This window comes from Nelumbo lutea, chromosome 2 (genome assembly GCF_056320005.1).
Source record: "Nelumbo lutea isolate HS-2025 chromosome 2, American lotus-T2T, whole genome shotgun sequence".
NCBI classification, from domain to species: domain Eukaryota; kingdom Viridiplantae; phylum Streptophyta; class Magnoliopsida; order Proteales; family Nelumbonaceae; genus Nelumbo; species Nelumbo lutea.
Genome location: NC_142685.1, coordinates 36773298 through 36826516, shown reverse-complemented (window position 1 = coordinate 36826516; position 53219 = coordinate 36773298). Strand labels below are relative to the sequence as shown.

At 34.3% G+C, this 53219-nt stretch overlaps 2 protein-coding genes across 4 annotated transcripts; both read left to right on the top strand.

The window, feature by feature from the left end:
* Nucleotides 1–5878: 5878 nt before the first annotated feature.
* On the top strand, nt 5879–18645 carry LOC148869900 (UDP-galactose/UDP-glucose transporter 7-like). Of its 2 annotated transcripts, none has more exons than XM_088970254.1 (8): nt 5879–6145; nt 6270–6450; nt 7308–7413; nt 7511–7756; nt 8180–8290; nt 8473–8631; nt 17930–18073; nt 18178–18645. In XM_088970254.1, the coding sequence occupies exons 2-8, from the start codon at nt 6404–6406 to the stop codon at nt 18346–18348; spliced, it is 984 nt and encodes a 327-aa protein (XP_088826380.1). In that variant the 5' UTR covers nt 5879–6145; nt 6270–6403; the 3' UTR covers nt 18349–18645. The 2 variants fall into 2 exon arrangements, with proteins under 2 accessions (XP_088826380.1, XP_088826381.1); XM_088970255.1 differs by having other exon boundaries at nt 5929–6126.
* A 26663-nt stretch (nt 18646–45308) lies between these two features.
* On the top strand, nt 45309–49913 carry LOC148869899 (putative xyloglucan glycosyltransferase 5). Of its 2 annotated transcripts, XM_088972070.1 has the most exons (6): nt 45309–45494; nt 45890–47407; nt 47629–47937; nt 48031–48321; nt 48415–48528; nt 48644–49913. In XM_088972070.1, exons 2-6 carry the CDS (start codon nt 46685–46687, stop codon nt 49289–49291), a joined length of 2085 nt encoding a protein of 694 aa, XP_088828196.1. In that variant the 5' UTR covers nt 45309–45494; nt 45890–46684; the 3' UTR covers nt 49292–49913. The 2 variants fall into 2 exon arrangements, with proteins under 2 accessions (XP_088828196.1, XP_088828195.1); XM_088972069.1 differs by lacking the exon at nt 45309–45494 and having other exon boundaries at nt 45582–47407.
* The last annotated feature ends 3306 nt before the right edge of the window (nt 49914–53219 follow it).

Sequence of the window (53219 nt, the reverse complement as noted above, 5' to 3'; positions counted from 1 at the left end):
CTTAGTGGCCTTCTTTTTCTTTCCCCTAGTATCAGTACTAGGGTGGAAGTTTCATTAATTTCAATAGCATCCATATCAGTGCTAACACTACCATGCTGCAATTGAATATCGTCAACATTGAACATATTGGGGAATTGGTTTTGGGTGGAGCCATCCATTTTTTTTTAATTTAAAAAATAAAAATTAATTTAATTGCACTTACCCGAATTGTCGGTTCGGAATGCCAACTTGATTTCAATGGTTAAAGCCTTTCAACTCGAAGAGTCGAAGCCTTCCAAATTGCTAAGTTGAGATACTTGAGTTGATGAGAAGCCCTTTTGTTGAAACTTTAATAAAGTTGAGAATTGGAGAATTAGAGAACGTATGAGAGATTGGGACTTGAGAGAGTATGAGAACTAGAGAAGAGATTAAGAGAGTTGTTGAATTGGTGTGATGAGAATGGTGGAGGATAGGGCTATTTATAGGAATTGAAAATAATTTAATTGCCCAAAATACCCTAAAAACTAGTTGTTTATAGTTGTTGAGAGGTGTATTTTGGTTATTGTAAAGTTATTTATCAATTTACCTAAAATGCCCCCAAAGTAGTTGTTATATAGCTGTTGAGGAGCATTTGTGTCGTTCTTTCTCCTCCAAAATCAAAATACATAAATAGCCCCCCTATATAGCTGTTTATAGTTGTTGGGAGGGGGTATTTTTAGTCATTGGGGACCCCTAATAGCTAGTTAGTCGAGCGGGCCAAGCGTGGCCCGCTACGGGCCCGTGGGCCGTGCCGTGTTGGCCCGTGATAGGTCATGCTGGCACGTGGACCGCGAGCGGCACGATACAGTTGTGTCGTGTCGTGCTGGGTCTGGCACAACCCGCATGCCGTCGTGTCATGTGGCCGTGTCGAGCTAACCCAAAATCGGGCCGGGCCATGGGCGGTACAGTTCGATTTACACCTCTAAGTTTCTCTTCTAAATTATCTCTTCTTCCTATTTATCCTCTCCCCCACTTTTAATCTATATTTATCTAAAGAAAGCTTGAATTAAAATATTTAAAAATTATTTAAATATTCTAATGAAATTATATAATAACTTTAATAATACTCATATTATTAATAATTTTATATTTTTACAAAATTCATCATGAAATTATGTACTAACAATATAAATTATGATTTTTGGGATTATTCAATTTAAATGTAATTCAAATAATAAAAAAATTAACATTAAAAATAAAACATTATTTAAATATTTCATTAATTAAACATCTTAAATGACGAATATTGAAAATAGCTAAATAATTATATAACAAAGTATCTAATATTATATAATAACTTTAAAATAAAAAAATTAAATAAAGAAAATTTTGAAATATTTGATATACTATTTATATATTTAAATAACTTAATATTTCAAATTAATAATAATTTAATATTTTACAAAATTAATAACATGATTATGTAACTAATTTCACTTATATCAATTAATTATTCTAGAAAATAACTTTCAAAAAAATCATTTCAATTAATAATGGTTTTAAAATCTTATTACATATTTATTATATATTTCTTTTTTGATAAGTAATAAAGTGATAGAATGATTAACATGAGTCAACAAAAATTACATAATAGAGATCCCATGGAGAGGTGCAAGATGCTGCCTCAGAAAACAAAGCAAAATTACAATTGAGCCCAGAATAATTGATCCCTATGCACCTCCTGCTTGGCAAGAAGATCTACCATCCCATTAGCTGATCTCCTTTCCCATTGAACTCTAACTGTTAAATTAGATGTTATCCACTTAAATTTTCTCATCACCCCCTATATTTATTATATATTTATATATACACCAAACAATGCATCTTTGTGATAAATACGTTCTCAATAATTATGTATAAATATATTTTTGTTTTGTTACTTAGTAGAAAATTTTTAATAATTATTGGAGATTAAACTATTGTTATTTATCTTTTTAAATTTAATTTATTGTACTTATTATATGTTTTTCATAATTTATTAGTTAATATTTATTAGAGATTAAACTATTATTTGAGAGTACACTAATTATTGACTAATTTAATATATTTTCAATAATTGTGTTTTTTCGCTATATTAGTTATTTATTGTACTTTCATTATCAATATATTTTCAATAATTGTGTTTTTTCGCTATAAAATTTCAATAATTATTGGATGTTAAGCTATTGTTATTTATTAGAGATTAGACTATTAATTTAGCTGAAATTAGGAATGTTCACAGGTTGGTTCGGTTTGGTTGTAGCCATTTTGGCCAACCAAATCGACCTAGTCAAGTTAGGGAGTTGGTCACCTGAAACCGACTAACCATTAGTGAAAACTGGCCAATTTAGGTTGTATTGGTTTGGATTGATTTTTGGTTTGTCAATTAGTTCAAAAGATTTAAGCTAAAAAAATTAAATTTAAATTAAAAAAAATACAATGATATTTTTAAAAATAAATTTATGATATAAAATATTTTAGATTAAGAAATATGGTAATTTTCCCACTTTTGTGTATTGAAAATTATATTAAAAATATAAAATATTAATATATACCTATGGTTGAATCGTTCCATTTTGGTTGATTTACAAATGGCTAAAGAAAAACTTATCCAAGTTGGTCGGATTAGGAAATTGTTGAAACAAAATTGATCGGAAATACTAGAAAATCGACCAACTCGGGTCAAGTTGGTTGGGTTAATTAGTTTGATGAACAACCCTATTTGAAATTAAATATTATTTTTGTATTGTAAAAAATATTAGAAATAGTATATAAAATATATGTAATTGTTAATTATTTAAAAATTTAAAAATATAAAACAACTGTATACTCTTATGTATTTTCTATTGTTTAGCTTTCATTTAACAAATCCCATATATCATACAGGTCCCCGCTAGTTTTTTAGATTTGAAAGGGCCGATTTGGGTTTATCATCCCCTATGCTTCACGTATTCTAAAAACCTAAGATCCTGAAACTAAAAATTGATGATTTCATGTATATAAACATCTTAATATCTGAATTTTGCCCATAGACCACAATATTTGGAATGAATATTTACCAAAATATCACTTAGGGGCAAGAAGAGACGTGCTGACATGGCATATCCAATTTTATTATATATATATATATATATGTATATATATATATATATATATATATATATATATATATATATATATTTATAGATTGAGACTCTTAAAAGTAGAAAAAAACAAATTTATTGTTTTCATGTATCATGTACAAATTTACTATTTACACTTCCTGAACTTGAGTATATACATTTAATGTGATTATTTGGATCCATGTGCAAATTATTTTAAGGGCAAAATACAAAAACCTCCCCTGAAGTTTCTGACAATCATAAAAACCTATCTTATAGTTTCATTTTAGCAAAAACCTCCCCTCTATTTTTGACAAAATCAACAAATACCTCCCTTCCGTCAATAACCAAGACGGAAAATGTTAAAAGGTTACAATTTTTTTAAAATACCTAATGTACCCTTTCTCAAACACTATTTATCTTCTTCCTCACACGTGAACAATGGTGCACTCCCCCCCTCCAACCTTCTCTCTTCTTTAATTTTCCTCTTACTCTCTCTCTCTCTCTCTCCAACAACGGTAGAATGGCGGTGCACTGTTCATCTCTACGTCTCCTCTTACTCTCCCTTTCTTCTTCTTTAGTTTGTCTGATTTAAATCAAGAAAAATAAAACATAACATAAGCCACAAAGACGTTCCTTAAAAAATCATTGGTAAAAGGGGATTTTTGTAAATGTATCTGTTTTAGAGTTTCATCTTTTGATTCTTTGCGCTACTTATTTCTGCAAAAAATCATTGTTCATCCCTGCAAGATTGGAATGACCAGAGCAGCACCAAGATTGGAACGCCCAACCTCAACATTTTCTTTGCTTTCGTCGGAATGTTGAGGTTGGGCTTCAATCTCGACCCACTATTGCCTTTTTTGCCCAACTCATGCTTCATTGGTCAGTCATAGATGCTAATATCGAGGAAGGACTCGGTTACGTAGATGGGTCTAGGATCAAATGCTGGGGACGTTCGCTAGGAAGAGAAGGACGGTGGAAGCAACCAAATGGTTTGGGTTATCGACCATGCTTAGATTTCAACGGTGAGTATCGAAGGTCGAGCAAAGTGGTGGTCTAGGATCAAATGCTGGGGATGTTCACCAAGAAGAGGAGGACGGTGAGGAAACGAAGTTTTGGAAGCATCCAACTAGTTTGGGTTATCGACCATGCTTAGATTTCAGTGGTGAGTATCGGAGGTCGAGCGAAGTGATTGTGAAGGACCAAAGAAAGTATTTGTTGGTTGTGGTTTTTGGTGGCTCAGATAGTTGATGCTGTTGTGATTGCTTGGATTCTTGGTGTTGCTCTAGTCGTTCCAACCTTGCAAGTCAACGTGATCTGGGGAGATGAAAGGTAAAGATAGTTTCATCAACAGAGACATAAACATTAATAAACAAGAGGAGACACAAAGATGAACAATGCACTGCCATTCTATCGTTGTTGGGGAGAGAGAGAGAGAGAGAATTAGAGGGAAATTAAAGAAGAGGGATGGTTGGAAGGGGGAGTGCACTGCCATTTCTGTCGTTGTGCGTGTGAGGAAGAAGATGAATAGTGTTTAAGAAAGGGTAAAATAGGTATTTTGAAAAAAATGGTCATCTCTTTAATGTTTCCATCTTGGTCATTGACGGAAGGGATGTATTTGTTGATTTTGTCAAAAATAGAGGGAAGGTATTTGCTAAAATGAAATTATATGGGAGGTTTTTATGATTGTTAGAAACTTCAAGGGAGATTTTTGTATTTTACCCTTATTTTTAATAAAATAATTTTCTTTTGAATCAACTTTTTATATGTATATATAGAGTTGACATCTCCTCTCCACAATGCCCCACAACACATCCCCTCCATGTATTAGGAACATCTCCCGGTGATAGTACTAGTCCCGATGAAGTCATCATCGGGAGATGTTCCCAATATACGACGGGGATGTGCTACCTATATATATATTTGAATAAAGTTTTTTTTTTCTAATTTTTCGTGCTTTAAAATTGTGCTTTATTTACTTCAAGCTTTTTAATCCCAACTATTTATTTGTAATTTAATATTTGTTAAAGTATTCATGCAAATGGAAGTATTTTTTTATGTACATGTTGCAAAAGGGTTATGCTTGTTCATACTTTTAGTAATATTTTTAATAAAATACTTTTTTTTCTAATTTGAGCTATTTTTGTATGTATATTTAAATCTAACTTGTTTCTAATTTTCTATGCTTTAAATCATATTTACTTAAATTTATATTTATTTGCTTAAAACTTTTTTAAACATTGCTATTTATTTGTAAACTTATATGCATTAAAGTATTTATTTAGATTTCTAAGTAAGTTTTGTCATACGTTTGCTGTTGGATTAGAATAAAATTATGCCTTTTTTTTTCTAATTTTCTATGCCTTAAATATATGCTGTTGGGTTAGAATAATAATGTGCATCATATGCACATGCGATGAAAGGGATAATGTCAGAAACAAGAAATCGCTAAGGAAAAACGCCACGCTGCCAAATGTGTTATCCAGAAAAACTTTGTTTTTTTTTCTTGCTGACGTGGCAAGAAATAGAATCAAATGCGTTTTCCTGGAAAATGATCATGAAACGTTTTTTTTTACCGTTAGGTGATTTTCTAGGAAGCAAATCCCTTGCAAGTTGCGAAACGCAATGCAGCCAAACATCCACCGGGAGTTTCATAGGTTGAAAAAAAATTACTCTTTTTTTTTTTTCTAATATACTTTGGTACTCTAGGAGCTTCATAGCTTGAGCTTGTTATAGAAATGCATTAAAAAAAGCCTTATCCTACCAAACAGTCCCTAAAATGCTGCGGGGAAAACTATATTACATTGTCGGGAAGTCACCAGTCACCTTCGCATTTCACATGCAAGTCACCTTCATGTGATAAAAACTGCCGCGGAAGACATGTGTTTCGACTTCCATGGAAAAGAAGACGATAAATAATAAATAAATAAAAAGAAGGGAGCAGTCACTCCTGCTCTTCCACTTCCCAAGGAAGCCCCTGTATATCTCTTCTGTAGATTTGATCTCTGCAATTAATCGGTATAACGATGTAAGAATATCTCTCTCAGGTAACCTTTTGATCGTTCCAGCGCTCCTTTGTTTTCGATTCGTTTGACCTGGCCTGAGCTTGTTTGCACGGCAGATTTAGGGTTTCTGTATTCAGCACTGATTTGGGTCCTTTTTGTTTTATAGGTTTCTGTCAGAATTTTGTTTGGTTTCGCGTTAATGGAGTAATCTCGTACTCTATATGATGTAGTTGGAACGGTTGGATTTTATCTATCTGCTTGAGTGATTTGGTCTGGGGAATTACTAGCCCTAAAATCGCCATGGAAAGTGGAAGTGGATTTATTGCAGAGACGAGTTCATTTAAGAGGTTACTTTTTTATTTCTTATAATTTGTGCCATCTATGCCTTTTTAACTGAATCTGCATTAGTTGATGCATTTATGGAAAACTGCGTTGATATTTTAATGGGAAAGTAGATTCTGCATCTTCATTCTTCACGTGAAGATGCTTGAGCGTTTTTTATTTTTATTTTTTGGGTTCTGGTTCCTATTTTTTCGTCTCTTCTAACTTCTCTGTTTTTCTGGTTGCAGTTTAGCTTTCCCATTATTATACCGGAGAGAATTTTGCATGCCTATGCTACGTATTTGTCATTTTATATTTAACTGAGTTTTGCTTTTAAATTTATGGATTCTGAAATCTTTGCAATTATATGTAGACCAGTTCTTTGGTTTTACGATGCATGTTGAGATCCTAAGCCATCTGACCAGTCTTTGAGATAATATGGATGAATCATCCAAGATGCATATTTATTCTTTCAGCGCACGCCGTTGTTGAGCTTGTTTTTTCTTTTGATTCACAGAATTTATTTGGTGGTTTAGTTGTTGGTTGTGGTTTTGCCCTTTACTCAGGTCGACTAGAAGATCTTGATCTTGCATATACAGAGAAGAGAAAAAAAAAACTTTGAACTACATGTGGCAAAAGATGTTTTTTAGGAGAGGATAGAATCCATTGAGAAAATGTATTATTAGTTTAATTTCAGCCTTGATCAATGAGTTGGTTGGTACTGCAACATGTATATTTTGTTGGATTCAATTTAATCTCCCTTCCTTTTTTTTTCTGTTGGCTTTGATTAGAATCTTTATTTTTTTATTTTTAACTCCAGTTTCCACAGAAGTCAATTATACTGGTCTAACTCTATATCTATGTTTACATATGCTGATTGTAGTTTGATTGCTGCGTTCTCATATGGAATTTCTTCAATGGTCATGGTTTTTATCAATAAGGCAATCCTGATGCAATATGGGTACTCTATGACTCTTCTCACCCTGCAGGTATTGATGAAGGAAACTTTGTGTTTTTTCTTTGTAACAATTTACCTGTCTTTTTGTTGCTTATTGATTCATCTATCATATATCTTCTTTGAATTAGCAATTGGCAACAACCTTGCTTATACACTTTGGTCGAGTGTTGGGCCATACAAAAGCTAGAGGATTTGACATCGTGACAGCAAAGAAACTATTCCCAGTTTCGTTTTTCTATAATGCAAATGTTGCATTTGCTTTAGCCAGTTTGAAAGGGGTGAACATTCCAATGTACATTGCCTTAAAAAGACTTACACCGCTTGCTGTTTTGGTAGCTGGATTTTTCTCGGGAAAAGGGAAGCCTTCAACACAGGTATGTGATTGATTATTGATCATTCAAGAACCATTCCATGGATTGATAGCCTGTGCACACTCACTTTATTATGTCATGTTTGATTATAAGGTTAATAGGGAGTTAGGATCAACTCCTCTTTGAAACAAAAAGGCATCTCTAATTTTTTGCTTCTAAAACTAATAAGCAACCTTCTATGGTGTAAGAATAGTTGACAGAGTCAGTTTTCTGCTTTGGAAATATTACATGGAATAAGAGAAATCTTTTCTTTTAGTTAATTTTGGCCTGAATTAATCAACTGGGATTTTATGCCATTTTGTCAGAATCTAATATTTGGCTGAACCTTTGAAAGTTTTGTACAAAAGCATCAACTGAAGCATCTCTTTAAACTCACTTTAAATTGGAATTATCTCTCAAACTGTTGCTTGTATCTGTTGTTTTCAGGTATCGCTTTCAGTTATATTCATTGCTGCTGGAGTCATTATAGCAGCACTGGGAGATTTCTCCTTTGACCTATTTGGATATAGCATGGCCCTGACCTCTGTTTTTTTCCAGGTTGAGTTCATACTTAAATGGTACATTCTTTCAAGAAAAAAAATTTAGACGACACATATCTTTAATAAAAACAAGCTTCAAAACTTTGTTATGAAGTATATTAGTATTTCTTTTCAGAGCTTGAATGTTTATTGACTCTTTATTATTGTTATACTTATACAAATGCTTGGTTGCATCTGTAGACTATGTACCTGGTACTGGTGGAGAAGTCTGGTGCAGAGGATGGACTTTCATCAGTTGAGCTGATGTTCTATAATGGTTTTTTGTCATTTCCATTTCTTTTCTTTCTCATCATTGCTACGGGAGAATTCCCAAATTCTTTGTCATTATTATTTGCAAAGGTCAGAGAGTCAGAACCTTTATGCTTTTATTGCTTGACTATGTTTCATTGACAATTTGTGATATTGTGTGGAATCTACTTTTCTATATCTAGTTTGGAGGTCTGTATCTGCACTTGCTGTTTATTGATTAATGCCATTTTAACATGCATATTCAATCTGCTTTTCTATATCTGGTTTTGAATGATGTTTTTCTTTTGATGAATGATTCATGATAGGTTTCTTCTTTGGGTTGTTCTGTAATGTTCTTTTTGGATTCTTCAATGTTGTGAAGCTTTCCTAGAGGCAATTGTCCTAGTGCCAGACAATTTTAATGCCAGTATTACATTGTAATTTAAGATAGTAGATCCTTCCTACCATCAAGTTCTTTCATTTGTTTAGCATCACACAATCTGGAAAACAGATGCCATAGCGGGATGAATCTTTATGTTTTGGGGTTGTCATTATGACTATAAGTTGTACTCTTCATAACTTTATCACTTTATGTCTGAATGGAACTATTTAGTATTTCAAATATTTGACTGAAAAAATCCATTTCTAGCATATATCTTGCATACTTATCTGGGATATTTGACTGTGAATATTCATGTTCAAGACAATCTGAATTTAGAACTTCACGGAAGGAAATTTGATTTAACCCCATCACCTAATTCCCAGTGTCTACATAGATCAAACATGAGATGGCCAGATAGGCAAGTTAAATCTTGTCTGGGGTTTGATGTGCAGTGCTTTTGTGTCAGGAGAGGCAGACATTTTGGAGATAAGGGAAGGGGCATTTAAGGAAAGAAAAGTAGAGGAGAACAGAGTATCAGAAGAGGTAGAACAAGAGAAAACTGGGTGTGCTCAGGGCAAGAAGAGCAGAGAGGCAGAAGGTGAAGAAGCAAGGGTGAACCTGAACTATTTAGTATTTCAAATATTTGACTGAAAAAATCCATTTCTAGCATATATCTTGCATACTTATCTGGGATATTTGACTGTGAATATTCATGTTCAAGACAATCTGAATTTAGAACTTCACGGAAGGAAATTTGATTTAACCCCATCACCTAATTCCCAGTGTCTACATAGATCAAACATGAGATGGCCAGATAGGCAAGTTAAATCTTGTCTGGGGTTTGATGTGCAGTGCTTTTGTGTCAGGAGAGGCAGACATTTTGGAGATAAGGGAAGGGGCATTTAAGGAAAGAAAAGTAGAGGAGAACAGAGTATCAGAAGAGGTAGAACAAGAGAAAACTGGGTGTGCTCAGGGCAAGAAGAGCAGAGAGGCAGAAGGTGAAGAAGCAAGGGTGAACCTGAACTATTTAGTATTTCAAATATTTGACTGAAAAAATCCATTTCTAGCATATATCTTGCATACTTATCTGGGATATTTGACTGTGAATATTCATGTTCAAGACAATCTGAATTTAGAACTTCACGGAAGGAAATTTGATTTAACCCCATCACCTAATTCCCAGTGTCTACATAGATCAAACATGAGATGGCCAGATAGGCAAGTTAAATCTTGTCTGGGGTTTGATGTGCAGTGCTTTTGTGTCAGGAGAGGCAGACATTTTGGAGATAAGGGAAGGGGCATTTAAGGAAAGAAAAGTAGAGGAGAACAGAGTATCAGAAGAGGTAGAACAAGAGAAAACTGGGTGTGCTCAGGGCAAGAAGAGCAGAGAGGCAGAAGGTGAAGAAGCAAGGGTGAACCTGGTGTTCAAGACAGTAGGCAAGGTTGATAGTGATAGTCAAACAGATTGACAGATTCATCATCTAGCAGGAGAGTTTGAGTTAATTGAAGGTTATATTGGGGGTGAGGATTTTATGTTAGTCAACAAATTGTTTGGCAGCACAAATCCTTGAATTCATGGTTCAGAATATTGATACGAAGCACCATATCATTCTGGAGGGTCACTGAAATGCCTATTTTTAGGTTTTTGGAAATTTTAATGTGTTTAATTGTTACAGATAAGTATTATAAACCCATTTAAAAATATTAAACTAAAAAATTAAAAAAACAAAGTGTATCAGTCACCTGCAATTTTAATGCCTTTGAAGAAAGTGTATCAGCACTTGGAGACCTCTCATAGAGAGAGTAGAAATGAGATTGGAAAACTGGAAGGTGAGATATCTCTCTTTGGGGGGTAGAATTACTCAATTACCTTACTAAGAAGTGTGCTTCAATGTCTGCCTACTCATTACCTCTCACTGTTGAAAATACCAACTTCTGTGGCTGATAAGATAGAAAAAATTCAGAGGGACTTCCTTTGGGAAGGTGCAAAGGTTCCACGGAAGTTTCATCTAGTAAGGTGGGAGAAAGTTTATAGGCCGAAAGCTTTAGAGGGGTTGGTGTTCAGAAGAACAAAACTATTCAACAAAGCTCTGATGGGTAAATGGTTAAGGAGGTTTGGGCTAGAAAAGGAAAGAGACTCATTATGGAGAAGAGTGGTGGCAGGGAAGTATGGGGTGGTGAGATTTGGGTGGGAACCAAGGGAGGTAGCCAATTCCTATGGGGGTGGGTGTATGGAAGGGTATAAGGAGCTATAACCAGGATTTTAGAGGTCTGGTTTGTTTTCAATGTAGGGGTTGAATCCAGAGTAAGGTTCTGGGAGGATGAGTGGAGTGGGGCTGGGAAGTTATGTAATGTGTGCCCATGACTGTACAAGTGATAGATTTTTGGGTTACTGTGGCTCAATGCTATGAAGTCAGTGGTGATAAGGTGGTTTGGAGTCCCAAGTTTAGAAGACCTTTGCGTGACAAGAGCTGGAGGAATGTGTTTTATTGCTGAATAAATTGGAGCAGACCAGTATTTTTGCTGCTTGTGAAGATGGTCAGTGGTGGAAGGAGTGCAGGAAAGGAAAATTCACAGTGAAATCATTTAACATGACCCTTATTAAGGACTATGCAATTAATGATCAAATGTGTGGAGTATGGGGAAATCCAATTCCACCAAGAATTGAAGCTTTTGCGTGGTTGGCTTCAATGGATAGCATCCTCACATCAGATATTCTAAAAAGTAGGGGGTTTTGCTTGGCTAGCTACTGCTACATGTGCAAGTCAGATGGGGAAACTACACACCATTTGTTTTTTTTTCCTGCCACTTAGCAAATTTCATTTGGAATTTCTAATGTTTCCTCTTTGGGACCATCTTTCAACCATCTTCTTCAACAGAGATCTTTTTGCAGTATGCGGACTCTGTGGAGGGAAAAAAACAGGAGACTATTTGAAGGAAAGGAAAGAAGCATTGAAGAGATTGTGGCTTCAGTTGGCAAACTGATCACAAGCTGGGTCATGTCTCTTCCAGAATTTGAGCAAACTAGATCTTCAGACTTTGCTGATAATTTTTGGGACACTTTAGAGATTCAAAATTGTAATGTGAATCAGTTCAGTCTGAACTGAAGTTCTTGATGTATGTTTGCTTTGATTTAGGGTGTTATCTTGACACCTGAACAGCTTGTAATCGTTTTTGTTTTTTAATAAAATTTTATATTTTATTCTTCAAAAAAAAAAAAGAAAAAAAGAAACGCCTGATATGCATGTTTAGGAATATTGGGTGTATCGATACTTTATTTATAGACATCTCTTAAGAGAAGCAAGATGGGTATAATTTTTTCTCTGATACCATGCCATATTGACATTTAGGCATAAAAGAAAGACATGTAGGGATAATTTTTACTTGGACTCAAAGGTCTTCTAATAATCTATATAAGAGTTTAACTAAACAAGGGATGCGAACTCTATAAAAGAATTGTCTTCCAAACTGAGCCTTAGAGCCTTAGAGCTGAACTGCTTGTATTATTTTGTATACATACAAAACAAGTACTCTGGAAAGGTTGGTTGTTGAAGGGGATTCACAAGTGGTGGTTAGCTAGCTAAAGGATGAGAAGAAGGCGGCTTGGATCTACAGAGAAGTGGTTAAGGAAATCAAATGGTTACTAAGGGGAATGACATTAATTTTTCAATGGGTCCCAAGGGAGGCAAATGGGCTAGCAGATTCTTTAGCCAGGCAAGGGGTTAGGGAACAACTGTACTGGTCTCAATTGTAATATCTGTACTCTATGGGGTAACTTTAACCCTTACTATCCACATTGTACATTCTTATTTATGTTAATGAAATGATTCCTGGTTAATTATGAAAAAGAAAAAAAAATGTAGGAAAAGACTTGATTTGAAGGGGGATGCCTGGAAAAGCTTGTAAGTACATTCTATTCTTTTCCCTTAATGAATAAAGTTCTAATTAGTTGCCCCAACAAATTGTTTGAAGGAAGAACATGAAGTATGATGCAGTTGATCTTGAGGGCTTCAAGGGATATGTATGCTTGATCATGAGTTTATGCAACTGGGTAATGTTGCAAAGGAAGATGGTATGTTAATCTTGAGGGCTTCAGAGGAGATAGTATGCTTGATTGCGAGGAGTCATTTTTGCAGCTTGATGATGTTGCAAAGGAAGATGGTATGTTAATCTTGAGGGCTTCAGAGGAGATAGTATGCTTGATTGCGAGGAGTCATTTTTGCAGCTTGATGATGTTGCAAAGGAAGATGGTGTTGGAGAGGATTTTTTTTTTGAAGAAGGAAATAATGCATCCCTTCTTCCTGCATGGTTATACGATATTTGAAGTATATATAGATCAGTCTGCGTATGATGTTTCTTCTAAAGGCAATACACTTTTCTCTTTGAATGCTTCAGTTCAGAAGTATGTGGGCGTAGATGATGCTTTATTGTGTTCCACATCTTTGAAGTGATTTGTAGAGTAGGCAGAAGGGAGTAGTTCTGTTTGTCTCAATTTATGTTTCTATTGAAACCAGACATTTATGACATGGATTGTTCTGTGAAGATCATCCCAGGATATTAATTAGTTTTTAGCTTATTGATGTTCATTTTGGAGGAAATTGTGATCTTTATTCTAGAGAATTGGTTTTTGATTTAGAAGAGATTGGAGCAGAAATTGGGAGAGTGGGGGTAGATTCCAGTAGAATCAAAGACAGTAATCAGGGCCTATATTTGGGTCACTTGGGGTAGGGGTCCTACTAATTTTAGGATGGTGGGCTTTGTGGGGTGAATGAGGGGCCGTGGGTGATTAAAGGTAGATGGAACAGCAAGTGGATGCTTGCTGTTCATCAAGGAATGAGCAAGAAATCAGAAAGAGAGATGCTGTTAGGGTAAACAAATCACTTTAGTAGAAGAGAAAAATTTCTGGCAACAACCAGAGGAAAAGGTGGAGGCTAAAGTGTGAGCTGGAAGAAGTTTTGAGGAAGGAGGAAATTTCATGGAAACAAAAATCTAGATGTTAGTGGCTTTTGGAAGGGGATCGCAACACAAAATTCTTTCATTCTTTAGCTAGTGATAGAAGGAGAAAAAACCTAATCACTGGATTAAAAGTGGATGGTCTTGAGGTAACCAAGGAGGAGATTGTAAAGATTTTTTTTGTGGATAATTTTAAGGGAATATTTATGGGTCTAGGGGAAAGGAGATTTGTTTCCTAGATATTAAATAGGATAGAGTGCCTGAAGCCTTGTCAGCAACTTTGGAGAGTGCCTTTACTCTTGAAGAAACTAGAGAGGTTGTTTTTCTAATGGAAAGATCGAAAGCCCTAGGAACGGATGGTTTTTCCTTGGCCTTTTATCAGGAATTTTGGGACTTTATTAAAGGAGAATTGTTGGAAGTCTTCAATGAGTTCTTTCATGAAGGGGAAATCTCTCAAGGAATAAATTCAACTTTCTTTGGTCTAATCCCCAAGGAGGCAAAATTACCAAAGGATTTTTGACCAATAAGAGGAGAAGTTGAGGTTTTAGACAAATTGTGTAGTCAATAGTGGTAGTTTTGATTATTTATTGTTTAGATAGGAAGTGGGGACCACAACACTCTTGTTGGGTCCTTTTTGAGCAGTTATTTTAATTGTTTTATGCTGTTTTATGTGTTAGCCACCCTATAAGGGCATATTGGTCTTTGTACTCTATATTATTTTAGACTATAAATAATAGTGAAAAAGGCAGCCAGCATTATTTGTCTCTTTTCTCACTGAAATCTCTTCTCTTCTTTTTCTCCTTTTTTCTCTTCTTCAAGAAAATTTCTTTTCTTTTACAAGTCTTTATTCCAGCACCTTTCTACTTGGTATCAGAGCTCGGCTAGGGTTTCTTGAAGTTTTTTTCCATGAAGTCCTAAATCAACCAATTGCATGAGGAGATAAAGGGCTGATCGATCTACTTTAGATTGCCCAGTTCTTGAATTTTTTGGTGTGATCTAGTCATCAAGAGGGTGATCTATGTTTTGGCATCAAAATCAGGAAGGACTGGAGTGCGAGGAAGAGTCCTAGTCAAGTCGGACTCTTCAATTTTGATCTGATCTTGGGCGCTAAGGTATTGTTGGACTTCTCTAGGTATTCTATAGGGGGCAATTAGGTTTCTGGAATTTTCTGGGCCTTTTGGAGTGGTCGATTCACTTTTCTCTCCGGTGAGAGACAATGGGAGGAGACAAAATTTTCTCTGGATAGGGTTTTCTTCTTTTGGAAAGGTCTGTTGCCTTTGTGTGTGAGATCGATTTGAGCTTGGAGGCTCTCTACCTAATTATTTTCTACTTTTGAATTGTTTGAAGTATAATGGAGAGTTGGAGTATCGAGTAGAAGTCCACTAGTAACATGGGTTCGAGTGTTGGAGGTAGTAGTGATATTTTTGGGTCTAGAATTATTACTACAATGAAGTTTGATGATACAAATTATCTAGAATGGGCACAATCAACCAAGATGGCCATTGGTGCTCATGGGAAACTGGGGTACATCATTGGGGAGGAGAAGAAACTTGATATAGATCCCTTCCGGTGGGTACAAGAGAATTACATGGTGATGATTTGGCTGTGTAACACTATGTTACCTCACATTAGTAAAAAAATTTTGTGGGCTAATACTGCAAAGGAGATTTGGGATGGAGTGACTGAAACCTATTCCCAGAAACAAGATACACCTATTGTGTTCTGGTAGTGTTCATTGGGGAAATGTCGATTCTAGTAAAATTTCGTGTCGCTACCCATGGAAATGGAAATATGTCATGGAAATATTAGGGAAACTAGGGACATTTTAAACCATGTTTTCTATAAGCGTTCATGCACATATCTTGAGTCGTAACTCTGATAATAGGGACATATTTTCCCTTTTTGTAGGGCAGTATTTGCTTGTCAACCTATTAAGACTAACTGCCCTAAGTTAGTCATTAGTTGAGAATAATTTGTCTACGTGTTGATTATCACGTCTCTAAGTTAGTGGAATTAAATCAATACCTTGGCATAATCCTTTCAAAAACCAATACCTATGACATATATGATTGTATAAAAGAACTTTTGTTCATGATAAAAGAAAAAAAAAAAAAGCCATTACCCATTGTTGGTCCCAGCTATCTGCGGTCTTAGACAGCCCAAGATTTTGCCCTTATACCAAGTAATGCCTTTTCATGATAAAAGAAGGTATATATATTATTTATTGGATTTCTAAGGCGGACATAATCTAATAAAATGTTCATTGATTGGATTCTTCATGTAGGTGGATAGAGCATTTTGGCAGTTTTAGGTGGAAGTGGGGATGGGAAACAGGCTTTAAGAATGATTGTGTAATTGATTGCTTAGGGGAATTTGTTTTTTTCTCTCTCTTTTTTTTTTTTTTATTTTGTTACATTACACTATGAACAAATAGCACTGACATTATTACTGAAAGGGTGTTTACTGTGCTTTTATGGATTAGTTCTTATTTTTCTGTTTGTTTGAACCATCCTAAATTTGGTTGGTGCATTTCCACCTTCTCTTGCCAGTGCTGGTTAAAGTAGCTTTATGCTTTGTTGCAAAATTGTTTTGTCCTTTGAGCATTCATTGTGTAACTTGTATTGGGCATGTCTTCCCTTTTCACACGTTTTAGAATATGCTGCACTTTAGAATTTTCCCCGAGGCTTTTGGCATATTAAATGATAAAATTTGGTTTATAGATTAGTTCAGTTATATTTAGAAAATAATTGGAAAAATAATGAGCAGGACAATTTTTTTGGACCAAATTGCCCTTGATTGAAAACCCACCCATAAAGACCATTTGTATTCCTCTCTCTCATTCACTCACTCTCTTGGTCTTTCCCTCTTCTCTCAGGTCTCCGTAACAAAGTCTTTTTCTCACTGTCTTCAAAGATTTAAGAAAAATCACTTCAAGTGAGATGAAATAAATTAAAGCCCTTTTTAAACCCCGACTTACATTCCAAATGCCAGAATTATGAATGGAAAAAACACAACAAACACCAAGCTCTGCCCTATGATGGTGAACAGCAAAAAAGGTTTTAGCAACCTTCATCATTTTCTTTATTGTTTAATTAGTTATATGAAAACTTCATCCCCCCAGATGATTGCCTCTGGTCCTGCTGCCAACTAACGAACACAACATATATACTCACTTTGACACCAAGGGTTAAAAATCTAGGTATGAATTAAGCCACAAGGCTGTGCAATTGTCTCTCTTCCTGCTGTTCAGTCTGTTTATGCATTTCAGGTCATATTGAAATACAATGGAAACATCCGGATTCAATAGTACTTTCCTGTTATTCAACTAGAGATGTTACTAAGACTAGTATTCTTAGTATATTCTCTCATTATTTGTTCTTTCCTCCTAATGAAAGTTGAAATATAGATGCTCAATGTTTCTTTTTTTTTTTTTTTTTTTTTCTGGTGGGTTGTTAAATATGCTATGGTCTACTCATTTTTGGGATGTTTCTACCTTAGATGACTTCTATCTCCTCTTTGTTGTGGTTGTTCCCTCTAAAGAAATTCATTTTCTTGATGATCTCATCTCTGTCAGATTCGATCTCTTCTGGGGACCATTTTTTGATGGATGAAATGAAATAACCCTAGATTTAAAAGTAAGGTTGGAGGATGGCCATTAAAGGTGCAACTCCAAGATATTTGAAAAAAAAAAAAATCCTATCATATACTCAAGGGAGACATTTTTCTTTTTTTACTCTACTTTTGAACTCTATTGCTGGAAATAGCATGAGAAGAGGGAATTCCATTTTTTTTTGCGCAGGGGTAATCTTAGTCTAGAAAAGTTGGGTTTTTTCTTCCTGCTAACTGTTTTTAACACTATTTTCCAAATGCAAGGGAAGTTGTCAATTGAAGAAATTTCCTCATTTATTTTTCAAAAAGCTCTTTTCCATATCCTCACTGATTTTCTATTATTTTTAGAAAATGCGATCATTTTAGTTTGGGATAATGAATTCCTATTGCAGGGTTTGTCATGCTTGCTTCATCCTTGTATGTTAAAATCATTTCTAACATACATTAAATCTTTTTCCTGGACAGGCTAATTCTTTTTCATTTTTGGCTATGCTTATTCTTTCATTGGTTATGGGCATTGTTCTCAACTTCACCATGTTCTTGTGCACCATAGTCAACTCGGCTCTGACGACAACCATTGTCGGAGTGCTTAAGGGTGTGGGCTCCACGGTGAGTACAGCTTCATTTATGGCATAGAAACCCACCATTGTTCTTCTTGCTATTGTTCGACTAAATCATAAATGTACATAACAAATTTTTTCTCTGCTCTCCAGACCCTTGGTTTTGTCCTGCTTGGTGGCGTGCAAGTACATGCCCTGAATGTGACTGGCTTGGTCATCAATACAGCTGGTGGTGTGTGGTATTCATATGCCAAATACCAGCAAAAGAAGAACAAGACAAGGAAGGTAGAACCCGATATAGAAGCTCATCATAATCATAAATAGAAATAGGAATGGGGGTTTTCTTAATCAATTACAATGAATTGTAAAGGAGAAACAAATAGGACATTCATCGGAAAAGCGTAGAATACGTGATTCTTAATTTCAAATTTTACTGTGTAATGAGACTTGGTTCTTTCTTAAACATGATCTATATTTCAAGAGTTAAAACTATCTGAAGCGGAAACCATATTCATTGAAGAATGTAATGCGTAGAATACGTGATTCTTAATTTCAAATTTTACTGTGTAATGAGACTTGGTTCTTTCTTAAACATAATCTATATTTCAAGAGTTAAAACTATATGAAGCGGAAACCATATTCATTGAAGAATGTAATTTTACATCTTGGTGGAATTTTATGCTTTTTTCTGTACATGATTTAGAGTTTGATCGCAAGGTACAGTAAAGAACAATTGTTTACTCTTGTTTTATTCCATTATCCAATTTGTCTCCAGGTTGATGAAATAATCTTTTGGGGGCATGTCTTGGCAATTACTTCTGGTTATTTGTGAAATAAGATCTGGCATTCATATCAACTAGTAGTAATAGACTCGCAGACCTACGAGAAAGTATCTAAAACCTGCCTCGACTTTACAGAGAATGTCTACAACTTTCCTCGTAACTTTTAGTTAGACCCTCCTGTAACTGTAAGGGTGTTCCATCGGCATCCAAAGCATGGTTCAAAGTAACATGCAAAATACACAATTTTTTATAGGGTACAAAGGGGCGACACTCGTAAAAATTGTTCTAGGTGACAAGCTTTGAACGCGGATTCCCTGCTGCAAGTGGGAATCTAGCCTTACATTTTCCCATGAATTTAATTTTAACCTACATGTACGGGAGATATTCCTGATGTGGGGTAGAGTTTTTATTGCAGGAAATCCGGGTTCGCTGTGAACATGGCCATTTCTTGGAAGGGTATTAAGATGGCCATGTCCTAAATTCTGGTGCCCGTTTGGTAGGGTTTTCTGTGCTGGCTTTTGGTTTGTCAAGGTGGATCCCTGCAAACAGCCTATAATTGTAGTTTCTCTTTAGTTTTATGTACTCTTGATATGAAACATAAATAAGTATAGAAAACAAGAAATGTTATTATTTAATGAAGGGAATTACCAGAACAAAGAAAAATACAAAAAACATGCAGAAATTACATAAAGAAAATAAGGTTTCTTCATTAAACAAAAATAAATGTAAGAAATACAAACTATCACTTCTTAGGAGTCTTATTATATAAAATGTAGAAAATTACAATGTAAATTGGGCATGCTTCTCTCTATTTATATAAATTAGCAGTAACTTTCATATCAACATGGTTGATTCTAACCCATAAACTGATTTATATGGGACAAAATAGATTTAGATTTTGGAAAGATTGGTGGGAGAATTCCACATTGATGACCATATTTTCAAGTCTTTATGCTTTCACTTTTAATAAGAATAAGCCCATTTCTCTGCGTTTCAAATATTGAATCAAGGCTTGAGTGGGATTTGGGTTTCCAGATAAACATAAGGGAATGTGAGGTTTCTTTAGTAGTAGAGGTTGCTTATTGACAATCTCAATCTCAATGTAGTCTTGATTTTTCCCCTCTGGATAATAGAATTTGGATGGCTTATTGAGATCAGGTATGTGTTCCATCTCCTTTTTCTATCTCTGTTTCTATTTTTATCCTTACTATTTCTACCTTCTCTCTTTCGTTTCTTATGAGTCTTATTTTCTCAAAATTTTCTGAAATCCCTCCTACTTTTTATCACCCAAAACAGTCTTTCCTTTGGAATATTCTCCATTATCCCCAATTTTTGGTTAGTCATGTCCATTTATGTACGAGCGAATTTGGCTTGGGTCAGTGCAACTCCATGCTCACACCGTTCGAACAGCCTCTCCCAACATTGCATTGGAAATATCTCCTCCTGAAATAACGTACATAAATATGGAGATATTCCCAATACAAAGCTGTAAGGGCTGTTCTAATGGGCCTTGCACTGACTGAAGTTGATCTCTGTACGAGCTTTCTTCTCCCATTTCAAACATGTAATTTATTTATTTTTTAAATTATAAAACTGTAAAAGACTACAGTTCCTCTTAACTCTTCCAAATCTCTCTCAAGTCCCTTTCTAATGAAGTGCTTATCAATTCTCTTTCCAATAGCCTACATTTAGAAACCCCCTCCCTTGGTAACATTCTTTTTCTATGACCTCTTACCAAAATTTCCATTGAATCCTGTTGACTGCATGGTGTTAGATAAGGAATTATTGCTTGGTGAAAATTTGGACTGATAACCGTGAGAACATAGGTTTGAATGTGGGACAGGTTGTTTTGATTCGATTTGTCAAATGAACTGAATCATGGGCCTATTTTTTGAAACTGAACTGGTATTATTGGTTTTTGGAAAACCGGTAATTGAAACTGAACTGAAGGCGATAAATTTGCTTCACCGTCAGTTCAGTTCATTGGTTTTTCGGGTTTTTTTTTTTTTTTTTTTTTTTTTTTTATTAATGGTGAAATCTTGAGAAGTGAAGTGTTTTAAGACTCGGGTCAGACAGAAAAGCGAAATGCTTACAGGGAGGGCCACGGGACGGTTTGATCACAACTCACATAAAAACCATATATAACAGATTTGTCGGTGGTGGTTAGATAGTCAAAATATTGTTTTTCGATGTAAATGACTAGAGGTTCAAATAGCTTGTTTTTTTTTCCTCAGAATATTAACGACTTCACGTATTTAATTATTATATATATTGAAAGAGGCAAAAGTAAGCATAGAAAATAAGATGTGTTGATGGTTTAATGTTAATACATGTAATCAAAAGAACTTAGTTTTGAGTCTCTTTATCACCATTTTAAAATTTGTAACCATGTAGTCCTAGATCATGAAAATCGGCTGGGTCGTTGAAACCTGCTCAGTTTTCAATGGTTTTGCCGGGTTTTGATCGGTCCTATCAGTTTTTCAGAAAAATGAAAACAGGGGTTCTTAAAAACTGGAATACCTTCCGATTCTTGGGCTGAACAGTTTGACCGTCTAATCCAATCCGAGTCTTAAAACACTGGTCAAGTGTGTGAGAATGCAATTGCAAGTCTGAGAGTGGCCATTCTGTGAAAAAAACATATCAAAGGTTAGGACTATATCCAACCCACTCCTTCCCAAATAGATGGGATCAACATTGGGTAATGTCCTTATAATCAAAATCTGGATTCAATCACATAGGCAAATTTAGTTAAACCCAAGCTGATGGGATACTCGAAATAAGAACAATAAGAAACAATAAGGTATTCATCTATAATTTTAGCTGGCTTTCTTCCTCTAAAATCTCATGTGTTTTATGCAACAAATTTATCCAGCTCCAAGATTTCTGATCAACTAAGGATGTATTTGGTACCATTGTTGTTTCTACCTGAAAGGCTTTGGGTTGATAGATACAAATTGGTGAAAGATGTGTTGTCACATCACATCTGAGAATTATTTCAACTATAAAATGATTAGTAACATTGCTGTTTCTACTTGAAACATCAATTTGACTTCTCTACAAACAGCCACCTACACGTGCATTTGTTAAAGTATCCCTATTTGAATCATAAACAACTTCAAATAACAGTTCTATGTAATTTGTAATGATCAGCTCAAAACATTTCAGATAGAAACAATAATAATATCAAACAGAGACTAAAACCTAAGGGGGTGTTCGACAACATGGTTGGTATTGTTTTTGAAAACAAAAACAATACAATTTTATTGATGTCGCAATTGTTTTTGTTTTCTAAAACAAAGCCAACCATGTTATCCAACACCCCCTAAACCACACTTCAACTCATTCCCCACATGACGTGGCATTAAATACTTGCTTGTAGAGATCTTCTCGGAAATGGATTTACTAGTTCAGCTAAAGATGGGGGGTACTTAGCTAAATCCAACCCACGAAGAGGCCCCTCGTTACCAAATACTAACAAAGAAAAAGCCCCTCAATCATATGGTGGAGTTGTAAAGATTAGTGGTGGACCCAACCCAAGCCCACACAAATTAACCCAAAATTTTACGTTAACTGGGCTTGAATTTGGGCCTGGATCCAAAAACCTAGGCATTTTATTTTTAGGATTGAGTCCTGACATGAAGGTAACACGAGCCACGAGCTTAGTCTGACCCTAGCCCAGCTAAAACTCAGCCTTTTTTTTGTTTAACCGGTGACACAGTGATGAAAATGATTCAGCCTCGCTGGATTTATGCAAAATGTAAATCTTGAGTCACTGGGAGCTGCCTCTTTTTTTCATACAAAAGTGCAAATCTGAATTGGATGCAAATTTTTCACCTGGTTCAGTTTTACATTCATTTATTTGTAATTACGATTTGTGCTTTCATAATATGTAAAATCCTCCAACCTTGATCTTTCTCATAAAAAGTGAGGACCACATAGTTTTACATCCATTGCTCTGTTTGCAATGCAATTTCATTTACTCTAGTACAAGTGCATGAAAATGCAAAACAAGGGGAAGTCTAAAATAAACAAAACAAAGGAAAATCTATTTTAGGTTTTACTTTTGTTTACTCCAGTCTTATTTCATTTCATGTAAAGAAACAAAACAAGGGAAAATCTAAAATAAAAATGAATCAGAATCTACACTGAAATCATTTGCACTCCCATATTTTTGCATCAGTGTAAATGAAATTGTACTGCATGCAAATAGAGCCAACAAATAACTTTTCTTCTTCCTCCATTCTCTTTAATATGTGGTGGGAATCACATCATTTTGCCTTTTATTTTATTTCTTACAAACAACCAAGATAAAATCAAATCTGAAACCAAGATAAACCACAATTTACATTCAGTATATTTGCACTCCCGTGCATTTACACCAATGCAAATAAATGAAACCTAAAAGGACAAATCGGTATTGTCAGGTTTGAACCAGACTGAATGGTCGAACTGGAGACTAACTGATTCAATAACCTTTTCAGGACCCGGTTTATTAGCGGTTCACACTTTTAGAATGAAGCCAAATTTGGAAATGCTTATTTGAATAAGCACTTATTTGCATTTGGGAAATAAACTTGAAATAAATACTAGACCAAAATTTAGGCTTATTTTTAATTGCTTATTCAATAAGCGTTTATTTCCTTTCTGTCTTGGCCTGCCACGTCTTTTAAAAATGTCTATATTATCTCTATTTGAATTAATGTGTTTTCAGCAAATGTTCATGAAACACTTACTAGAATAATTATTTATTTTTAATCACTTACTCAAAGCACCCTCAAACTTGGCGTGAATCAATAACCAATTGGTTTGGGGGGGGGGGGATTAAGCGTTTTTCTTTCTTTATTTTTATGGGTTTATTATTTGCATTAAAAAGCTGGGTCTCTGTGATGAACAATCCAGATTGATAAAGAACGTCCTCAGGTTGTATGGTACAGACCCAACAGACTGTGTACAAGCACAAATAATAAGATGGTTCTGAGACTAAAACCAATCTATTTCCCTTGGTGGGGCCGTCACATGGTTTGTTCTGCTTCAAGCATGTGTGTACTTATTCCAGAGCACATGTTTACAGTTCATCCATCCAAGCAATCACAATCTGTTAGTGAATGGTTTTGTCAGATAGGCTGCCATGGGTTCCGTTTGTAGGATTCACAGTTGTATGTAGATGGCCATCAACACCAGGACTTATTTTGTTTGTAGGATTCACAGTTGTAGATGCCAAATTATAAATGCATTGGAGTGCAAATATGATTTAATGTAATTTCTGGTTTATATAAAAAAAAAAATGAGGCTTTTATTGATTTCTCCACTTGATAGGTTTGTATAGTGGGAAATCGTTGTTGTTTGAGAAATCTATGAAAATACAAAGAGAGTACTGTATCATAAGTGGAAGTTTTATTAAATAAAATCCAAAAATCAATAACAATTTATGAGGTGATACAAATCATAAATTCTCCCCCCCCCCCAAAAAAAAAGTTCATCTTAATCCTCGTTTATACCAAAATAAGGTTTGACTTTGTCTTAACTGCTAATGAGAGTAAAATAAACATAAAATGATGTGGTTCCTACTAGGCAAAAAAAGGCTATTCATTAATTTGGGAGTGAAATGAGGAGTAAAATGATTATCATGTGGGATGCAAAATTTTCACTGCAAAAATATAAATTTTGTGTCAGGTTAGACTGCAAATCATAGATACAAGCAAAGCAAAGAGTTGCAAATTTAAACCGGGTGCAAAATTTATATCCATTATATGCATGCGTGATAAATTAATAGGTAAATAGTAGGCTTGATTAACATCCATGAAAATTAAGATCTCTGCACATTTTTGTGGGTATGTCCAGGACAATTGAAGATGTAGTCATGTTAAATCCAAAACCTAATAAAATTGGTGCCATGAGAAAAAATAAAAAATAAAAATGGTGCCATAGTTTGGAATATTGTGTAGATAATTAGGAACTAAGTGCCCATTTCGCAGAGCTTTCACTCAGTGGCTTCTGGCTTTGCAAGGTGGGCCCCATCCAGACAGCTTTTAAGTTATGATTGGTGAAACCCCAAAGCAAAATGATTGTTCAAAATCTAAAAAAGAATATTGCTTTCTATTGAAGTTTCTTTTAGTGGTTTTTCCAAAATATGTATGTATGTATATAATGTTATAGAATATCAGTCAAATATGTATTCACATCTAATGTGTTTTTATATAAAAAGTTTGAAGTAAAAAAGCTAAGCATATTTTATATATAAAAATATTAAATATATTAATATATAAAAATACGACTATACTTTTTTTTGAATTTGGATTATTCAAATATTATATATAATAAAAACACAATTAGAAGAAAAAGACAATTAGAAATATATACAGATATCTAATATGAGTAGGGCCGGGCTTTGGGACCAGGTAAATGTTTGTCCATTTTGAGGCTTCCATGAGTCACATTTCAACTTTTTGGTGTCATCTGAAAGTGGGGTTTTCAAGCAAGTATGGGATTTCATGTTCCCCCATCCTTCATTCCAAATCCCGGCATATGGGACATGGGACGTGGACTTGGACCATAACTGCTTGGCTTGTAGCTGGTTCAACCCACGTGGATCACAATCTGCTACATATTTTGTGGAACCATGGCATATGCAACCTAAACTCACCAACATTATTGGCTTGGGGGTGTTGAATTGATTATTTATTCAAATTGAATTGATCAAAAAGATATCACTCCAAATGCATTGGATTGATTCAGATTTAACTGGATCCAATTTTGATTTGTTTATAATCAAATTCGAATGTTGAATATCAATACAAATTAAGTTAAAATTTATGAGAAGAATTATATATTACTAATAAAATGGACAATCAGATGGATAAAGAAAGGGTTTGGACCCATTTAATATGGATTTAAATTAGTGATCATCATCTAAGTCTCATCCTAGATATATGCTATGGGATTGGCCACATGAATTCTGTTTCGTCATTCCTTTCTATTTAATGCAGCACAAAAAGACAAATCAAGATCCATGATCGAGAGAGTGTGGCAAAAGTTTAAATGTAGGTTACCAATTTGAAGCAATACTCTTCAATTCCTTTGTGGAGACCTAGTATAGATGGTGTAAGATAAGCTTACATTGGTGTAACTTAGTAATGGAACTAGAAAATCATAACCCTTAACAATTCACACCCTCTGAAAGAGATGAGCAGGCATTCTTTCAACCAACTAGATTGTAACCAATTGACAAACAAATAAGATTGAACTAGCTTTAGGATCTGTAATTAAAGACTGGATGGACCAAAAAAGATGAGAATGAGATTACACTTTTATTCTAGATGTGAATATTGTCCATTTCTTCATCTTCACTTTATGAGTAGGAAAATGGGAACAAAATGTCTGTATCTGCTCTTCATGTAGGTAAATAAATCAGATATCCTCCATTCATGAGCTACCTTTCAAATCCAATGTGTTTGTAATTTGTTATGTCCTGATCTTAGCTCACATGGGGTGTCTCGCATGTAAGCTTTTTGCACAATACATGCTTGGAGGTCAATAGGCCAATAAAGCCCTAAAATTTAGTTTCATGAAATTATCATCATTTTGACTTGTGGGTGGGATGATTAGGCATCTATGAGATTTGGAATAGACAATCAATGTCACTCCTCAACTCAATTATTGTAAACACAAGATCTCTATATTTGTTTTACTTCTTTGTCATGGTTCAAAATGGTTTAATCTTCCAGGCTCAGTTTGTTTGTAATGCAAATTTCATTTGCACTTCTGTAAATGTATGGGAATGCAAATAGGTTTAGTACAAATTCTGCTTTGTTTTTAGCTCTAATTTGACTTATTAGTTTACAAGAAATAAGTAGGAAGTAAAATGAAGTGGTTCCCACCTTATACTAAGATAATGGATATAAGATGAGAGTTATATTTGTTTGGGAGTGTGGTAGGAAGTGAGATGATGTAGTCTCCTCTTTATACCAGAGAAAATTGAGGTATAAAAAAGATGGTGCAAATTTTGCATCAACTTTTGACATGCAAAGTTTGTACTAACTTGGGTGATTGAACCATCAATCAATTCAATTTTTGGTTGTTTTTTAATTTTAATTAATTTTATCAAAACGAATCATTCATTCAGACCGAATGATAGAATCATCTACCCAAAAACTGACGGTTAAAATACTTCCAGTTTCAAGTCATTTTTTAAACATTGATCGGTGTTATGGATTCTTCCTAACAGCTCCGCACGCGCCGGGGTGTAATGAAGGCCAAGGCCATTAAGATGGTTATCATATGGCCAAGTGTTACTCTAACATGGGGGCTCGGATGAGGTCGTAACACCCCAAGGGTTACCCGCCATTAAGGCCCTATGCAAAATACCAAGGATGCCCCTAAGGCTTGTGAAGTGACGATGTTACCTCTTAGAGCATCACGTGTTCACCAAAGGTTTGGATTGACGATTATTACCGTATCGCCGCTTTATAAACATTGTAGAGGTTTCCCTAGATTTTCCCTTCCATTTCCTAATCTTTTTCTTTGAAACCAAACACACCGTTCAGGTTTGTTATTTTGATATCAAAGATCCCTCTCTAACATTTTCTTCTTGTTTTGTAATGCATGTATTTCCACGCTATCATGCGTTGAAATGGTCTCTCTCTCCAACATTTTCTTTTGGTTTGTTTGTTTCTATACTATCATGCATTGAAATTTATAACTTCAATAACTATATAGAGGTTCAATTTTCTTATTGTGTTTCTAAGAAGAACACGTAAGGGATGATACTGAATTGAGACCCTTAAACAATTAATTAAGAAGAAAGATCCAATTGTCAGCCTTGCAATCTCTACAACATTGGTCAAAGAGTTGATCTTATCCAACGGTGAATTTCATGTGTCTCTTTCCTAGAATATACATGTTGCAAAAGCCCATGATAGATTATATTTAAAAACAATATAATATACTGACCTTTTTATTCAAAAGAAGAACACCCTTTCTCATTAATTAAATCTTAGAGACAAAGTAATTATCTTATGATCACAAGCTTCAGAGCTATAAGAATTGGTTGTCCCCCAACTGCAGCAAACATGGACCCTTTTTGTTTTTGTTTTTTCTATTTTTTTATTTTTGTTGAATTGAAATCCACGTGGCAATAAATGAGGGCTTGATGGGAACGTTCTATCTACATCACAGATCCAGTCCACTTGCCATGGCAGTCTCATGCATAACGTGACCCTTGTGGTGTCGGTGGTGGGATAAAACCATTTAAAAAATCTCTCAAAAATATTTAAAACTATAATCACCATTTCTCTAAAATAAAAGGGCAGCCGTGTTTTATACACAAATCAGCAAGAAATTATAATAATTAAGGCTGTAAAATTTGGATTTGATTGGGATTTATATTTATATACCATTATTTATTATCTATTATTTACAATACTTTCCTTGATTTTGATGCAGATTATAAAGATCAAATCACAATATCATATTTTGGTGCCCTTACCTTATACTAGTCTTTAAAATGAAAAATGTAAAAATTAAAATTTTTATTTTTTAAATTCATATAAAATATTAAAATTTTTATTTATGAATTTTATAGGGGGGGAGAGAGAGAGAGATGTGCATCTATTTATAGCCCAGATAACGATTCTAAGCAAATGGATTAATTGGTCAACTCTTTATTGAATATAGGTTCATGGATTTATTTTTGTCCAGTACGTGGCACCCAATGTAGTGATAAGCAGTGGGCCCCACACGATGCAAAATATCCACTATGTGCAAGGTAGTCTGTTTGAGATAGAACTAACCAACTCAATATGTTAAGCACTTTTCAAGAAATTATATTATCAATCTTCAATCTCAGATCAGAGGGTTAATTTAAAAATTAATGCACAGATTAGGTGGTTAAAAGTTCATCTATATCATGTTGATTTTTTTTTAGCATGATATAGATGGACTTAATGTGGCAACTTATGGAGCCCAATACAATATGGGTGTTTGATTTTCTGCTTCTATCTCCATGACATGTTAAAAGGACATATGTCCTTTAAAATACCCTCAATCTACTTTTGAAAAAAATGAAAAACAACTTTTGATATAGTTGTAAGAATATTTATTAAGTGCTCACTGAAAGTACTTATAATATTATTGTGCTTACTAGATTGGGACCCATGTTAGATGAGATACCATATCATGTTAATAAAATAGATTTTCTTTATCATTAGTCATGCATTTGAGAGAAAGACGTAACTTGGCTTGGATTTGATTAAGCATTTGTTAATTTCTTCACATCTGGCAACACAATCTATAACCCTAATAGACAATTAGATTGTCCAAGTGGACATACAATCAAGGGGATATTTGATACCATGGTTGTTTCTACTTGAAACACTCCCACTTTAGCACCACCTAGAAATTATGATCACCAATTCTCTGTTTGAGTGGAACAGTTCTGAGTTGAAACAGTCATAAAACATTTCTATTTAAAATATTTCTTGCTTTGGTTGATGTCTCTTGTTTTGGGAGATAAAGTCTCAATACTCTGATCGATGCAAAGCTGATAATGCTGAAATGAATGAAAGGCACATCTCTCCCCAAACAAGGTTCAATTATAAATAATGATGTTTGTGTTTCAAGTAAAACAACATTTAAACACAAAACAATGCAGGTTGAAACATCAATGGTACCAAACAAAACCTAAGAGTCAGGGGCAGAGCCAGGGTGGCGGAGGGGAGCCATGGCCCCCCTATGCCTTCAAAATTCCCACAAAACCCATTTAAATTCCACTTATATGTTAACCCCCTTACCCATGTTTCTTAGCTTTTGGCCTCCTCAAGAAAAAATTATAACTCCGCCCCTGTTAAGAGTATCTATTATCTCAAAACATATTGGGATTGAAACTGCCCACATGCAAATAATTATTGACTTGTGCCTAAGAGATAATAGTAGTGGTAGTAATAATAATTAAAAAAAAAAAAGATCTAAATTTTTATTTTTTTGTTATTATTTTTCTAGTATTTTAGTACATGCGAGAAATAAATGAGAAGCACATATTTCTCCTCGAACAAGATTTAAATACAAAGAATGGTGTTTATATTTTAATTTTTAAGCATAAATGGCATTTCAACTCAAAATAGTGCAAGTTGAAATACTAACGATACCAAACACTACGTAAGATTATTATTGTCCCAAAAACGATTGGGAATGAGACTGCCCACGTGCAAATAATTATTGACTTGTGCTAAGAGATAGGAGTAGTGATGGTAATATTAAAAAAAAAAACTAAATTTTCTTTTTTATTTTTCTAGTATTTTAATACATGGGAGAAATAAATGAAATGGGTTGACCTTTACTTTCTTCCCCTCATTTTACGGTTAAGCAACATGATTAACATTCATTCGGCAGCAACAGTAGCTATCATACAAGCCAAATTTCAGGTAATCTAAATCTATTGATCCGGGCACACCCCAATATTGATAAACTAAGTCGTATTGATAAGGTGAATGGACGAAGTAGGATGTAATCGGTTGGATTCAGATCGGATCGGATTTAATCACATGAGTTTCGAACCGATTATTGGATTTCTTGATCTCAATATGGTATTTCAGATTGGATTTTGATTTCTATTATTATTAAAATGAAAAAAGAAACCAAAAAAAAAAAAAGTAGATAAGGGCACTTTTTATCAAATTGGGTATCATATAAATATAAAATATTATAAATATATGCAATCTTTTTTTCCTCGGTTTTATATATGCATTCATATATATAATTGTCAAATTGGGTATGAAATGTTCGAAGTTCGTTGATTATCCATAAAGATAGAAGACTAGGACACTTTTATCCTTCCAGAAACAAAATTAACAAGAGGTTTTCCTCTTTGATAGCCCTAGTTTGTCATCGACTCTTTGTGGAGGACAGTTGATCGACTTTGAAGGTTGAAGAATGTCATTCATGAATGCCTACGAGTGAATATGTTATTAGATAGTGGTATTCTATCGGCAGATAAATCAGGTTAGGGACTGGTTGGCACAAGAAACCTTCTGTGGTTGCTATGTAAATATTAAGTATCTGCTTTGGTTTAGTAGTTTTATTTGTTTCTAAGGTGGATTCGAGCTAAGTCGAACTAAAATATTTAATTATTTGAGTTTGGTTCACTAAAAAATGTTAAGCTCGAATTTGATTCGAGTTAGAGATTTGAGCTCAAATTTGATTTGGCTCAAAAGTTTAGATGTTGGGGTTCGACTCAGCTTGTTAATATATATATATATATATGTGTGTGTGTGCGTGTGTGTGTGTGTATGTATGTCTGTATTAGGCTCACAAGCCTTAAGAGCTGAATTTCATTGAACTTGAATTTGGCTCAATTAGCAAATGAGCCTATATAATTAGTTTGAGCTTCACTTGAAGCTTGGTTTAAACTGAACTTTTCATGAACCGAGTTCAAATAGCTTGTAAAAAGCTTGATTTGTTTCCACGCCTATTTGCTCCTACAATACTTGAGGGTATATTAATAAGGGTGCAGCTTGGGTAGACTCAAACTGATCCAATCCAAAATTTTGTACGGATTAGGTTTAGATTTTCGATCTTTGGGTTGGAATTGGACCCAAGAATTTAGAATTTTTTATTCTCCAGAGCCTAACCTTTAGATAGTCCAATCTTGGTCTGATTATATACATTCATATACATATTTACATATTTACATATATAACCCGGCCTAATCTCAAATCCAATTCAAATGCATCAAATTACACTGTGGACTGGCTCGAATTAAAAAGATCGAACTTGAATTCGGGCTCAATCCAAACTTAGGTTTTAAGCCCAAATATTAAATTGAGCCTGGATTGACTATAAACCTGATCCAACACGCCCGACTTGGTGTCAACCTCTCCCAATCCGTTCCTGTTTTATCAAAAGCAATAGGGGTGCGCCCGAATCAATACTAAGCCAAGTATAGCGGAATGTAGCGGAATCTTTGGATATGCCCAAACGGGATGCCAAGGAATTATAATTTTCTAGTGCAAACAGATCTCATCAATTGCACTCCGGGGGATAAACGGTTGATGTTTGCAGCACGTGGCAATGGTCCACGGTGTTTTCTGTCTCACTGTCTTCATCTGCTTCGGCGGTTTTTCTTCATTTGAAAACCGCTTGCTCCGCTACAAAACCGCCTGGTTGTGTACGATGCATTTGGATCTAATTTGCCACGTCAGCATGCGCATGGCGATGGGATGATGGGATTGCTGGTCATCCCTGGTCAAACTGTCGGTTGGGGTTGGTCTGTCGGTGACCTAGTAGCCGATTACTCGTCCATCATTTGGCGATTAGCGTAACCTTCAGGATCTTCTTTGGTTGCTCCAGTGTACCACTGGCAGTACGTACACACAATATGTGTCATTCCAAATAGATAACGACCGTCCAAATATTAAGATAGAAGCTTCGCATCGTATGGTTCTCATCCAAAGTGGATTCTTTCGTAAAAGGTTGTTAATGTGGCCAGACTCGGACCGGATCCGGCAAGGCGGATGACTAAATCGGGAATAGGAAGAAAACCATTTTTTGTTGCACGGTTTTAGAAATTAAGGCTATTCATGGTCTGAAAAATCAGTAAATTACGGTTTGAAAGTTTCTTATATCAAATCAAACCAGTTAGACCATTTTATTTATTATATAACGATTTGGTCGAGTTTGTAATATGGTTTAAGCTATTATATTGGATAATCCAATTAAAAAGCCAAATTAACATACATATACATAGATAGCAAGTATAACTATACAAGTGAAACATTAAATTGAAATGTCAGCTCTTTGGACATTACAGGTTAAAATTTGAAACAGACAATAGTGGGGTATGAAATGTTAAATGAATATAGAAATACATATGTTTAATTGTATATATTGTATATTATATGTATTAATAAACATATTATCAATAATTCGGTTTAAAACAGTTTATGGTTTGGTTTGGATTCTAAAATTTAGAAAATCAGACCAAACTAGAAAGTTAAAGTCTGAAGAATTTTCAAAACAAACCAAACCGTTTTTAAGGCCTGACCAGACCAAATCACCAATTTCGATTTGGTTCAATGTAAATTTGGTAGAATTCACTCTTTCATGAATTGATGTGTTGTTATGTGATGTTTAGGACTGGTTTGTTTGCATTGCAATGTCATTTGCATCAATGTTAAAGAATGAGATTATTAGGCTGTGTTTGGAAACGATGCAAATATGTAGAGTATAAAGTGGTTCATATAAATTGTAAATTTGGGTTAGTTTTGCATTGACAAATTTATCTTCTTACCAAACAGACCTTTAGTTGTAATGGTGGCAAACACATATTCTAATAAAGCATATGCTTTTTTTTTATCAAAAACCCACTTGAATGCAACTTTTTTATTGATATACTTTTGCATCTTATTATCAATGTAAATATGCATTGGTCTGTCATTTCTCAATGCAAAAATGTAATGTTGCCAAACACAGGCAAAAGTGAACCAGAATGCAAATTTACCCTGAACCAAGATTTACGCTCCACTTGCATCATTTTCAAATGCAACCTTAATGATTTGAATGCAAATTCTAATTTTTTTCAGCCATTGTCTTACTTTGTCTATTTACATTGCAAATGAAGTAAAATAAAATAAAGCAAAGTACAAGTATACAACCTAAAGAAAAAGTAAACTAAAATTTGTAATATTCTCAATTGTACTTTCACCCATTTGTACTAATGTGTTAATCCAGTACAAGTATACATTTCTTATTAGTACATTGTACTTTGGGTCTAGTGTCACTTTGGTTCTCAAACTTTAGATAATTTAGTATTTTAACTTTCAAAATGTGTCAATCCAGTACCTACCGTTAATTAGCCATTAAATGCCTTTGAAAAAAGACACAAATGCCCTTTGAGTGTTATCTAATTTTCTTTATCAACCATCCAAACATTGATAAAAAATTAACAGTCCTAAATCCTTGCCTCTTTTATTTAAGAAAGTTGAGGTCCAAATTGCCCATTGAGACGTGCCCCCAACTTTCTTGAATAGAAGAAACAAGGATTTTGGAATGTTAATTTTTTGTCAATGTTTGGATGGTTGATAAGGAAAATTAAATGACACTTGAAGGGCATTTGTATCTTTTTCAAATGCCACTTAACGGTAGGTACTGAATTGACACGTTTTGAAAGTTCAAGTACTGAATTGTCACATTTTATAGTTCAATGACCAAAGTGACACTAGGCCCAAAGTACAAGGTATTAATCAGGAGTTTTCCCCATTTTTAATGTAAAATAGCTTTAAAAGACTATTTGAAGCCATTAATTTTTCCTCATATTTTTAAGTTGGAAGTATTAACTGTTAAACTGTTTTTTTTTTTGAAACTGTTGAACAATAGGGAAAATCTATGATGCGAAAAAGAGATATATATATATATATATATATATATATAATGGAAAGAGTTTTAACCAATCAAAATCCACACATGAATTTTGATAAATAACACCTTATTCACTACCACATTTATGATTACAGTATATTGGTTAGTTGTTTTTTGGATATCATATCTTTTTCATATCATAATTGGACCAAAAATTAACACAAATTTATCTAAAAACATGTATACCCAAAAATAATTTGGGTTAGACTTTGGTGTTACTTGGCCCAATTGATATTGTCATATATATATATATATATATATATGAAATGGAAAGAGTTTTAACCAATCAAAATCCACACATGAATTTTGATTAATAACACCTTATTCACTACCACATTTATGATTACAGTTTATTGGTTAGTTGTTTTTTGGATATCATATCTTTTTCATATCATAGTTGGACCAAAAATTAACACAAATTTATCTAAAAACATGTAAACCCAAAAATAATTTGGGTTAGACTTTGATGTTACTTGGCCCAATTGATATTGTCATAAGGCTCTATGTTTTGTGTGAAAACATCTCAATTTAGCAATTAATTCCCAATTTTGCAGATAGTTGAGTAGAAGATAATAGAAAATGCTTCTCTAGTTGTTTCTCATACGATAGAAGTAGGCTTTGAGTGTTAGTTGAAGAAAGATCATCCAATCTTACTGTAACAGACAACAAAAGCATCATACTCAGGTCCCAAACCTCGTAAGAGGTAATAAATAAAATCCACTTCAGGAACAGAATAATCGGTAGCTACCAAGGAGTCAACAAGACTCTTAATTTTTTTAGTATAAGTAGACATATGAGAGTTACTCTCGGTAACATGAGCAAGTTCTAGTTTTAAATCATGAATATGAGATTGAGGGTACTCCATGGGGGCATTCTTTTTTTTGGATTGGGAGGGGGAAAGTCGGTCAATGGGATTTTGGTTCCCATTAATGAAGAATATCATGTTCTTTTTTCTGATTAATGTGGGGATTAGGGAAAGTTTATTTTCCTGGGTATCACTTACCCGGGTAAGTGCTACCCATCTCCTACATGGGTAAATAACTTTCCCACCTAAGGAAAAAGATTCCAACACTTAAATGGGATAAAAATGCTCCATTTAATAATGGATTTTTATAGCTAAAATGGTCATTTTCTTTTTTACTTGGAAAATAAAAGAACATGGGTAAATACACTTGCCTAGTTAAGCATTTCCAAAAAAAAACTAACCCATGTAACTGCATTTATCCGGATAAATAACTTATCAAAAAGCAAATGAGCCCAAAGATTAGAGGAAGTAGAGCATTTAACAACCTATGCTAGGACAGGTTCAGTGAGAGATAACATAAGCCAACTCAAAATCACTTAGTCATGTTCGACCCAAGCAGTATATAGAGGATTAAGTTCTTGACTATCATTGGGTTGATTAGCAGATGAAACTAAAAACTTGAAGTCCTCTGAGTGCAGCTATAGCTTGGTGAAACCATGGACTGGATCAAGGATGATACTGTGGATTGTCTCAAATTTGAAGCCTGAGATGAGTTGGATGAGGACACAGTGGTGGAGTTGGTCGCCATGGATAAAAAGGAAAGGTTGTGAGCCTCAAGGCATCGTCCTAACCATTGTTTTGTTAAGAACAATGTTTTCTTTCCTTTTTTTTAACCTTTAGTTCCCTATGTGCTTGAAAATATATATAAAATAAACTAGGAGAAAAGACTATCCATTTGGATCTTCTCTCTCTCCCCTTTTATTTTTATATTTTCTAATCCCAACTTTATTTGCTAGTAAGAATTAGAATGTTGTGTTCTATTATCATAGATTTACAATTTTAAATCCCAACTTTGTTTACTAACAAGCATTCAAAACTAGAAAATTATACTCAGTTATCTTGGATCTACACTTTTTTAATCCCAACTTTTTTTTTCATTTTTTAAACCCTTGTGGTTTTTTACATTTGATTTTTAGTGTTTCAAGGCATATAGACATTAATTTTGATATTATCTAAGCTATTTGTTACAAATCCATTTACAAATTTCAAAAAGTTAATTTTTGTTTTATTAAGCAAAATATGAAAGATGCTTGTTATAAATTTATATTGAAAGTGAAATTTTCATATGCATACTTAGATTCTTTTTATTCTATTATTGGCTCTATTTTCATTCAGACGAAATAATCTACCTCTACAAATTACAATTTTTATTTTGTTGATTACCTTTATTTCTTTCCCTAATTAAAACTTTTGAGAATAATATTATTCTTTTAAGTTCTTATTTGTTTACAGGTCATTTTCATATGATTATACCTGCATTTCATTATATTTATTTAATATTTTATCTATTTTTTTATATTTTTTAATATATTATTATTTTTAATTTTTGCATTGATAAGATATTTAAAATTATTTTTATAATTTCTTTTTTAATGGTTGTTTCTCTTAGAACAAATGTAGTTAAGGGCTTTGTTAATTTTGTGCTAATTTTTTTCAAAGGGGTGAGATGTATCTATTTCTCTTAGATTTTTTTCAATTGTAAGATGTATGTAATATTTCTCTTAGAATATTAGAGTAAAAATATTTTAACTTTAATTACCGAAATGTTATGACTAAGTTGATGTTATGATTATCAAAGAGAAATCCAACACCTCAAACCAAGATCCATAGCCTAGTAGCAAGCCTATTAGGTGCAAGACTAAAGACTTATCAAGTTTCAATCAGTTACATGATAGTGTAGATATCAATGACTTTGTTGTACACATGGTTTTCAAAATCGGGCCGGACCGGATCAGACCAGAAAAATTGGGAACCGGTCAGGTAATTGGTTTTTGTTTTTCTCCAAAAATGGATATTTGCCAAAAAAACGTTGATTTAGTCAGCAAACTATTGACTCAGGAGGTTAAACCATTCGAATCATTCAACAGTTTTGACCATTTTTTATTTTATTATTATTATTTTGTCAGAACGGGCCAGTTGTTTGATTCGAACAGTCGGACCATTCGACCTGGAACCGGACCCCTGATCAATTTATTATTTTCTCTGTTGCCTATTCTCTTTAAACTAAGGGTTGTAATTTGTAAAACACTGAGGTATTTGGTATTAATACCATTGCGTAGGCAACATTTTTTTCTTGGATTTTGAGAGACCAGTTAATTTTACACAAAATTTTAACTAGGGTTGTTCACGGGTCAAGTTGGGTCGGTTTAGTGGTGTTTTTTCAATCGACCTGACTTGGTCGGGTTACCTATAGACCAAACTGAAACCGACCCTCTATTAAGTAAAACTGACGTTGTCGGTTTGAGTTTGTTTGGGTTTCAACCAACTCCAAGCTTGCACGATGCACATGAAGTCAAAGTGCTAATACTATATATAATATTTTAGAATATATTTTCTGGAAATATATATTTAAAACCAAAACATATATACAAATATATCAAAATATATGTTTTCTAGTTTTTGAAAATATATATCTGATATATTTTAGAATATATATTTTTTTCAGATATATATTTATTATTTAAAACTAAAATATCTATATTTAATAGATATTTTTTCAGAATATATATTTTTTCACATAACTCGGTTTGGTTCAATTTCGACTTTCACATATGAAAACCGAAACCGAACCGAATTATCGGTTTGTTCATTTTTGCAACCCGAAACCGATTGGTAGTGAAGAAAAACCGGCCAACTCGGGTTGGTCAGTTTGGATTTATTTGTAAATAGCCCTAATCTTAACAACAATATTTTATTTGTTTATTCCTATTTTAAGACACATAGGCATTACATAGGACAAAACCATGTTTCCCCACAAGAAATGCCAAAAATGATGTTTTTTTGGAAAAACGATCCTCATAGGGTAGGGGTGTCAATCGACCTCAATTTTGGATTGGATCCAATCGAATCCAAACCTTATCAAATTGGATTTGGATGGTCCATTATAATTATTGGATTGGGCCAATCCAATATAAATTGGCCCATATTCTTAATGGATCTGAATTTCGATAATCCGATCAAGAGGCCAAACCCTTGTCCAATTTGAAACCAATCAAAACTGAAGTCGACATAAAATCACATTTATGGAAGTAATTTTATGAAAACATTGTTTACAAAAACACTTTTTATAAAAGTAATTTTATGAAAGCACTTTTACAAAAGCATTTTCACAAAAGTACTTTTATGAAAACAGTTTTATAAAAGCACTTTTACCAAAGTACTTTTATGAAATCACTTTTGTAAACGTACTTTTACACGAAAGTATTTTTATGAAATCATTTTTACAAAAGAACTTTTATGGAAGTACTTTTACAAAAATACTTTTATGGAAGTACTTTTACAAAAGCACTTTTATGGAAGTACTTTTATAAAAACATTTTTATGAACACTTTTGTGGAAGTACTTTTATAAAAGCACTTTCATGAAAGAACTTTTATAAAAGCATTTTTACGAAAGTACTTTTATAAAAGCACTTCTATGAAAGTACTTTTATAAAAATACTTTTTTGAAAGAACTTTTACAAATGTGCTTTTTCAATACCACAAGGGTATATTTTTGTAATTTTCAGGTTTTCTTCATTTTAATATATTTTTGTAATTTTTATATGTTCTGTTTTTTTATATAATTTTTTATATTTCATTCAGTTTGGATTGGATCCAATCTTTTCTATTTACATTTTAGTGGATTGGATTGGATTTGGTTTTTGTTGGATTTGGACTGGATTAGGTCCAGCCCATTTGTAAGTGGACTCATGTTGGATTGGATCAAGTTGGACAAAATCTAGTCCAATTAACACCTCTACTCACAGGAATTGATGAAAAAATTGGCAGAATTTTTCTAAGAAATGGTAATAAAACATCAACCAAATAAGTTCCATTGCAAAAAAATGCCTATGTGCCTTTAAATTAGCATGTTTTTCAAAAAAAATAAATAAATAAAATAAAAAGACAATGGTACCAAACACCACCCAAGAGAGAGATCTCTTTAAGTGTATTTCGTCCTTCAAGAATGTTAGAATGAACAGGAGTTAGAAGGGAAGGACTCTACTTGTTTTGTCTTCCCGATTTCTTCCTTCATGGTCCATCAACCTGGTCCAAGCTTCCAACCCTACATTAGAACCGTTTTAGTTTCAGGGCTATGCTTGTCAGTTGTTATATTGAAAAAATGTAGAGGTACAAGAGTCTCTTCATTTTCTCATTATTTTAATTTTAGATTTTAAGTAGTTCATATATATATATAGGGAAGGGGGAATGGAGAGAGAACTTAGGAAGAAGCAGTAAAGGGAGAAGGAAGAAAGGAGAGGAATGGTGAAACAGATAGACACTAATTCAGATTAGCTGAATGTGTTAGTTGTGTGGTAGGCTGTGGTATCAATGATAACAGCCCATGCCGGTGATAAAATACATGGGCCCAAATAAGTGGGAGCTTAAATTGTTATAGGCCTCATGTATTTTATGATTGGTGTGGAGCATTATTATTGGTTCCACAACTTGCTGAACAACTATTGTGTTTAGCTAATGTCTTTCAATGTCTACCATAACACTATACATGGTTGAATGCAAAATGTGGTGTAGCCATTTTAAATTGCATTTACCCAATAAAATATGAATATGTTTTTTGTATGATGAAGTCAAATCACTTATGTGGTGCTTACATATTATTAAAATAGGAATGCAATACCACAGTTCCAAAGGCTCAGCTTGGAAGGAGTATAAATGCAAATATGTAGAGTGCAAAGCCTTATATATTGTATTATTTTGTATGTATTTGCACAGTACATATTTGCATTTGTACTCTTTCCAAACTCAGCCAAAGCACTTCTTGATATGTAGCAATTACATGAATACCCGGATCAAACATAAAATTAGAAAGCTCATTGGATAACCAGTTTACTGGTTTCCCGTGATTTACATTCTGTTTGGATAAATTTTTGCTTTTGAGCTTTGGGCTTTGAAAAACAAAAAGGAAAATATATATGTATATATGTTTTGAGCATTTGGTAAGAGTTACTTTCAAAAATATAATAATCTAAAGTAAATACACTTTTAAGTTCCCAAGCAAAAAACTTAAAATTGGGTTTTATCCTTTATTATTTTAATAGTACAAATATACAACCTTAATTATTCAACCTATAAAGATTGGGACTGAAGAAGTTCATTTTATTAGTGGCCAATCCAACTGTGAAAAGAGTGGCACTTTATAGACAATGAGGGCAAAGAGTTGAGTTGATCGGAAGTTGGAACTGAATGGTTCATGTTGCTTGTCTTCCAAATAATGCATCATACCTTATTATGCGATATTGCATGATGGGTATTGGTTTTCAGAGTCACCCATACTCTAAATACTGAATACCATGAATTAGCTCATTTAAATTGTTTTAAATGTTAATACCAGATGGGGCTGTGCAATGTATGGACTTTGTTAAAGAAAATTCAAATTGAAGAACCCTTGACAAAACGATGAAAAAAGTGTTACCAATCTTGATATGTAAAAAATTAAATCACATATTGCAAGAGGAAATGGAATGTGCTCCTCACACACATTGCAGCCGTGAGTTGGGAACATCTCCCATACTTGAATGTTGTCAATATGAGATGTTTTCAATACATGGCCGGGATGTGTTGTGAGGTTGATGAGAGGAATATTTTGTGAGGAGATATCAATATATACTTTGAAGTTTGAACCATGCATATAGCGTAGGCTGTGTTTGGTTCATAGGAATTATTGGTGTTTATTATTATTATTATTAGTATTAGTAGTAGTAGTAGTAGTAGTAGTATTAAAGTAAAATGGGAATTCTATCTAGGTGTAGGAAATGAAATTGAAGCAAGAGTTAAATAAGAGCCCTTTACAAGATTGGAAGGGGGGGGGGGGGGATGAGGGTCTTTTTTGGTACAAGGCGGATACCTATAAATCCATCTACTAACAAAGAAGTGCCCATTCATGTGAGAAAGAGTATAAAAACCATTTTATTACAGTTTTAATGTCAATTTTGATGGCTACTAAAATGCCTATAATTGTGTATTTAGTCTATCTTTAATGGTAAGGTTGAAAATGTAATTTTAATTATTACTTCCCACCTCATTTAATCCATTATCATTAAGTCTTATATTTAAATTATTATCTCTCATTTTCTCTTATTAAATTAGATTTGCATCAATATTTTTAACAGTATAGACCCATATATTTTAGAATTGACTAAAAAAACAAAACAATTTTTAATCAAAGTAGTGACTAAGTAATTTAACCATCCGAATCAAATTCATCAACTTACAAAGTCATAGTTAGGTAATAAAAATTTTAAAATAGAAATAAATATAGAAACATACAAAAATATAGAAAAAATTAGACACATCTATGATATTTTTATTAATCAAATTAAAAAAATAAGTGTAATAAACAAGAATTAGTTTTATTTGGTAATGAAATTGAAATACATAATTTAGAACTAACCAAAAATGAAATTACTTTACTATTTGGCAAAGATCAATAGTTCAAATTTTAGGTCAAACATGTTAACCTTTAATGTCATAAATAAATAATAAAAGTTAAAAAAATATAAAAATATAAAAATGAAAAAAACAATACATAAATTTTTCAAAAAAAAACATTTAGGCACATGTATAATATCATATATTTAAAAAAAGTTAGTGTGACATATTAAAATTATTTTTACACACAAAATTACAAAAAAAAAAGTTATAAAAAAATTAAACACATCTATAATTCTATATTTATACTACTATTAAAAATATGAATAAGATTGTACAACTTTCTTTTAACTAAAATACTCATTTTTAAATTTATTCGCTATTTAATTATGGGGTTGAAATTGTAAATTTAACTACTACTTTTCACCCCCATTCAATTCCCTCTATTTAAAACCTTACATTTTCTTATAAATAAACAAAAAATATTAAATATTACAAAGAAAAGAATCTAGCCAAGAAAGTATGCATATCAATGATATTTGAAAATTCACAACTTAATCTAATTATCACATATTTGGATGAGGTGTTTATGTAATCAGATTTGAATTTTCAATCCACATCTAATTAATAATCAAAAACAAAAAATAAAAAATTTATAAAAAATTGGATACAATATTACTATCATTATCATCATCTAGAATTACCATATACACACTTACTAGTATATATATATATATATATGATCTTCTGATTTTGTTGGGCACGGGTTTCTCTCACAAGTGTCCAGAAAGGATCTTCAAAGGTTGAAATCTTATAAATGAGAACCCAATATGGAAGCTTATGTGTTCTGACTTGTTATATCACCTCTTACCTACTTTGACAGGCTTTAAACCAAGGACTCTACTCCATGTGAGATGAGAGAGGAGAGAAAACCCTTTTTCTTGCTCTTTTCAATGAGTCACAACATGAAAAGGGCATAATCTTTACGAAAAGTGATTCTTGCCAATGTGGATACATTGTATTCTAGTTGTATATGAGAAAAAGCAATGCTTCATGACAAAGGACTCCTTGTTGAATCAAAAGTCTCTTTCATTTTGAAAAAAGAAAATATCAGTAACTGTTCAAGGGAAAATGAATAATCTCTTAATTATAAGAGTTTTTTTTTTTTTTTTTTTTTGGGGGGGGGGGGGGGATTAACCATTCCAATTTTCAAAATAATCAGTAGATCATCATTTTTGTCATGCTTTTAGAACTTCAACAAATCGAATTGGGTAGTTACAATCAGTCCATTTACAATTTTTTTATTTATTAATTTTTTTCTTCGTTTTCTTTTAGAACCCATTCACACCTCAGAGTCTCCACCTCTAAGGTAGTAAAGTTTAAACAAATATGGAACGTTTTTTTAATGCAAACTAGAAATTATATTTTTACTAATAAAATTTGTATTGAAAATTATGGGAAAAATCAGAGAGAATTACAACAAACAACCCATCTATATGAATTATATACACAAAGAGAAAAAGGTGAAAGACTTGCAGTTTTCATTCACATAATCTTGTAAAAAACTGAGGTGGACGAACAACAAATAATCGAGTTGGTGAACTACATCAGCCGACCTACGAATACAAATAGTCAGAGAACTTAAGGCTGCGTTTGGGAAAAATGCAAATAGAGTGTAAATCCTAGTTTACTATACTTTAGTTTATTTTTGCTTATACTTAATAATATTATATTTATGTATTGACAAATGATAAATCAATACAAATTAACCCAACTTTACAATTTTATACTCTACAAATTTATATTCACACTTATTTAATTTACATCTTTTCCAAATGCATCCTAACGTTAACTTTTAGGGAGAAGCACTCCGACGGCTAGGTCAAGCGGTGCTAAACAAGCTGGAAAATTAAAAGAGCATGTGTGCTGGGGGTGCTTAATTAGGGAGTTAAGGTAGCAAAAGTGCTGTACGTACTCCTTTCTCATGGGACACGTGTTAGCTTCTGGAGAAATCATTGTCCAAGCTGTTGTAAGACATGGGTGATATGGCCTTTGTTGAGAGCCATTGGATCGACCTTGACAGTTGGCCGCCGGGATTCAACCAACATTTGCCGTGTGTCCCACCACATCCACGACGTGTCATGTTTCGTTTCTCAGCATTGGCTTATCAGCCTGGGCCCTCACCAATTCACCATGACCATGTGTGAGCACCTGTCGATTCTCAGTTGGTCCATGTGGCAGTTTATACCAAACCCGGTTTATAGCCACATCAAAATGATCAATGATCCATGGATTGGAGGGTTCTAACTAATACATTTCAGGAAGAATCGTATCAAAAGAAAACTGAAACATATGTATCCTAAACCTAATATTTGCCTTGTTTTTGAAGATGATGGCAATCCATTTTGTCATTAAATTATATCAAAATAACTTTAAGCATTTGAGATAAACCAGAAAATTTGATGTTTTCTAATGAAAATCACACCCATCCTCTCTTATAGTCTTATTGCCTCCAGCAACTGACTCCTATATTGAGGCCTATTAATCACCTCTAATGCTCCCAATGTATGACTGCTTTGCTTAGGGTTGAATGTGTAGCACTCTCTAACGACTCAAAATATCATATATAAAGAGTTTGAGATGTGGAGGGGGCCGGGTGTCACAGACCTAAATGTAAGGATATCAAGAAACCTAACATTGCTAGAATACCTCACAAAACTTTCAATTCCCAAGAATTTCAGTGTAACCATCTTATTATACCAAGCATAATTATATTTTATTAATAATGCCTTAAAAAAGATCTCATTCATTAATTAGAAAATAAAGATTTCATTCGTTAATTAGAATTGTGGCTTTAAATGAGTACATAGAAATCTCATTTCCAATGGCAAGCAGAAATCCCATTTCCAACATTTGAGCCATCTAATTTGCTAAATGTCAAAATGGCTGAACTGAATATTTATTGTTTTTGCCTTTCCATGGATAAAATAATAACTAAATACTTCAAGGCTATAATAACGAACTCAAATTCAGCTTCAGCCAACTGCCAAAAGAAGAAAAATTCAGCTTAAGCCTTTAACGAGTTTACATTTTACAACCTCCTTAATAATAACTTGTTTAAAGACATATTAATAAGTTGTTCAGTCCAATCACATCAGCTGCTTTCAAACAAAAAAAGGGCCACTTAATAACTGAATAACTTATTGCTCTGTCTTTTAATAGAATCCCCCAATTTCATTAATAGCTTATTGACTGAAAGACCAAGTAATAAACTTAAAACATCTGCAGAGCATCATGGAACTTTTCTATACAATCCAATTAAATCCACCAAACTTAGATGGTTAATTGGTATTCTTTACCTAGAGGATGTAGGTGGGGCCCACTCAAAGGTTTGTTCTAATGCTCCAAACATGAGACAACTGGCAACTGAGTCTGGGGACCCACCACGTGTCCTGTGAATCCAGACCTCAGCTTTACCCTGTGCATTCTCGACTCTGTCCTTCATGAACCCCTTTCCCAACTTCAAGTAACATGTGTACAGACGTTCAACACACTAACAGTTCTTTAAGTTCATCCCCATCGCAAGGACACAGTGGGGGATGGCGAGGAATTGGCGAGGAGAAACTCATACCCATTTTAAATCGGCGAGGAATATGCTCTTATTGTTATTATATTATTGAAGGGGAGAATAAGAAAAATCAATAGGTCTCCCTTCAAAACAAAAGAAACGTAGACATTAGCACTTTCTATCATCAGCTTATTATTATTAATTTAATAGTACAATTAGTAGGACCTAAACCCCATAACAATTAATTAACCATGCTTTTCTGCAGACAGTAATGCCCTTCTTAGATGTTAATGGAAGTTAATTAAAGAATTTGAAAGGTAATTTGGTCATTTGATGGGTTCATATAAGAAAATTTCCAACTTAATTTTTTTATTTGATGGGTATATTATTTTTTTCATTGACATGCTCGACTATGTCTGTAAATTAATTTGGCATGTTAGGAGGAACTAACCCAGTAACCCATTATACCAAAAAACCCCTTTATTTTTAAATTGTGTTTCTTTTTGGGTGAGCAGAGTTTTGTTTTTAGATTTTACATTGTTCAACCAGAAGAAAGCAGAATTTCACCCAAAAAAAAATAGAAGAAATCAGAAGGAATATTCTTTTGTATTAATTGATTTTAGTTTGTATTAATTAAAGAAAGAAAAAAGAAATGGTTTTTCCATGTTAATGTTGTTTCCATCTTTTTGACTGTTATATATTGTTCTAACAGTTCAGAATGAGCTGGTTTAAACTATCAAAGCTCTATTTAGAGGAAATAGCTGAAATGGGGAAGAGAGGCTTCGCCTTTGGAGCTCAGGTTTGATGAAGATCGAGGCCATTTGGGATCTGCATTCTCTGTAACTATTCCTCTAAACCCATTTCTTATTTTTTACTGTTTCAATTTTTTAGTCACTCTTCTAGTTTGGCTCGTCATCTTCGTCTTTCTGCAACTTAAATTCTATTCAACATCCAAACCCTAAAATGGGTTGTCGTTGAAAGGTTCAATTTTATCTATCATTCACCTGGTCTGGTTGTCCTTGCTCGTGGGTTTTTGTTTATGCTCTGTATCTTTTCTTTTTTGGCAATAATCATTTCTTTAATAGAATCTATCCTATCCAATCCACCCATGGTAATATTTGGAAAGTTAAAAGGAGGGAAGTGTTTGGTTTGGATCTATTGAATAAAACCCACACGGTTTCGAGCTTTACAACAGCAGATACCTTTCCCCATGATGGTGGTTTCCCAGTGGTAGCTTGTAGAGACTTCAGCGTAGAAAATAGCCTTCAACTCTTTTTTGGCTTTTAGTTGCTGCATTAGGAGTGGAATGCGGAGAGTTGAAGTGGTTATCTGAGTTTTGGAGGTGGGGATCTGGTTTTATGTAGTTCAACTTGAATGAGTTCTGTTGGTTTCTTGTTCTTAAGATCTGGTCCATCTGGGTTGTGAAGATTTCTTAAGGTCATACAGTTCTGTTCCGTGGGTGTGGAAGTAGTTTTGTCTTCTGTGAATCTAATCCTTCACAGGGGAAATGGCTCCAACCTTGGATTTTTCTGCTTGGTGGGTGAAGGAGACTCGGAAGGGAACTCCAGTTGTTGTAACCATGGAGAATCCCAACTATTCTGTTCTGGAGATTGATGGTCCAGATGCTGCATTCCGGCCGGTTGACAAGGACCGTGGGAAGAACGCGAAGCAATTTACATGGGTTTTGCTTCTCAAAGCCCATCGAGCAGCCGGCTGTGTTGCGTGGCTCGCAAATGTCCTGTGGGCTTTGCTGGGGACTATTAAGAAAAGGTTGATCTTCGGGCAGGGAGTTGCCATAGAAAGTGAGAAGTTGGATAAGGGAAGGATGCTGTTCAGATTCATTCGAGGCTTCTTAGCACTCTCCTTGGCAGTTCTGGCTTTTGAGGTAATTGCGCACTTCAATGGTTGGCATTATCTCCGGAACTCCAATTTGCACATCCCGCAGACTTCTGAGATCCAGGGTTGGCTCCACATAGTTTACGTTTCCTGGTTAGAATTCCGAGCAGAGTACATTGCTCCTCCAATTCAAGCCCTCTCAAGCTTCTGTGTTATTCTCTTCATAATCCAGTCTTTAGACCGGATGGTACTGTGTCTTGGGTGCTTCTGGATCAAATACAAGAAAATTAAGCCAAGGATTGAAGGGGATCCATTCAAGTCAGAGGATATGGAGGGATCCAGCTATGACTACCCCATGGTTCTTGTTCAGATTCCAATGTGTAATGAGAGAGAGGTAAGAAATTAACCCCCCTTTGCTTTCAGGTTAATAGTTCTAGTTCTCACTTCTCAATTTATTCTCAAATCTGTTAGTGAAGTTCAATTCAATGTCCAAATTGAGGTCTCCAATCTACATAATAAGCAATTACAACAGTAGAAATTAACAGAAACTTATAGGGACATCTGAAACAGTTAGTTTCCCTAGTGCTGATAACTTTTGGCATTGACCTGCTTCAGGTATATGAGCAGTCTATCACTGCTGTCTGCCAACTTGATTGGCCAAAAGAATGTTTACTGATTCAAGTTCTTGACGATTCTGATGATGAGAACATCCGGTGGCTAATCAAAGGGGAAGTCTCCAAGTGGAGCCAACGTGGTATTAACATTATTTATCGGCATCGCTTGGTTAGAACAGGTTACAAAGCTGGGAACCTCAAGTCAGCAATGAGCTGTGATTATGTGAAGGGGTACGAGTTTGTTGCAATATTTGATGCAGATTTTCAACCAAACCCAGATTTCCTTAAGCAGACAGTTCCTCATTTTAAGGTGGATAAACACTCACATAACTTATTTTGGCAGGTTTTCTATTACACTTTCACAGTTTGTAACTCATTGTATCTCTTTTACCTTGTTTTGTAGGATAATCCTGAACTTGGGCTGGTTCAGGCTCGGTGGGCATTTGTTAACAAGGATGAGAACTTGTTGACCCGCCTTCAAAATATTAATCTGTGCTTTCACTTTGAGGTGGAGCAGCAGGTCAATGGAGTATTCTTAAACTTCTTTGGTTTTAATGGGACAGCTGGAGTTTGGAGAATCAAAGCCCTGGAGGAGTCTGGAGGTTGGCTTGAAAGGACGACTGTAGAGGACATGGACATAGCTGTCCGTGCTCATCTCAATGGTTGGAAGTTTATTTTCCTCAATGATGTGAAGGTAATGCTAATTTTAGTCATTCAATTCAATCTGGAATTATATCTTCAGTGCTTTTTGGTAATCTTACTCATTTATAACTGTTTTTATTTTCAGGTCCTTTGTGAAGTTCCCGAGTCCTTTGAAGCTTACAGGAAGCAGCAACACAGATGGCACTCAGGTCCAATGCATCTTTTCCGATTGTGTCTTCCAGCTATCATAACTTCAAAGGTATCTTGGTTCTCAACATCTTATGGATCTTTTCATGTAGATTTCTGTTAGAATTTCATATATAGAAAACATGTTGGTTAGAATTCTGAGGGGTTCTTGTTGTTGTTATATGCAGATATCAGCCTTGAAGAAAGCAAACTTGATATTTCTCTTCTTTCTATTGAGGAAGCTGATCCTCCCATTCTATTCTTTCACATTGTTTTGCATAATTCTTCCCCTAACTATGTTCGTACCTGAGGCTGAGCTACCCGTTTGGGTCATCTGCTACGTTCCTGCCTTCATGTCATTCCTCAACATTCTCCCAGCTCCAAAATCATTCCCCTTTATTATTCCTTACCTCCTCTTTGAGAATACAATGTCTGTGACCAAGTTCAATGCCATGATATCTGGATTGTTCAAATTGGGAAGCTCATATGAGTGGGTTGTCACCAAGAAGGCAGGTAGGGCATCTGAGTCTGATCTACTGGCTGCAGCAGAGAGGGAATCAAAGTCCATTAGCCTCCCACAGCTCCACAGAGGAGCTTCAGAAAGTGAGTTGTCTGAGCTGAATAGATTGAAAGAACAACAAGAAACACCTCCTCCACTTCCCCGGAAGAAGATAAATAAGATTTATAGAAAAGAGCTTGCTCTAGCTTTCCTCTTGCTTACGGCTTCCATCCGTAGCCTGTTATCAGCACAAGGGATCCACTTCTACTTCCTACTCTTTCAAGGGATTACATTTCTCCTTGTTGGTCTTGATCTAATTGGGGAACAAATGAGCTAATGAAAGACAAGGGCCAAAGAAGAAGGAAAAAAGAAAAGAATAGCCGATAAAGAGAAGAAAAAGAAAGAGATCCCTCAATCTGTTGCAGCCGGTCACATCTGCATTATGGCAGGAAATCATCCATGATGGCAGTTCAGGGAGGAAGCTATAGATCCTCTTCCTTTGCAAATGGCGGATGAGGCTAAGGAAGATCCTCCATTTCGAATAATAAGCTACTTTTCCTTGTTTATTAGTGTCTCACTGGCTATTTTAGCCTTCACTCTCTCCATCTCTCTCTCTTCCTCAGGGGTCCTTTGTCACATATATAAGACATTCATCTTCTTCTTCTTCTTTTCCTTTCTCCCTTTCGTTCATTCATTCTTTCTTTCTTCTTCTTTTTGAAATTGATGTTATAGGTAGGAGCAGCCTCTTTTTTCTATTCTTGTTTGGGTGTGGTTTGGTATTTCAGATTCAGCTCATCTTGTATTTGAAGAATCCAAAAGGTCAAGTGAGGAGAATTATTTGGTCAATTCAAAACATTATACTGAGAGATGTATAACAAGTATCTGTATATTGCATTAATTGAGTTTATTAAAGTAATAGAACCAAAAGAAAAAAGAATGGTTCATGGGTCCTACTGTCACTTTGTCCTTGGTAGAGTTTCTTTCCAATTTTTCTCTTCCTCTCTTTCTCCGTTTCTTCCTTCCTTTTTGTTCCTTTGTGTTTCTTAATGCCATGCCTGCTTGCTTTGGTAAATAAAGTGTCGGCAGGCAGTGAAGAATTAATGTGGAAACGCAGGCTCTCAAAGGTTTACCCACCACCTCTTCAATCATGGTTTCATGATAGAACGGCAGAACAGAAATAAATAGCTCTGCCCTGACTCCACTGTGGTTCCCTTCCTTTTGCTTCTTTTTCCACTTTTGGATTGCTTACAGAATAGCTTGTGTCAGCCGTCTGCTGACTTTCAAGTAAAATTCATAGTTCTTAATTCATGTACCCTTAAATTTACCATGGTATCCCCGAGTTTATCAGACCTCACATGACAGATACACCTCGAGAATTAGGTTAGATCAATATAACAAGTTAACTTTAGTTCCTTCCCATGAGTGCTCTTATGACAGAAAAACTATCAGAATCATCCAAGGGTGGAATTGAACAGGCGGGAGGCGGCCATTCCGCCCATGTGCCAGTAGCCTCCAAAACTGATATATGTTGGTCTGTATATATTTAAAACCTAGTATTAAAACCCTAGTTAGCCGGTTATTGAACTGGTGATAGGGATGCCACTATGTTGAGAGACTGTCTTTCTATGGGTTTGAACTCAAAATAAAGGGGCACAGAGGGTGACCAACTGAACTGCTGATTATGGACTTTAATGAGTTTGTTCCTTCGTCTCCATTTGGAAGGAGTACAAATACAAATACGTAGAGTGCAAAATTTTATGTTTTATACAAATTTGTATGTATTTATACTGTACATATTTGTAATTGTACTCTTTCCAAACTGAGCCTTCACATTAACACTTTGGGCTGTGTTTGGTTAGAGTGCAAAATGCGAATTCAGATCTGCTTCCCCATAACATGTAGGGAGTGCGCTGTGGGGAGCAGATTCAAATACGCAAAAATCATATCTATTGACATAAATTCAAATATGATTGAAAAGTAAGAATGTAAGCTCGGTTCGGTTCAGTTTCACATTGGTAAATTTTGTATTTTATTTGGTTATGATGGATACAAAGATGAATTTCAAGATTGGAATCTGCCATTTTTGCTTTGACTAATTTTGAGTGCATTGTTCCCGTTTTAAATTAAAAAAAAAAAAAGTCATAGAAAACCAAACCAGAGTACACTTTCACCTGGTTCAGATTTGCATATGTTTATTTGTAACCATGATTTTGATCCTAATGCAAAATTTGCATTCTTTTTGTCAAATTTGCAATCCATCCCTCTCGTCCCCAGTTTTGTATTGTCAATTTGCAATCAAGTCTTAATCTAATACCGCTCCCCTCAACCCCCACTCCTACCTTACCTGTATAAGATGGACCTCTCCTTAGGATTGTGTTTGGTACCATTATTGTTTCTATCTGAAACATTTTGGTTTGATCAATGCAAATTAGTAAACAACTGTCATTTGATGTTGTTTATAGTTGAAATCAGCTTTAACTTAAAGAATGCATATGCGGGAAGCTGCTTTTAGAAATGCCAAATTGATGTTTCTTATTCCACGGAGTGAAATTTTAACGGTTCTATCTGAAGTGACTGTTATACATGATGTTGCAACACATCTATCACCCGTTTATATTGATCAACAACAATAGTACCAAATACAACCAAAGTGGGTGTTTATTTATACAAAGAAGTTAATGCAATGGTGATCTTTAGAAATTTTGCAGGGTGAAAGCAAACCACGTTTCTGAATTGCGTACACCGACTACAATAATTTTTTGAAAAAAAAAAAGAGTTAAGAAGTGTTGAATGTACAGTCAGCACATGAACATGATGTTTTTAATTTTAATTGTTTTTGAAATTGTCACATTAGCCAACCCCATATAGTTGGGATGAGATGATGATGTTTTTGTAATTGCCCCATCAGCAAAAAAAAACAAATTAAAAATATTTCTTGAAGCATGTATTTGTTTTGAGAAAGTAAAACAAGTTGGTTTGTTTGGAAAAATAATTCATGTTTTCAAAGCCATAAAAAAAAAACAAATTTTGGAGTATAGAATTTTTGTGGTGTGTAAAAGTTGAAGAGAGATCATTAGATAAAAAAGTTTTTTTGAAACCAGAAATTCAAGAATACATGTTTTTGTTTCAGTTTTGAAAAAAAAAACATATAAAACCAAAAACATGTTTTCTTTATTTTTGTTTTAAGAATTAAATTGTTTTCAAACCAAATGATTTTGACTTGTTCTTGAAATTCACAACAAGAAAAACAATACACATCGGAGAACTCCCCTGGTTATGTGATCTTGTCCACCTGATTATTAGTATGGGAAAAGACTATGAGCTTCAGCTAGTTTGTTGGTTATGATCAGACTTCTAGTTAGGCATGTAAACGGTATTCGGAAATCTAAATTCGAATATGAGATTTGGTTTAATCGAATGGAATTTGGATAATTTGAATTGAATATTATTTTTTAATCGAATAAATTATTGGATCGAGTTCGGATATACGTTGATCCGATCCAATAAATATTCAAACCGATTATATATATAATATAATATAATATAAAAGTTAAAAAAGGAAATGAAAAATAACATTAGTTTGAAAATCTCAAAATTCAATTGAATATTACACTCGAATTCATTCAGTTTTACCTCTCAAAACCCTAAAGGAAAATCCTAACCCTTCGTTCGTCACTCCCTTCATCATCATCGGTTGCCACCCGAGCAACCACCATTGGTCCATCACCGGTCAACGCCCCTCATCATCCGACCAACCACCAGCCTTTCGTCGGAGTTTGGACGCCATCATCGCTCATCTCGTCTTTCCTCTTAGGTTCTTACCTCCATCTCTCTTCTCTCAATCTGTGGCTCGTTGCTCAAGCAACCACCATCACCAACAACAGTGTTAGTGATAGCGGTCAAGCACTAGTCACCGGCCATAGCTCAAGCTCAAAGCTAAAGATCAATGCCACCTCTTTTGCCCAATCATCTGTTCACCGCTGCTCAAGCTCAAGCAACCCTCAGGCCTCAACTTTCTAGCATCACCGGTTTTGTGCCGTAACCCACGACTGCCGCTAGGAATCCATCGCATTTGCACCGCCAGGAACCCACGCTTGCCGCCATCCCCTACCTCTTTTCTCAATGTGATTACAGCCTTACAATTACATATTGGTTCCTATGCTAAATTTTTCAGATTTTCAGCTCTTTTTCTAATGAGATAGTGATTTAGATTTTTTAGCTCTTTTCCTATGCTAAAATTTTCAGATCACAAATTTATGATACTG

Bases quoted from the DNA above. Each gene is read 5' to 3' on its own strand.
- LOC148869900 (XM_088970254.1), top strand. From the start codon at position 6,404: ATGGAAAGTGGAAGTGGATTTATTGCAGAGACGAGTTCATTTAAGAG. The intron at 7,414-7,510 runs GTATTGATGAAG...TCTTTGAATTAG, and splicing joins TGACTCTTCTCACCCTGCAG to CAATTGGCAACAACCTTGCT. The intron at 8,632-17,929 runs GTCAGAGAGTCA...TTTCCTGGACAG, and splicing joins TGTCATTATTATTTGCAAAG to GCTAATTCTTTTTCATTTTT.
- LOC148869899 (XM_088972070.1), top strand. From the start codon at position 46,685: ATGGCTCCAACCTTGGATTTTTCTGCTTGGTGGGTGAAGGAGACTCGG. The intron at 47,408-47,628 runs GTAAGAAATTAA...GACCTGCTTCAG, and splicing joins CAATGTGTAATGAGAGAGAG to GTATATGAGCAGTCTATCAC. The intron at 48,529-48,643 runs GTATCTTGGTTC...TGTTATATGCAG, and splicing joins CAGCTATCATAACTTCAAAG to ATATCAGCCTTGAAGAAAGC.